Raw genomic sequence first — 60948 nt, forward strand, 5'->3', positions numbered from 1 at the left:
TTTGTCCAGACTAGGAAAAGCCATGGGGATTAGGTCAGGTCAAGGGGAAAGCGAACCCCATTCTCTGTACCTGGGTTTATATCCGCACTGCAGCTAGATGTGTGTGTTTACATCACGACAGCTCACGTCAGCAGCTAACTCCACGTACAAGCTGAGCGGAGACAAGGGACAGGTCGTTTTCACCTCAGTGGAGCTAGTTGTGGTCAAGCCTCGCCATGCACCTGCAGGAGACGAGAGGCCACGGTTCAGGCAGGGGTGCAAAGAGCCTTACCGGGTGCTGTGCGGGAATGAGCAAATGCATTTAAAAGGGGAAAAAAAAATCTTTGGCAAGGCTTAGTCGGGCCATTCGTGGCATTCCTCTCCTGTGCGGACTTGCTTGTGGGCACAGGGAGGCTAGCTCCCAGCCGGCCCTGCCCCTCCTGCTCCCCTTCCCCTGCCAGCGCCCGGGGCCCCTCAGTGCTGTGTGGCCCCAGCCACCCCAAGTCCTGTCCGCCGGCCGCCCATGGCCACCTCGCCTTATCCCCAGCCCCAGCACGCTTCCCTGAAGAGGAGCGGCCAGCCTGCCCGGGCTGTGGCCCAGGGGGAAGGGCAAGCAGGAGGGGGCCTTCTGGGCGGAGCGTGGGTGGAGCCACGCTGGGCTTATTTGGGGAGGTACAGCCTGCCCCGGCCTACGTTGGGTCTCTTGCCCGTGGGGAGTCTCTGATTTGTGATAAGATGAGAGCTCTCCATAGGGCAGGGCTCTCCCTCTTTGCAGACCCCTGTCCCCCTTTTCGGAGTCGGATTTCTCTTGCTCCCGCCAGTTTTCCCCTCACTTAAAAAAACGACATGCTTACAAAACCAGAGCTACAAATACAAAAGTGTCCCAGCCACACTAATACTAAAAATGTGCGGATGTTCTCCTTTTTACCATAGCATCATGAAATAAATTAATTGGAATATAAATATGGTCCTCCCATTTCAGCGTACAGCCTATAGAGCCGTACAAACAAGTCATTGTCCGTAGGAAATTTTAGTGTGTCCTGACTTCGCTCGTGCTTTTTACGTCACCTGTTGTAAGGCTAGGCAACTGTTGAGATGAGTTAATGTCGCCCTGGAAGACCTCTGTCATCCTGGTTGGGAGCCACCTGGTGTAGGGTGTCTCTCCAGCGTGGATTCTCAGATGCCTAAGAAGGGCCGAGCTTAGCTTTTCCCACACTCGGAGCATGTATAGAGTCTGTCCCCCGTGGGCATTCTCTGGTGTCTAAGAGAAGATGACTCATGACGGAAGCTTTTCCTGAACTCAGAGCCCGTTCAGCGTGTCTCCCCCATGTGGATTCTCTGATGTGATATCAGGTTTGAGCTCTGCCGGAAGCTTTTCCCGCACTCGGAGCAGGCGTAGGGCGTCTCTCCGGTGTGAATCCTCCGGTGCGTGATGAGACTGGATCTCTGCCGGAAGCGTTTCCCGCACTCGGCGCAGGCGTAGGGCGTCTCCCCGGTGTGGATTCTCCGGTGGGTGGTCAGGGTAGAGCTGTGGCTGAAGCTTTTCCCGCACTCGGAGCATGTGTAGGGCGTCTCCCCCGTGTGGATCCTCCAGTGGGTGCGGAGGCCGGAGCTCCGCCTGAAGCTTTTCCCGCACTCGGAGCACATGTAGGGCGTCTCTCCCGTGTGGATTCTCCAGTGCGTGGTAAGGGCAGAGCTGTGGCTGAAACGTTTCCCACACTCGGAGCACGGGTAGGGGGTCTCTCCCGTGTGGATCCTCAGATGTCTAATAAGGGCAGAGCTGTGGCTAAAACGTTTCCCGCACTCAGAGCATGCGTAGGGGGCCTCTTCCATGTGGATTCTCCAATGTGTGATGAGGGTCGAGCTCTGGCTGAAGCTTTTCCCGCACTCGGAGCACGTGTAAGGCGTCTCCCCGGTGTGGATTCTCCGGTGTCTGATAAAGGTTGATCTCTGACTGAAGCGTTTCCCACATTCGGCGCAGGCGTAGGGCGTCTCCCCAGTGTGGATCCGCCGATGGGTGTTCAGGTTTGAGCTCTGCCGGAAGCTTTTCCCGCACTCGGAGCAGGCGTAGGGCATGTCTCCGGTGTGGATCCTCCGATGTGCGATGAGGGTCGAGCGCAGACAGAAGCATTTCCCACACTCGGCGCAGGTGTAGGGCGTCTCTCCCGTGTGGATCCTCCGGTGCGTGACCAGGGCAGAGTACCGATTGAAGCTTTTCCCGCACTCGGAGCAGGCGTAGGGCGTCTCCCCGGTGTGGATGGTCTGATGTCGAATGAAGGTTGAACTCTGGCTGAAGCTTTTCCCGCACTCGGCGCAGGTGTAGGGCGTCTCCCCGGTGTGGATCCTCCAATGCGTGATGAGGTTTGAGCTCTGCCTGAAGTTTTTCCCGCACTCGGCGCAGGTGTAGGGCGTCTCCCCGGTGTGGATCCTCCAATGAGTGATGAGGTTTGAGCTCCGCCGGAAGCATTTCCCGCACTCGGCGCAGGTGTAGGGCGTCTCGCCGGTGTGGATTCTCTGGTGGCTGACCAGGGATGAGCTCTGACTAAAGCGTTTCCCGCACTCGGCACATGCGTACGGGGTCTCGCCCGTGTGGATTCTCTGGTGTCTAATAAGGGAGGAGCTCTGGCTGAAGCTTTTCCCACACTCAGCGCATGGGTAGGGTCTCTCGCCCGTGAGGATGCGCCGATGTCTAATAAGATGTGAGCGGCTCCTGACGGTTTCCTCTGCTCTCTGCTGACTCTCACAGGCTTTGGTCTGGGGCCAACCACAGCAAACGTCCCCTTTGCATCTCCCTGCGAGCGTCCCGCGAGGCTCTCCTGGATCAGCATCTTCTTGCTGGGGCTTCTCCTCCCCGTTCTCACTCACCATCCCAGTGTCACCTGCCGGGACAGAGAGAGAATCCAGACATGGGTCACCTACTTTGCTGGGGAGACAGAAAACCTTTGACAGAGAGGTGGGAAAAGGGGGGAAGGAACCAATAGAAGTGACGGAGGGATCAAAGAAATCAGGACCTGAAATCCCCTCCAACCCCAAACCTTTCCCCAGAGAAAAGAGACGGGAGGGGATCAACTCTGAATCCACAATCCATCCCAGCATTCAGGGGAAGGGACATATTGGTTCTTTCACCAAGGAGGGAAGCTGACAGCACGTTTTTTTCCCCCCTGGAAAGATGGATCACAGCCTGCTTGGCCCCAAAATGGTTCAAGAATATTGGGTGAGCTACACTTTATCAGACATGAGGGTCTCTTGTTCATGACGTCTTACACTTTAGAAGGCAGGTTATGATTTTATTTTTACATGTAGCCATTTCTGTCCAATACTTCTGCTTCCTGCGACTGAACTTCCATGCTCGATTCAATCCAGCTATCCTTGCTTTTGTGACTAACTCACCGAAGTACCGTAGGTAGAGAGGAGTATGATCTGAGGTGAAACTGATAAGCTGGAGCGAACTGTTTCTTTGCAAGAAGCAGATCGGTGAAAACAGTCAGTGTCCAGGGGACCAAGGGCTGGACACTCAGGAGTTCTCACAACAAAATTATTGGTGGCCAACTCTTGCTGGTGGCCGCTCTGACAAATTTTCCTAAAATACTTAATTAGCTTTAGGAAAAAACAAATAAATATGCACATGTACAGGTCCAAATCATTATAATTTATTTATGTAGGTGTTTTTTTTCCCAGACTCCATTATAAACATAATGTACTGCTGTATTTTGGTGCCCCTGCTCCCACTCGCTGCCCCCATCCATCACCTCTTGCCTCCATTGCCTCCCCTGGCTCCCCACTGCCCCCCAGTCCCCACTCCTTCCCCCCCCCCGTTCCCCTGAGCTCCCTTCTGCAGCATTGCTCACCCCACTTCTTGCCTCTTTACCATGGTGCCCAGTAAGGCCAGCCTGGCTGAAGCCCAGAGCCGGAGCCCCGCAGCTGAAGCCAGGTGGAAGAGGGGGCTGAAGCCCACTTGTGGAGTCCCATGTAGCTGAAGATGGGGGCAGGGGAGAAGCCTCTTCTGGAGCCCCTGGGCACTGGGGTTGGGGGGCACAATCTCAAGGAGAGAACACGTGAGCGCCCCATGTGTCTTCTCTGCCCAGCAACGCCCCAGGCCTGAGCCCACCTGACATGCAGTCCCCACCCCACATTACCTGGGGGGGGCCCTCCATCCTTCTCCCCCTGCACCATCCCCCCCCCCAGCACATTGGGCCATTCTCCTGGGCAGCCGGACCCGGGTGGGGCATGGACAGAGCCACTTCTCATGCCAGCTGAAACTGGCTGCTCCGGGTCAGTGCGTGTGCCCCAGCACGGGAACAAAGGACTCGGGGGGTATGAGGTGAGGAGTCGGGGCGCTGCTCAGAGGGAAATCTGACCGAGGAGGTCTGAGGGAGTGACAGGAGGAGACAGGTGTGGGCTCTGGCTAACTAGACTGGACTCTACTGCAGCCTTTATTTCTCTGTGCTAACCCAGAGCGTCCTATGCTGTGCTCCAGCCCGCTAAGAGACCCTCTTGTTTGACAGCGTGGGCTGAGAGCCGCTGACGGTGCCTGCGGGGGCGCATTGGTCCCTAAGACTGCACGAGTCTCCCTCGGGGGGAGAGGGGGGTCTGTCTCAATGGTACTCCTTGAACGGCTCTTGCGGGGCAGAGCAGGGGTGCTGGAGGCTCAGGGGCCCAGCCTAAGGAGGAGGTGAAGCTGCCGAAGAGTGGGACCCACTAGGGGATCTGGCCCACTAGAAAGGGTCCTCCCAGAGACTGCTCCAAAGCTGGGGATCCGTGACACCCACCCTGCCCACTTCCCGGGGCAGGGGGCCTTCCTCCCCGCTCTCGGCTCCCCTGCTCTCCCTTCAAGCCCGGCACCACACGTACGCTCCTCCCATCTGACTGTCCCACAGTCTGCACATACCACAGTTAGGGATGCCAACTTTGTGCTATTTAAAAATGGGACACTCCAGCAGGACTGCCCGAACCGCCCCACGGTGCCCTGCCTTTCCCCCAGAGCCCCCACCCCAGCCCCTTGCCCTGCCCCCCCCAAAGCCCCGCCCTGATTCACTCCTCTTCCCCCCTGACCCCACCGCTTGCTGCTCTTCCCCCTCCCTCCACCCTGCCTGGGTCGGGAGGGACTCACCCGTGGAGGCAGGGCTGGGAGCTGACGCAGGTAGGAGGCGGCTCCTGGCTGAGTAGGGGCTGGCGTGGGTGACGACCTGGTGTTTCCCCATCTCCCCCGCCTGCAGTAACCAGACTTTTGGTGTCCGGTCAGTAGATCTGACCGAACACTGTCAGGTCCCCTTTTCTACCTGACTTTCTGGTCGAAAACGGGGCTCCTGGCCACCCTAAATAGAACACCTATTTCCTAGCCCAGTGCTTCTCAACCTGGGGGGCCAGGATCCCACAGGGGGGTCATGAGGTTATTACAAGGGGGATTGCAAGCTGTTAGCCTCCACCCCAAACCCCGCTTTGCCCCCAGCATTTATAATGGTGTTAAATATATTCAAAGATGTTTTTAATTTATAAGGGGGGAGTCACACTCAGAGGCTTGCTATTGGAAAGGGGTCACCGGTACAAAAGTTTGAGAACCACTGACTTTATTTAGAATTCTACTAGCTGCATATGTTGCTCTTAAAATGAGGACAAGGCCCAAAAGCTCAATTTATTAACTTCGTTTTTACATCCCTCAAATAAAGAGAGATTAAATTTAAAAATCGTATCTTTCAAAATGGCCAACGCCACCAAAAACGCACAGGTCCAAACATGGTACCAGGGACATCAGGTAAAAAGGGGTCATGGAAACCTGCCAAAATTACATAATCGAGTTATCACTACTCTGGATATCACTATCCTTACCACGCTCGCTATCTCCTGCCCCCTGACAATCTCACTATTTGCAGGGGAGCTGGGCCAAGAAGTTTTCTGAGGGATTCCCATGCCTAATCCTCTCAGAGCAGCCAGGATGCAACAAGGTGTGGGGAGAGAGAGCCCACCCCCACATCCCCAGGATGCATGGTTTTCATATTTATCACACATCTACTAGCCGGAGGCTGATACCGGAGATAAGAGCCCCCAGAAGAGTCCAAGGACAGTCAGAATCCCAACACCCACTCCATGAAAAAAATCGGATAAAACAATATACAGGAGAACCCCAGAGTTACGAACTGACCAGTCAACCACGCACCTCATTTGGAACCAGAAGTACGTAATCAGGCAGGAGCAGAGATACTCTCTCTTTATATATATAATGCAAAACAGTACAGTGCTCTGTTAGACGTAAACTACTAAAAAAATAAAGGGAGAGTTTAAAAAATAAAAAGATCTGACGAGGGAAGGAAACTGTTTCTGGGCTTCTTTCATTTAAAGGAAGATGGTTCAAAGCAGCCTTTTTCTCCTGCATAGTAAAGTTTCAAAGCTGTGTTACACAGTGTTGAGTTGTAAACTTTTGAAAGAACAACCCTGATGTTTCAGACATTTCAGTCTTGCGAACAACCTCCGTTCCTGAGGGGTTCATAACTCTGAGGTTCTACTGTATAATGCATAAAAGAAAGAGGAAGTTGCTAGAAAAGAATATGAGCCAGAGGCTGGAATTGTAGAACATTAATAAGGGAAGCAGAAGGATACAAAGACTGTATGGTACCTGTGGTCAGCATAGTGAAACACAATGTGAAGGAGTTTTTTAAAAACAAGAAGAATCCTAACCATGAGCTGGGTCCATTACTAGAGGGAAATGCAAAAATATCTATAATAATGCAGAAAAGGCAAAAAGCGTTCAATATATATTTCTGTTCTGTATTTGGGAAAAAAGAAACAGATGATGCAGTCACGGTCATATGAGGATGGAGACACTTGTTCCATTCCACTAATAACTCATGAGGAAGTGAAACAGCAGCTACCATAGTTAGACATTTTAAAATCAGCAGGTCCAGTTAACTTGTATGCAAGAGTTTTAAAAAAGCTGGCTGAGGTGCTCTCTGGACCAATAATGTCGATTTTCAGTAGGTCTTGGATACTGAGGAGATCCAGAAGACTGGAGGAAAACTAGTGCTGTGCCAATATTTAGAAAGAGTGAAAGGGATGACCCGAGTAATTATAGGTCTGTCACTCTGACATTGATAACATGCAGGCTAATGAAGTAGCTGATATTGGATTTGATTAATTAATACCAATCAACATAGATTTAGGGGAAATATATCCTATCAAACGAATTGGTATATTTTTTTGCTGAGATTAAGTGTTTGGTCAATAAAGGTAATAGTGTTGATATGTAGACTTCGGTAAGATATTTGACTTAGTACACACGATACTTTGATTAAACTAGAACAATACACAAGTAACATGGCACACACAAAAAATGGCTAACTGAGAGGTCTCAAAAAGTAATGGAGAACCATGGTCAAGCGGGTGTGTTTCTAGTGTGGTCCCCCAGGGATCAATTCTTGACCCTACGCTATTTAATATTTTTATCAGTGACCTGGCAGAGAACATAAAATCGTCACTGAAAAATTGCCAGACGACACAAAGGTCGGGGGAGTGGCAAATAACGACACAAAGGTCGGGGGAGTGGCAAATAATGTGGGTCAGGAGCATCAGGCTCCAGCTCTGGGAGTCTGGGAAGTTTTCCCAGCCCCGGATAGGTGAGTTATTTCCTGTTCCACAAATAGGGAACATCCCACTCCCAACCCCCAGAAGTCTGTTCCTAGAAACCATGCCCCACGTTAAACGAGTTCTGGCAGATTTTTCACATCACTCCTCTCCCTTTCTCCCCTCTTTGTATTTTCTGCCCTCTTCTCACCTCCAGCAGCTCTCATTGTCCTGTGCATTTACTGGCTGGAACCTCCACGGCCCTGCCTCATCCCCCCGAGGCCCCTCCCCTGCCCCGCCCCTTCCCCCAGAGGCTCCACCCCCCCATTCACTCCTCTTCCCCCCATTCCTCCCGTCACTCGCTGCTTTTCCCCTCCTACCTCCCTGCCCGGGCCAGGAGGGACTTACCTGCAGAGCCGGGGTTTTGAACTGCAGCTGCCCAATGCAGGTTGGAGGCGGCCCGAACTGAGTAGATGCTGGAGCGGGTGATGACCCGACGCCTCTCCGCCTCCCCTGCCCACAGTAACCGGACTTTGGGTGTGCGGTCAGTAGATCTGACCGGACACTGTTAGGTCCCCTTTTGGACCAAACTTTCCGGTCGAAAACCGGGCACCTGGCCACCTAGATCTGGAGTGAAACGGAAATGGTTTTCCCCATTTCACTCCCAGATTCCCCTGCAGGCTTTTCCCCCTACAAACGGACCTTCAAGGTTCTGCCACCCTGGGAAACACGCAGGCCATGTCTACACGATACGTTTTGTTGAGAAAAGCCAGGAGGTGTCCCACAATGCCCACGGTGATCACTCCGGTCACCAGTTTGAACTCCGCCGCCCTGCAGCCAGGGGTGCTGGAACAATTTATAACAATGCCACTGATCTGAGTTCCTTTCTGGTGAATCTGACAGTCGATCTGCAGGGCCATCCTTAGGCACACGCAGAATACGCAGCTGCGTAGGGCACCATGAAATTGGGGGCACCAAATTGCCCCCAGTGTTGTGGTGCCCTACGCAGCTGCGTGCTTCGTATGCGGCAGCACCAGCAGCCAGCCCCAGCCCCCAGCTGCCCCCCCCGTCCGTTCCTAAGGGGGTGCGGGACCCAGGACAACTCCCTCTGCCCCTGCCCCACCTCTTCCTGGTGTGTCGCTCGGCTTCCCACCACCGGTGAGTGTGTGGGGGGAGGCGGACCCCTTCCCCCAAGCGACGCAGCTGGGGCAGGGGGGAGCAGAGCGGGCTGGGGCCGGGTTGTATCGATTCCTGCTCTCGGCCCCCCCACTAATCCCCAGGGCCCGCAGGCCTTCAGCGCAGCCCAGACCCTCCGCGGGGGGGAGCAGGTGCTCAGGCTGCGTAGGGCACCACATTTGGTAGGGACGGCCCGGTCGACCTGTCCCGGCGATGCCAAAATAACTTTGTGTCTTAGGAGGTCCCTGTGAGCGATTTTATACCAGTGGCCAAGAAGGCAGTAAAGAGGGAAAATCTGAGCCAATTTCTTAGCAGAATTTGATAAGCAGAGAGAAAAGGGGCAACAGGTGCTAGACTTTTATAGCAATAGTCAAGAATTTGAGAAAAGGGCCAGATCTGTGGAGATTTTAGGCTCATATTTTATAATTAGAAAGACAGGGGAAATCTCAGGGAATGTTAACTAGAATCATAGAATCACAGGATTGGAAGGGACCTCGAGAGGTCGTCTAGCCAGTGCCCTTCATTCATGGCAGGACTAAATATTATCTAGACCGTCCCTGACAGGGGTTTGTCCAACCTGCTCTTAAAAATCCCCAAAGACGGAGATTCCGCCACCGTCCTGGGCAATTTATTCCAGTGCTTCACCACCCGGACAGCTCGGAAGTTTTTCCTAATGTCCAACCTGAACCGCCCTGGCTGCCATTTAAGCCTATGGCTTCTTGTCCTGTCCTCTGAGGTAAAGAAGAACAACACGAGTAACAGATGACTAGAAAAGAAAACTAAAAAAGCAGGGCAAAATGTTAGGGTATTTTATATCAATCTTTGAGAATTGGGGAGAAAATAGGTCGAAAATTGAAATATTTGATCATCCGAGAGAGAAAAAAGGCAAGATCTGAACAGATGAGAAGATCCGAACAATCTAAAAACGGTCAGTCATGGAGATTCCAGCACAACCCATGGTAAATTGTTCCAGTGATTAGTTCCTCTCACCGTTACAAGTGTACCTCTTCTTTCGAGGTTTTGTGTCACTGTTAAATAACTGAGACAGGTGGGAATGTTAAAAGGGATGGTATAGGAAAGTGAAATAGACCTGTGGACAGGAATAGTCCCTCACCACCACCTCCAGACAGTGCCAGGAGCTTTTGGGATGCTGCTGTAAGAGGGCAAGTGATGGGTTATGGGGCAGGCTGTGGGATGGGGACAGGTGACTGGTAGCTGGCCGGGAGCAATGTTAGGCCGTTGCAGGGACAGCACCTGGGACTGGGTAACCTCAAACTGGGCAGCCCCCTCCTTACCCCTTCCATGCCTTCTTGCTGGAAGAGAACAGCCACCCCAGCCCACCCCAGATGCAGCCAAGTCGCCGGGATCTCCAAGCTGCACCCGTTGACCCCCTTCCCATTTGGGGAACCACTCGGGGGGCAACAATTTCCCACCTAAACAAAGACAATTTGCAGCTGGTCAAACAGGTGGGGAAATATCGGAGGAGATTTTAAAGGCACATTGAAGAATTAAGAGATAAAAAGGGGTAAAATCAGAGGAGGAGACTAGACAGAGCCAAATAATTTGAGAGAAAAGGCAGAGGGGAATCTGCAGGGATTTTATATTCATAGGTGATCATTAGGGAGAATTTTATCCGCATTTGAGGGACAAATGGCAAAACCAGCGAGGATTTCATTAGCCCCCTGACCGGTCTGCCCCTGGAGATTCCTGGCTGCTCCCTGTCTAATCCACCACCTTCCACACTGTCTTTCCCCGTCCCTCATCTCAGCCTTGTTTTCCACCCCTGCCCTGGCCTGGACTGGCTCTACCTCCAAACACACAAAGGGGAAATACCTTTTCTTTCCTCGCCTCAATCCCCCAGTTTTGCTCCTGGGGTTGGGGGGTAGGGGGGAGCAGCTTCAATCAAAGAGAAAATTCCCAAGGGCTGCTAGATCTGAGGCTCCCAACTCCACTGGGGAAGAGATTCACTTTCCTCCCCATCCCCAGCTCCCCTCCTCCGCTCAGTTACCTGCTGTCTCCAGCTCAGGGGTCTCTGTCCGCAGAGCCAAGGGCTGCCCTAGGGGGGCTGATTCCAGCCAGAGAAAGTCTCCCCCCTTTAATGAAGGGCTTGCCCCCTGCACAGACCCCACCGGGGAAGCAGCAGCTGCTGCATCTTGCATTTTTCCAAAGCACCCCCACGCAGGAGCTGCCCAGGGTTTGTTCTTTGTTCTCCCAGCTTCCTTCCTGCCAGCACCCCCCTGCTCCCAGCTATTCCAGCCCCTTCCTGTCTCCTTCCAGACCAACCAGGGCTGCAGCCTGTCACACACTCACTGGACAGGGGATTTTCTCCAGAGGGAACTGCTCGCCCTCATCTCTGCTGCTCCTCGTCCTCCAGAGTTGCTGTGTTTACACACACAGAGGCTCTGGCTCCTGTTAGCCCCAGTCCAGCCCCAGGAGAGTGAATGCGCCCCCCTGGGAACAGGAAAGCAACTCTTGTCTACACTACAAAATTAGGTCGACTTAATTCAGATCCGCCCCCACAGTAATTCAATCCGCTGTTGGTGTCCAGGTGCAACCCTCCTTCTGCCAGTGATGGGCACCATCACCAGCAGCATTTGCACCCACTGAAGTGGGGCATTGTGGGGCGCAAGCATGGGACCCAGACAGCGCATGGGGCTCACACAGCTGGAGGACCCTCCACCTGCAGCCGAGCCGTGAGCCGGGCACTGGGCTCAGTTTCACAGCACAGAGCCGAACCAGCAGTGAAACTGACAGTCTTGTGAGTTTTGGCCACCTCCCCTGGCTCACAGCTGGTGGAGCCCTGAACTTGACAAGAAGGTTAACCGTGTAAACTCATCCATGGCTGCTTTCCCCCACCCCCACACCTTGGTTACCCCTTGTCATGGACGCACAGGACCGGCGCTATGCCCCCAGCTTTGGAACAGCCTCTCGGACAAACCCCTTCGGTGGGCCAGACCTCCAATGGGTTTCACTCTTCCTGCGCCTCCTTGGACCGGACCTCTGGGGCCCCAGCATGCCTGTGTCACACCGTGAGCTCTGCTCAGCAAGCCCAAATGAGATAGACTCCTCCTGGGACAAACCTGGACCATCTTCAGGGTTCAATGCACCTCACCCAGCATTTGCAGGGACACTCAGCATTGTCCAAACAGCTGGATTTATGAGGGAAAGGGGCGGGTTGGGGTGGCACCCCTGGGGGAAAATAAAGGTGAGCGCCTATGGCTGGGGGGAGATTCCCCCCCCCCCCCCCAAGCGCTCCTGCCGACACAGTGCTGTTCACACCGGCGCTTTTCATCGGCAAAACTTGTGTCTTTCGGGATGTTTTTCACATCTCTGAACGAGAAAAGTTTTGTCGGTCGGTTTCCAGTGTAGATGAAGCCTCAGGCCCTTTATCTTCTCCGGGAGGGGGGGCAGCGGGGGCCTGCAGGTGACTAGTGAGGGAGAGCATCAAGAAAGAAAAGGCTTGGTTTGAACGTCTTGATTTTCATTACATTCAAATTGATGATGATGATGATGATGATGATGATGATGATGATGCAGGGATGTGCCTGTCTCTGCCCATTCCTGCCCCTCTCTGAGGCTTTCTCTACACCGGCAAGTGAAAGACAAAACTTTTGTCTGTCAGAGGTGTGAAAAAAAACCACACACACACCCCGAAAGACAGAAGTTTTGTCGAGGAAAAGCGTTGGTGTGAGCAGCTCCTGCCGACAACGCTAACGCTGCTCGTTGGGGATGGAAGCTTTTTGTCGGCGGCAGAGCTCTCTCCTGCCTACAAACGCGCCTTTTAGCATCCCGGCTGCGGAGCGGCCCCGGCATGTCGCTAAAAGCTGCGTAGTGTGGACAAAGCCTAATTCATGAAATGGAGGGGAAAAAAAATTTTTTTTTCCTCTGGTGGGAAATGAGCTCACTGGAAAAAACAAAGAAACAGGAATTTTTCAGTGTTGTGTGTGTCATGCGTCATGAAATTCCCATCTCCGCCCTGGTGGTCTAGTGCAGCGGTTTTCAACCAGGGGTACGTGTACCCTGGGGGTACCCAGAGGTCTTCCGGGGGTCCCTCCACTCATCTAGACATTTGCCTAGTTGTACAACAGGCTACAGAAAAAGCACTCGCAAAATCAGGACAAACTGAAATTTCCTACAGACAATGACTTGTTTACACCGCTCTATAGGCTGTACACTGAAATGTAAGCACAATAGTTATATTCTAATTGAGTTGTTTTATAATGATATGGTAAAAATGAGACTGCCAGCCATATTTCAGTCCTAACCAGCTGGGACACTTTTGTATTTCCGTGTCTGATTTTGTAAGCAAGTTGTTTTTAAGGGGGGTGAAACCTGGGATACACAAGACAATTCCGACACCTGAACGGGGTACAGTCGTCTGGAAAAGTTGAGAGCCAATGATCTAGTGCAGGGATCGCAAACTCGAATCACCACGAGGGCCATATGAGGACTAGTACATTGGCCCGAGGGCTGCATCACTGACCCCTCCCCACCCCACCCCCCCGAGCTGCCCTCAGCCCCGCCCCTACTTCACCCCTTCCATGAAGCTCCGCCCCTGCCCTGCCTCTTCCCACCCCTTCCCTGCCCCCAATTCCAACCCCTTCCCCAAATCCCCGCCCCTGCCCCACCTCTTCTCCGCCTCCTCCCCTGAGCGTGCAGCTCCCCACTCCTCCCCCTCCCTCCTGGAAAGCACTAAGTGCCGCCAAACAGCTGTTTGGCGGTGGGAAGTGCCTGCAGGTAGGCAGAGGAGCGGGGACACGGCGCGCTGGCAGGAGGGGGAGCTGGGGGAGGGGAGCCTGGCGGGCCACAGGAAATAACTCCGGGGGCGCGGGGAGCTTGGCGGGCCACAGGAAATAACCCCACAGGCCGCGTGTTTGAGACCCCTGATCTAGTGCTTGGGATTTGCTGCTCTGTCTCTCTGGCCTGTGTTTGATTCCTGGAAAACAAAGGCTTTTCCCTACCCAGGCTGGGTTTTCCTGAAATTAAAGGAACTGGAATCTCACAAGAACTCCCCAAGCAGAAATTTCTCCCCTGCGTGATCGCGGATACGTGCGTCGCGGGGCACCTCTGCCCTTTGGAGAGGGAACAGAGCCGGTGCACCCATCGGCTCCCTGCAATTGCCCTTAAAAGAGGGCGCCCAGGCCCTAGAGGGGAGAAATCCCAGAGGGATGACAGGCAGGAGCAGGTAAGAGCTCCGTCTACCCGTACAAACTTCCAGCTGCAGGTTGCTCCTGCCGCCGCGTTTGACATGATGAAACCAGCTCCCTGAGCGGCGGAGCTGTGGGGGCCAGAGAGCATCTCCCGCCAACGCGGAGCTTTGCACCCGAGCATTTATGCCGGCCAAACCTACGTCGCTCGGGGGAAGGGGAGTTCACACCCCTGCGTGACAAAAAGGTTGCCAGCACCTGTGTTTGTCACCATGGCATAAGAAAGGAGAGTGCCAGGGAGAAAGAGAAGAGACAGAGCCAGACAGCTCCATGTCTGCAGGTCTTGCAGGAACTGGATTAACTCTCTGCTTTGGAATTGGCCATTATTATCTTTGGCCATCAAGGACAGCAGCCTGGGGGACTTTCAGGCAGGTGGCACCATGGCTAAGCTGGCTAAAGCACCTGTCTAGTAAACAGGAGATCCTGGGTTCAACTCCCAGTGGTGCCTGGCTTTTTGTCTCTTGTCTCCTCTGCTCACTTTTTCCTTTCTCCTTCCAGGAAACCAAAGAGCCCTCCCTAGGCCAGGCTGGCAATTGCTGGTTAAAGAAGAGCCCCCTTTATGGAGGTGCATTGGAAAGAATCCAACCAGGAGCCTGGAGCTGATGGAAAGGCGGCCGTGACGGGCATTGGCTAAGAGGACGAGAGCCCGTGCTGCACGCCCTGGCGATTCGCTGGGGATGTCAACGCACAGAGATCCTGAGAGCGCCCCCTCTGCAGGGCTGGCGGGAAATGGAGAGTTGCTCTCGGTTCACCTCACTTTCGATTCTCATTGGGGAAGAAGTGGAGCAGGGAGGAGAAAAGCCCCCGAGGGTGGCACAGTGGCTAAGTTGGTCAAGGCACCTGCTGGGTAAAAACGAGATTCTGCATCCAGCTCCCAGTGGTGCCTCACCAAACCTGTCTTCTCTTCCCACCACGTTGTCTCTCTTCAGAGGAAACGGAGAAACCCGCCTTTGTCTAGCCGTACAAACGCTTGCCAAAGGGACAGGCCTTTTGGGGGACACGTGTCGGAAGGAGGCTCCCGACAAGCGTGAAGACAACGAACGGTCGCTGTAACTCCACTCGCAGCCGTGGAAGACACCAGGCAGAGGACTCAGCACTACGTGGCCACGGCTGGAAACACAGGAGTCTCTGCCAAAGCCCTTTTCCGCTAGCCGGGGCCGCTCTGCGCATGGAGCTCCTGAGATCTGGGTGTCTCCAGGGAGTGGAGAACTCTATGTCGGCAGCTCTTTGTGTTTCTAACTGAACATCTGCAGGGGTTGTTGCGAGGCCTCTAGAGAGTGGCCTTTTGGAAGAGCTGGTGGACGAGCCTTCCCCGTAACCAGAAGATGCCGGCTTAGCCAGCCCGTTGTTCCTCGCTGAGCCCAGCTTGTCTGCGCAGCTCCCTTTTTTGTCTTTCTTCCTCATGAACCGAAAAGATCTTCCTGGGCAATCTTTGTCAGCTGAAGACAGAGAGAGTCCTCCTTGGGCCCCTAAGTGTTGGAAAGCGGCAAACGACGAGTCTGGAGCTGATGGAAAGGTTGCTATGACTCACAGTCAAGCCCAGGTTGCTATAGCCACAACGCAGAATACGGACCACTTCACCATCACACCTGCAGTTGGGAGGTGAGCACTTTGGAAAGTCTTTGTGAGCTCAGCTGTGGATTTCGGTGCACAGGGAGCCAGACAGCTCCATGACTGCAGGTCTTGCAAGAAATAGATTAAGTCTCTGCTTTGGAATTGGCCGGTATTATCTTCGACCATCAAGTGCAGTAATTGGGGGGCTGTTTCAAGAGGGAGGCACCATGGCTAAGCTGGCTAAAGCACCTGTCTAGTAAACAGGAGATCCTGGGTTCAACTCCCAGTGGTGCCTGGCTCTGTGTCTTTTGTCTCCTCTGCTCACATTTTCCTTTCTCCTTCCAGGAAACCAAAGAGCCCTCCCTAGGCCGGCTGGCAAAGGCTTGTAAAAGAAGAGACCTCTTTGTGGAGTAGCGTTGGAAAGAATCCAACCAGGGGCCTGGAGCTGATGGAAAGGCGGCCATGACGGACATTGGCAAGGAGGGGTCTTTGGCTGCAGTTGCTGCAGGACGACAGCCCGTGCTGCGCACCGTTACGATTCGCTGGGCATGTCGACGCGCAGAGATCCTGATATACAGTGGAGAACAGCTGTGTAGTGGAGTGCCCCACCTCCTAGGGGAATACCCTGATCACCCAGGCTGTCCAGTCATTCCTGCCCTTTTCTGGACCACTAAACAGGGCTTCATTTGTGCCAGGGCTGAGCCCCGGCACCTCTGGGCCTGGCAGTTCAGAGCCCCGGCACCTCTGGGCCTGGCGCATCAGTTAGGAAAGTAAAAAAAATTGCTTGAGCCCTGGCACCTCATTGCTTGAGCCCCGGCACCTCTTCCATCACGAATGAATCCCGGCCAATAAGTAGCCCTGGGCATGTGGCATGGACACTGTTCTCTTGGTGGTTCTCCAGAGCTCAGCATCTCAGAGAGCTGCTCCAGCCCCGGCCGGGTGAGGTCTCCAGGATGGCAGGGCGTCCCGCTCTACCTTCCCCAGCTGTCCTAGTCAGACATTCCTTCCAGGGGTCCTGCTGGTTCTTTATGTTTTCTTTATGGCGTGGAGACTCGGGGAGGGGAGGGGTCTGGGAGTCAGCGCTCCTGGGTTCTAGACCAGGGGTTCTCAAACTGAGGGGTCACAATCCCTCAGGGGGGCCACAAGGTTATTATGTGAGGGTTTCAGAGTAACAACCGTGTTAGTCTGTATTCGCAAAAAGAAAAGGAGGACTTGTGGCACCTTAGAGACTAACCAATTTATTTGAGCATGAGCTTTCGTGAGCTACAGCTCACTTCATCGGATGCATACTGTGGAAAGTGTAGAAGATCTTTTTATACACACAAAGCATGAAAAAATATCTCCCCCCACCCCACTCTCCTGCTGGTAATAGCTTATCTAAAGTGATCATCAAGTTGGGCCATTTCCAGGACAAATCCAGGTTTTCTCACCCTCCGCCCCCCCACACACAAACTCACTCTCCTGCTGGTAATAGCCCATCCAAAGTGACCACTCTCTTCACAATGTGTATGATAATCAAGGTGGGCCATTTCCTGCACAAATCCAGGTTCTCTCACTCCCTCACCCCCCTCCAAAAACCACACACACAAACTCACTCTCCTGCTGGTAATAGCTTATCCAAAGTGACCACTCTCCCTACAATGTGCATGATAATCAAGGTGGGCCATTTCCAGCACAAATCCAGGTTTTCTCACCCCCCCACCCCCATACACACACAAACTCACTCTCCTGCTGGTAATAGCTTATCTAAAGTGATCATCAAGTTGGGCCATTTCCAGCACAAATCCAGGTTTTCTCACCCTCCGCCCCCCCACACACAAACTCACTCTCCTGCTGGTAATAGCCCATCCAAAGTGACCACTCTCTTCACAATGTGTATGATAATCAAGGTGGGCCATTTCCTGCACAAATCCAGGTTCTCTCACTCCCTCACCCCCCTCCAAAAACCACACACACAAACTCACTCTCCTGCTGGTAATAGCTTATCCAAAGTGACCACTCTCCCTACAATGTGCATGGTAATCAAGTTGGGCCATTTCCAGCACAAATCCAGGCTTTCTCACACCCCCCCCCGGAAACACACACACACACAGAAACTCACTCTCCTGCTGGCAATAGCTCATCCAAACTGACCACTCTCCAAGTTTAAATCCAAGTTTAACCAGAACTTCTTATAATGTCTTCTGCAGTTTCCACAGTATGCATCCGATGAAGTGAGCTGTAGCTCACGAAAGCTCATGCTCAAATAAATTGGTTAGTCTCTAAGGTGCCACAAGTACTCCTTTTCTTTATGTGAGGGTTGCGAGCACACTGAGATCAGACCTACCCCGGAGCATCAATTTCTTCTCCTCCTAACAGGGAAAACCCGGAGAGGCCCCGAATATTGGCAGAGCCACTCGGGCCAATGGGGCAGCTGTACACGGGGGGGAAGGAGGCGGGTCCGTGGGGAGAACTCCCAGGAGTTCGTGGACCTGTCATCGTCTCTGAGCTCTGGGACTGCGCTGCCAAGCTATAATGAGCGTTATTTCAGCCTCCCAGGGATGAATTAATGCTGGGGCTCATCTTCACGGCAAGGGGTGGCCTTTCCTCCCCAGATACCAGGGGAGACAGCCATCAGTCCTCCTTGTCAGAGGTGAGGCAGGGTGTCGGTGGAGGGAACTGGTGCTGGGCAGGACAGAGGGAGAGAGGGAAGCCCTGTAATGATGGATGAGCAGAGGAAAAACAGAGATTGGGGTGCAGGACAGATCAGGGAGAAGGGGCGAGCCAGGGATCGGGGTGCAGGTCAGGTCAGGGAGCAGGGGCGAGCCAGGGATCAGGGTGTAGGGCAGGGCAGGGAGCAGGGGTGAGCCAGAGATTGGGGGGCAGGGCAGGGCAGGGAGCAGAGGCGAGCCAGGGATCAGGGGGCAGTGAGGAAGAGCCAGAGGATGAAGGTGCAGGATGCATCAGGGAAGCCCAGGAGGAAACAGACAGGAGTGAGGACAACCCAGGGAGTGGGGCAGACAGGGGGGCAGGGTAATCTGGGGAGCAGGGGTAAAGCGGGGGGCTGGACAGCAAGGACAAAATCTTGTGCTCTGTGAACCCTGCCCCCTCCCTTCCCCTCTGTTCAGGTATCTGGGCTCTGTACAGAAAGACACTTCCCACCTACCCCCACTCCTTTCTCCTCCCTGACCCCTTGCCCAGTCCCTCCATCTGTGTCACAAGATGCTGTGACGGTCTGGGCGGGGGGAGAGGTCCCATGCTCCAGAGGGTCTCTGCTCTGCAAAGCCCTGTTCGAACGGAGCAGCAATGTCCCGGCTCTTCACTCTTCTCCCATTGGCATCAGGACGGGCGTTCTCCAAGAACTACTGAGCTCTCCCCACCCTGGTCTGCTCTGCCACACGGACAGCATGTGTGACGGTGGCCGAGTGAGCGAGACCATCCCGGGGAGACCACCTCTGTACGGAATGACGAACTCCAACCCCGAGCTCGGCGGGCGAGGAGGTTTCCCCTCCCTGTGAAAAATGTTGGTAGAAAAGCAGCGTTTTCATCCAATCTTTGCACGATCTGCACCAAAATCATGAAATTTTTTGACCAAGCGGTTTGGCTGGAGGAGGGGGAGCTAGCCCCTTGGCCTGCCTCTTCCCCCACTCTCTGCTCTCTGCCCCCCTCCCCCCAGCTGTGGCCTCAGCCGGGGCAGAGGAGGGGCTGAGAGCTTGGCCCCTCCCCCCCATGAACCCTGCTGGGGTGGGGGGGTTCTCAGCCCCAGCCAGGACCTTGGCACCACCCCATGGCCACCACCCCTCCCCAGCCTGCCCTTTCCCCTCTGGCCCCGCCCCTGTTTCACCCATGGCCCCACCCCTGTTCTGCCACGTCCTCCGCGGCCCCACCGCTGTTCCGCCCCCACTCCGTGTCTTCCCTCGGAGGCCCCTCCGCCGCTGGCTCCTTTCCGCCCTCCCGCCACCCACTGCAGACCCGAGACCGGAAAACCTCTGTGCCCCGGCTGCGGCCGTGGGGTCACAGCGGTGAGCGAGAGCACCTTCAGCCCTGGGGCCCTGGTGGGAGGAGATTTGTCCAGAAGCCCCAAATTGGCCAGGGGCCATAATCCGCCACTGCCCCCCGCCCTCGCCCCGCGGTGGCATGAGGTTTGGGGAGGCTTAGCCTCCACCAGCCTCCATTGCACATTGCCTATGGGGGAGCTCTGTAACGAATACTCACTTGGCAGTAGGGGAACAGTATTGATGTGATGCTCAGGGCTTGTCTAGGCTAGGAAAAGTGATGGAGATTTGTTTAGATCAAGGGGAAAGCGAACCCCATTCACTGAACCTGGGTTTATATCTGCAACTATACGTGTGTGTTTACATCAAGATAGCCCACTTCAGCAGCTAACTCCACGTACAATCTTAGTGGAGACAAGGGACAGGTCGTTTTCACCTCAGTGGGGCTAGTTATGGTCAAGCCTATCTCCCCCACCCAGGGGGATGGGCCTTCCTGGCAGGACAGACACACGCTCTGGTTCCTCATAAGACCACAGAGTTGACAGAAAGGATCATGGCATTCGCCCCCAAAAAGATGAGCTGCAAAAGGTAGAAGAAAGCTGCTCACCTGCGGGAGATGAGAGACCACGGTTCAGGCAATGGGTGCAAAGCTCTTGACAGGGCAATGTGGGAATCGGCACGTGGATTTTTTTAAAAAAAGAAAAGTTTAGGCCAGCCTTAGTCAAGACATTTATGGTGTTCTCCCATGTGTACTCCCTGATGAATGACAGGGCCTGAGCTCCGCCGGAAGCATTTCCCGCACTCGGCGCAGGTGTAGGGCGTCTCGCCGGTGTGGATTCTCTGGTGGCTGACCAGGGATGAGCTCTGACTAAAGCGTTTCCCGCACTCGGCACATGCGTACGGGGTCTCGCCCGTGTGGATTCTCTGGTGTCTAATAAGGGAGGAGCTCTGGCTGAAGCTTTTCCCACACTCAGCACATGGGTAGGGTCTCTCGCCCGTGAGGATGCTCCGAAGTCTAATAAGATGTGAGCGGCTCCTGACGGTTTCCTCCGCTCTGTGCTGACTCTCACAGGCTTTGGTCTATGGCCAACCACAGCAAACCTCCCCTTTCTCACTCGCCATCCCGGTGTCACCTGCTGGGATAGAGAGAGAATCCAGACATGGGTCACCCCCCTGTGCTGGGGAGACAGAAAACCTCCAAGAGAAGAATGGAAAAAGGGGGGAAGGAACCAAAATAAATGCCAGAGAGATCAAAGAAATCAGGAGCTGAATCCCCCCCGCACCACCAACCCTTCCCCAGAGGAGAGAGTGGGGAAGGGATCAACTCTATATCCAAGCCCAAGAGAGACACACTGGATCCTTCACCAAGGAGGCCAGCTGACAGCATGGGTTGTCCTGTGGGATAGGGATCACAGCCTCCTTGGCTCTATAATGGTGTGAGAATGGTGGGGGAGCTACACGTTGGTAGACCTGAGAATGTCTTGTTAATTAAGTCTAGACTTTAGAAGGCAGGTTACAATTTTATTTCATATGTAACTGTTTGTGTCCAATATTTCTACTTCCTACGACTGAACCTCCATGCTCTGTTAAATCTTGGATTCCCCATACACTTACCTAAGAGCTGTATGCTAAGTGGAACAGTGATCTGGGGTGAAACTGGTAAGCTGGAGCATACTAAGTCTGTTTACACTGCGACATAAAGCAGTGCTTGAGCCTCAGCTCTATCCCAATCCCTCCTGCATCTACACTAACCCAGGGCTCAGACCCAGGGTCCCAGGACTAAACAACACCGATTTCCCCTGGCCGCTCTTGCTAAAGGGCCAATGTAATCAAGTTGTAAACCAGCTCCAGCCCCTTTTATTTGCTAGTGTTTTAGAGACCACAACAGGATGCAAAAAAGAATTAGATCAGTTCATGGAGGATGTAGTAAGATGAGTCCCTGAAATATAACCCTTGGTATCAGAGGCCCGGGATGAGGCCTGAGGCCTGAACTGAAGTAATGGTCAAGACTTTGCTAACTTAAAGCAAAGTTAAGCTGTGAGCCAGAGGCAGGCCCTGCCAACAGACGTTGGCAAGAAGAAGGCTGCTAAAAACACCTGTACACATATAAGCACTAATAAGATGAACGTGTGCCAGGACGGCACCAGAACATCCCAGTATGAACACATTCCACAGAGATAAAAGGAACAGGCGGGCCTATCCTAAAGACAGGATCAGAAGGACAATATGATGGATCCATCTGTTTGTCCCAACCACCTATACCAGGGGAGAGGGAGCACCCTAATGCGTAGAGGAGTTGTACCTCGATACGTCAGGGGTGACGGGTAACCTGTTTGTACCTGTGTGTAAGAATGCATCCCTGAGTGGATGTCTTTGTATGGCCTAGGGGACAGTGGAGAGCCCCGCTGCTGGCTGAGCCGGTCCATTGTCAGGGGGCACATATTCGTAGTTTGTCCTGTAGAGTCTGCGGGGAACTATTACTGTGCTTCATTTGACAATAAACCTAGCCGAGTGCCTTCGTACCTTGTCGGAGTCTGTGGTCACTGGGGGTTCTCTCAAGAGCTGCTGTCTCAGTGATCTGCAGAGTCAGGGCAGCACACAGAGGAAACACACGCCGGCAGCCAACTGTTATCAACATTGAACCGAGCAGAGCACTGTACCAGTGGTGTCTGACGACAGAGGACAGGTCCATCAATGGCTATTTGCTGGGATGGGCAGGGATGGTGTCCCTGCCTCCGTTTGCCAGAAGCTGGGAATGGGCGACAGGGGATGGATCACTTGGTGATTCCCTGCTCTGTTCATTCCCTCTGGGGCACTTGGCACTGGCCACTGTCGGAGACAGGACCCTGGGCTCGATGGACCTTTGCTCTGACCCAGTATGCCTGCTCTTATGTTCTTAGGCCTTTTGATTACTTTGGCATTAGCATTATCAGCTGCCCAGGGCAGACAGTTATTTACAAACTGTTTTAATTACTGCTTAGAATATCAGGGTTGGAAGGGACCTCAGGAGGTCATCTAGTCCAACCCCCTGCTCAAAGCAGGACCAATCCCCAATTTTTGCCCCAGGTCCCTAAATGGCCCCCTTGAGGATTGAACTCACAACCCTGGGTTTAGCAGGCCAATGCTCAAACCACTGAGTTATCCCTCCCCCCCTTATATGTGGCCACCAGCCAATGGCTTGCAATTTAGTGAAGATTTTTTGTTTAAATGCCCCCCCTCCCCCTTTACAGACGAGGGAAATTATTTTTGTTTTTAAAGCTCTGGTCACCACCCAACCCCCCCCTTCTTTTTTTTTTTTTACGTTTGGGGTCCCAACCCGCAGTCTGAGAACCGCTGCTCTAGTATCATACTGGGTTATGAGTCTGGCCTGTTAAACCCTCTGTTGTGCCCGTATAACTCCTGTGGAAAGGAACTGGAATAGTCCGTCAGGATGGCTTCTGCCACCGGCGACATTGCATAGCAGTTCTTACAGCTTGTTAATATGTCTCTCGTCAACATTCAAAACATAACGTCGTTATACCTCAAACGAGGAGCCAAGCGCAAATTGAGAGCTTTCGCAGACATGACTCTAAACAACACAGAGACCCTTCACGCACCATATTTCTTATGTGTTTTTGAAAGGCTCTGGAGAAAATTTTCTGAAGTGCCTAAGTCCACTGGGTCCTTCTGAACTTTTGCGCTTAGTACATCATTTTTGATCACTTGGCCCTTTTTGGATACTGACAACTAAACTCGGATATTTCCCCACCTCCAAAATGCCTTAGAAAGTGTAAAATGCTACAGTCAGGATTTCAAATTAATGCTATAAATCAAAACGCTCAGGTCTCAGAGACCTTTATCATCCAGCTAAAATAAAGACATTTACAATCCTAACTAGGGTGTTGCTACCATAGAGATGAACGATTATTGTTGACAAAATCATGTCCAAGGAAATGCTGAGGATTAAATTATAGTGGAAAACTAGAAATAGTTTCCAGACTGCTAGCCTAACTACTCGAGACCCTACTGAAATCATTACTATGCCGTTTGCCAACAATATTCACATCTAGACAATAGCACTTAATAGAACAACCAAGAATGGGGATGTTTTTATAAGGTGTAAGGTGTTGCAAAATGGCCGACGTTGGTATGGTGGGTCCTGCGCTTTTCTTGGCGGGGCGCTAGAATACCATCCCTTGCCCCTGCTCTTGGGGCGCCGAGGGCCCCACTAGTGGCCCAGGAAGGTGGTACAGGAGGGAAGTGAGGAAGGGGTCTGGGTTTGCTCCTCACTCTGAGCCCCAGCCCCTCTCAACCCCTGCAGGTTTCTTAACCTCTTCCCCCTTGGATAGGGCTACCCTCCATCCTTGACGCTGGGGGAGGGAGCCTCCCTGCCCTGCTGGGGCGGGGTCTCCCTTTGGCACTGTGGTCATAGAATCATAGAATATCAAGGTTGGAAGGGACACCTCAGGAGGTCATCTAGTTCAACCCCCTGCTCAAAGCAGGACCAATCCCCAATTAAATCATCCCAGCCAGGGCTTTGTCAAGCCTGACCTTAAAAACTTCTAAGGAAGGAGATTCTACCACCTCCCTAAGTAACGCATTCCAGTGTTTCACCACCCTCCTAGTGAAAAAGTTTTTCCTAATATCCAACCTAAACCTCCCCCACTGCAACTTGAGACCATTACTCCTTGTCCTGTCCTCTTCTACCACTGAGAATAGTCTAGAACCATCCTCTCTGGAACCACCTCTCAGGTAGTTAAAAGCAGCTATCAAATCCCCCCTCATTCTTCTCTTCTGCAGACTAAACAATCCCAGTTCCCTCAGCCTCTCCTCATAACTCATTTGTTCTAGACCCCTAATCATTTTTGTTGCCCTTTGCTGGGCTCTCTCCAATTTATCCACATCCTTCTTGTAGTGTGGGGCCCAAAACTGGACACAGTACTCCAGATGAGGCCTCACCAATGTCGAATAGAGGGGGACGATCACGTCCCTCGATCTGCTCGCTATGCCCCTACTTATACATCCCAAAATGCCATTGGCCTTCTTGGCAACAAGGGCACACTGCTGACTCATATCCAGCTTCTCGTCCACTGTCACCCCTAGGTCCTTTTCCGCAGAACTGCTGCCTAGCCATTCAGTCTCTAGTCTGTAGCTGTGCATTGAGTTCTTCTGTCCTAAGTGCAGGACCCTGCACTTATCCTTGTTGAACCTCATCAGATTTCTTTTGGCCCAATCCTCCAATTTGTCTAGGTCCCTCTGTATCCTATCCCTGCCCTCCAGCGTATCTACCACTCCTCCCAGTTTAGTATCATCCGCAAATTTGCTGAGAGTGCAATCCACAGCATCCTCCAGATCATTTATGAAGATATTGAACAAAACCGGCCCCAGGACCGACCCCTGGGGCACTCCACTTGACACCGGCTGCCAACTAGACATGGAGCCATTGATCACTACCCGTTGAGCCCGACAATCTAGCCAACTTTCTACCCACCTTATAGTGCATTCATCCAGCGCATACTTCTTTAACTTGCTGACAAGAATACTGTGGGAGACCGTGTCAAAAGCTTTGCTAAAGTCAAGAAACAATACATCCACTGCTTTCCCTTCATCCACAGAACCAGTAATCTCATCATAGAAGGCGATTAGATTAGTCAGGCATGACCTTCCCTTGGTGAATCCATGCTGGCTGTTCCTGATCACTTTCCTCTCATGTAAGTGCTTCAGGATTGATTCTTTGAGGACCTGCTCCATGATTTTTCCAGGGACTGAGGTGAGGCTGACTGGCCTGTAGTTCCCAGGATCCTCCTTCTTCCCTTTTTTAAAGATTGGCACTACATTAGTCTTTTTCCAGTCATCCGGGACTTCCCCCGTTCGCCACGAGTTTTCAAAGATAATGGCCAATAGCTCTGCAATCACAGCCGCCAGTTCCTTTAGCACTCTCGGATGCAACTCGTCCGGCCCCATGGACTTGTGCACGTCCAGCTTTTCTAAATAGTCCCTAACCACCTCTTTCTCCACAGAGGGCTGGCCATCTATTCCCCATGTTGTGATGCCCAGCGCAGCAGTCTGGAAGCTGACCTTGTTCGTGAAGACAGAGGCAAAAAAAGCATTGAGTACATTAGCTTTTTCCACATCCTCTGTCACTAGGTTGCCTCCCTCATTCAGTAAGGGGCCCACACTTTCCTTGGCTTTCTTCTTGTTGCCAACATACCTGAAGAAACCTTCTTGTTACTCTTGACATCTCTTGCTAGCTGCAGCTCCAGGTGCGATTTGGCCCTCCTGATTTCATTCCTACATGCCTGAGCAATATTTTTATACTCTTCCCTGGTCATATGTCCAACCTTCCACTTCTTGTAAGCTTCTTTTTTATGTTTAAGATCCACTAGGATTTCACAGTTAAGCCAAGCTGGTCGCCTGCCATATTTACTATTCTTTCAACACATCGGGATGGTTTGTCCCTGTAACCTCAACAGGGATTCCTTGAAATACAGCCAGCTCTCCCGGACTCCTTTCCCTTTCATGTTAGTCCCCCAGGGGATCCTACCCATCTGTTCCCTGAGGGAGTCGAAGTCTGCTTTCCTGAAGTCCAGGGTCCGTATCCTGCTGCTTACCTTTCTTCCCTGTGTCAGGATCCTGAACTCAACCAACTCATGGTCACTGTCTCCCAGGTTCCCATCCACTTTTGCTTCCCCCACTAATTCTTCCCGGTTTGTGAGCAGCAGGTCAAGAAAAGCTTCCCCCCTAGTTGGCTCCTCTAGCACTTGCGCCAGGAAATTGTCCCCTACGTTTTCCAAAAACTTCCTGGATTGTCTATGCACTGCTGTATTGCTCTCCCAGCAGATATCAGGAAAATTAAAGTCACCCATGAGAACCAGGGCGTGCGATCTAGTAGCTTCTGCGAGCTGCCGGAAGAAAGCCTCATCCACCTCATCCCCCTGGTCTTTCAATTGTCAGCAACACACACACCCCAAACTCCGGTCCTCTCTCCTTCCTCACACCCCACTGTCTGCCTCAAGCCAGGGGGTTTATTAGATTCCTGAGAGGGCCTTAATTGACTACAGGTGCTCCAATTAACCTGTAGCCACCCACCCAAGTCTACAGGGAACCACGCCTTAATTAGCCGAGGGTTTATATCTCTCCTGTACCGCTCTTCCACTGCTGCATCACAAGGGCGATATTTTCTGTTAGGATATAGATATTCAGGCCTGTCTGTAAAGGCCTAGACTTTAAGAATGTAGGTGTATGTTTATCATTTAGCTAGTTATAGAGGTATGAAAGAAAGAATCTGCGTAAGGGCCTTCTCTCACCAGGACAATCTGAGGCCCTGTTCTTAGGCCAAGGCCTTTGGCCAAGCAGCAGAGACTGCCATAAGCTGGGAAGCGACCGGTCACCTCCTCACATCCCAAACTAGTCAATCTGGGGCGGTTAGGAAGGGGATCCGATCGATCACCTCCAGAGAAAGGGAAGAGCCTAGACGATGTAAAAGGAAATTGAGGTTGATAGTTTTCTGTCTGGTAAGAACTCACTTATCAATAGACACAGCTGGGAAACCTTCATGTCTTTATAGATGTAGTTGTGAAATCCTCATTTCTGTATTGTTTTGTCATTATAGTTCCCACTTTCCTATTGTTTATTGGCATGGTCTCTGTCTGGTTCTGTGATTGTTTTTGTCTGCTGTATAATTAATTTTGCTGGGTGTAAACTAATTCAGGTGGTGGGATATAATTGGTTAGCTAATCGTGTTACAATAAGTTAGGACTGGTTAGGTAAATTTCAGTAGAATGATTGGTTAAGGTATAGCTAAGAATATTACTATATAAATGAGGGGCAAACAGGAAGTAAGTTGGGATTCAAAAATAAGGAAAAAGGAACTTGGATTTAAGCTTGCTGGAAGTTGACCCCAATAAACATTGAATTGTTTGCACCTTCAAACCTCGGGTATTGTTGCTCTGTGTTCATGCCAGAAGGACCAGGGAAGTGGGAGAGAGAAGGAATAAGCTCTCTAACATTTTCACTTTCATTTTCACTCATGCTTAATTATTTGTCACCTGGAGAGGAGTCACATAACCCAAACGTTTCAATGTTTCTCTCCTCAGCCCTGAGTTAGCAGCGGTGTGGTTCGTGGGGCGTAATGGTACTTCTGAAGAAATTTTGGCAGACTTGGCAAAAGGAATTTGGCATTGCATCTGCTTCACTTTGCTCATTAATTTTGCTAGGGGTCGAAAAAATAATGGAACTTGAATTTAAATGTCCTCCATCTCATTACTGGAAAGTCTGTTACATCCTCTGCTATTTTCTTATGCCAGCTATGGTTTTGTTTCTTCTGAGCTTGGCTTTTCAGCCAGAATGTCCTAATTCTGTCACGGGATGCTGCAATATTCACTGTCTTTGGAAGACGTTCTTGCCTTCTATTATATGGACTGTCATTCTTCTACTGGATGGAAGATATGTGGCTTGTCTGTATAAAGCATCTGAAGAAATCATCACAGCAGACAATAAGGAAAAGCCCAGTGACAGTTACGTAAAATCACAGGTAAGGTTATCCCATTACAGATCTCTTATGAGAAACTCAACCATCTCTGGCATTTTGTTCTCAGCTGTCTTGGATTCTTGGTCTATTCTGGAATTTTTTTCAGGTTCAAATGTTTAATACTGACTAGCTAAAACGAGTTCTGTAACAGCTTTCAGTTTTTAAAAAGACACTAGCTGACAGAGATGAGACAGTTACAAAGGCAGGGTTGAAAAAAATACCTTGATCCAAAGCCTGGGTCAGCCATGAAATGTTAACGTTGTATAAGATGCATCCGATGAAGTGAGCTGTAGCTCACGAAAGCTTATGCTCAGATAAATTGGTTAGTCTCTAAGGTGCCACAAGTCCTCCTTTTCTTTTTGCGAAGACAGACTAACACGGCTGCTACTCTGAAACCTGTCGTTGTATAAGAATGATTGGCAAATGCTATGTGAGATGTATTGATTTCCATTTTCTAAAACGTATTGCTTTGCGGCACTCCGGCAACAAATAAAAACACACAAACCAGATCCAAAATAGACAGTTAATTCAAAGCATACATAAAATAGATCACATTAAGAGAATATTAAGGTTGGAAGTCAAATGCTCCCAAGTTAGGAAATGACAGCTTTATGGTTGCCTGTGTGGCCTTAATTCTGCCTTTATTATGATGCAGTCTTTAATTACACGATCACATACTATTTTTCCAAGTGACCCCTGTTGTCAAAAGAAAGTCTCAGCAGCACTGAAACACATGGGATCACAACCACAGTTTCGCATGCTTCTTTCTTCACTTTTCGGCTTTGTCTAGCTTAGGAAAAGAGGTACCATTCTTGGGGTTTATTTGTACGCATAGGCAGCGAGTTATATGGGCCCATGGTGCCCATGCTCCATCAGTATTCATTAAGGTGGGCCCAGCTCCACCAATATTTGGGCCTCAGGCCCCGTGCTTTGGGGGGCCCCGCTCCATGGGTCGGCAATGGGGGGGCGCTCTCACCTGGGGGGGCAGCTCCCCGCCCTGCCTCCCCACACGCAGCTCCCCCCGTCCCCGGAGTCGCTGTGTGCTGCGAAGAGACCCCAGCACTGACCCGGCTCCCAGCCCGTTGGCCGGGAAGCTCCGGGGTGTGGAGCCAGAGCTGCCTGGCCATGCCTCCAGAGTGGGGACGGGGAGGGAGCCACAGGCAGAGAGACCCCCAGGAGTCTGTCACTGTCAGACAGACACAGCCGGAGGGTTGTGGGGACAAACAGATGGAGCCGGGGGCGGGGAAAGGAGCAGCGATGGGCACCCCGTGGCTGGCATAAAATACACAGGACAGAGGGGGCTTCTTGAGGGGGGCATAGCAACACCCCCCTGCAGAGCAGACCGGGTTGCGGCTGGCTCCGTCCATCACTCCCGCCCCCCGCCCCACAGAGACCCACACAACCTTCTGCCCCCCTGAAACACCCCCAACGGCCCCTGTGCTCCGTCACCCCTCTCCAGAGAGCTCCCCCTTTGTGCCAGACAACTCCCCTCCCCCACTGTCTCCCCTGCTCCAGAGCTCCCTACAATCTCCCCCTTTGCCGCCCCCCGTCACCCCACAGCCCATTGGCCGGGAGGCTCCCAGTCTATTGGCCAGCACGGCTAATGGGAGCCGCACCTGAGGCAGGGGGCCTGCTTGCTTGCACGGAGCAGGGGAGCCACAGGTGAGTAAGCCCCAGTCATCATCATCACAGGCCCAGCAATTCTCTGGATATTTAATTTCACTGAGACAAGTAATTAAATGGACTCTTCCTTTCCAGACAGTTTGTGGCTCTTCCTGTAAGAAAACTTACAATTTCTTTGCCGAGAAGTCCATGGATAGCTTTTTCACTTGAGAAGTATATTTTCTGGTTGTTCATAAGCTCATTTATTTTGTTAACTCGGTTTCATAGGCAATTTTAAAAGTCACTTGAATTGTACCTGGTTTTTCCCATTGGTCCAAAAGCACATGGAAGATGTGCAGATTTTTATTTCTGTGGGCCAAACCACCCTGTGTAGAAATGTAAATGTCGGAGCTAGAAAAGCTGTGCAAGGGTAAGGGTCCCGTCAGGAAATTGTCCGCAAGTCATTCCTTCTTCCGGGCTTTCCATTCTATTGTTCCCTCCTATAGCGATAGTGACAAGTGTTCCCACCCACAGGAGAGAGGCAGAAGACTGGGTCAATCCTGCAGCCACTCCGCCTCTACCCTTGTTCTCTGTCTGCTCCCTCTACCAGGCCGTTTGGTCTCCCTAGGATTGCCCCTACCATTGCTCCCTCTGGGTCTTCTTTCTCGGGAGCTTCTCATAAAGTAAAGTTTTCAGAGTAGCAGCCGTGTTAGTCTGTATTCGCAAAAAGAACAGGAGGACTTGTGGCACCTTAGAGACTAACCAATTGATTTGAGCCTAAGCTTTCGTGAGCTACAGCTCACTGCATCGGATGCATTCCTAGATAGTTTAGTGCCCTTTTTCTTTTGTAGAGAAGCAAAGTGCGTGTTGAAAATGGCTTGTCTAGTTTTTGTAAAGTCCAGCCACGAGGAAGGTTGTGCGGAAGGTTGGTTTTTTATGAGAGGATCCAGTTTTGAGAGCTCATTCTTTATCTTTCCCTGTTTGCTGTAGAGGATGTTGATCAGGTGGTTCGGCAGTTTCTTTGAGAGCGTGTGGCACAAGCCGTCAGCATAGTCTGTGTGGTATGTAGATTGTAATGGATTTTTTACCTTCAGTCCTTTTGGTACGATGTCTATCTGTTTACATTTGGAAAGGAAGATGATGTCTGTCTGTATCTGTACGAGTTTTTTCATGAAGTTGATAGATTTCCACTCCTTATGGCTGAATGCAGTGCCTTGCATAATGACAGGTTTCCGAGTAGCAGCCATGTTAGTCTGTATTTGCAAAAAGAAAAGGAGGACTTGTGGGACCTTAGAGACTAACCAATTGATTTGAGCCTAAGCTTTCGTGAGCTACAGCTCACTTCATCGGATGCAGTCCCGGAGTCCCCTTCAGCCCTCTGTATAAATTGATCCTCTTCTTTCCATTTGTTTTGCCCATGGGGTTTTCTGCAGCCCTAGGGCAGCCAGCAATAACCCCTCTGCCTTTGCAATGGGGTGAGGGAAGGGGACCCTGGGTTCCCTATTTATGTGATTTGCAAGAAGCGTTATCGTGACTCAAGGTACCAAATGTGTTTAAATGATATAAGGGCCTTGTAAAATCCCAAAGCAAGCTCATTTTCATTTCTCATATAATCTCAGATACAATATACACACATTTTTCATTAATTATATGAGTTGAATTATTATTATTAGCTAGGTTACTGGGGGGTTTTTCAGTGTGGCAAAATGTGTGCTATTTTATGGGTTGAATGATTGAATGACATAATACCCCCCTGCCCCCATTGTCCATCACTAAGTCCGGTAATTGTGTCAAGTGTTCGTGGCACAACATGGTGATGCCTAACCCTGCCTTGTGCTTCAGGGGGTCACGGGGTCCAGGGCGGCCTGGGGAGTTAGCGCGGGGCCTGGGGCTGGCACCAATGAGGGACCTGGCCCCAGCCCACTCCGCTCCACCTCGCCGGCTCTGCTCAGGGGCGGGGGCTTCGGGGAAGAGGTGGAGTGGGGGGTGGAGCAGGGTCGCTCGCTGCTGTCGGCGCCAGGCACCCCGCTAACCCCCCAGGCCACCCTGGACCCCGCATCCCCCGGAAGCGCAGGGCCCACCAAAGCGCAGGGCCAGGGGCGGTTGCCCTGGTCCGTCCTACAGATGGGACGGATCCACTTGGGCACCACCAAAAATTAGACAAACCTGCCACCCATGTTTGTACAGTAGAACCTCAGAGTTACGAACCCCTTGGGAATGGAGGCTGTTCGTGACTCTAAAATGTGTGTGACTGAACAAAACGCTGAACATGGACTTAATACAGCCTTGAAACTTTACTATGCAGAAGAAGAATGCTGCTTTCCCTTGACTTTTGTTAGCAGTTTACGTGTTACGGGGCGCGGGGCAGTTGAGGGATCCAGATGGCTAAATTATACTCATGATATTTTACACACTGAGGTTTGTGTAACTAGATTATGTGTCAGTAAAACCTCCAAGGTTTGATTCACCGCTGCCAGTGCGCAGGGACGGTAAACTGTACGTCACGCTGTCCCCACCCACGGTGGGGGGGCCCAAAACATTTGTGAAGAAGAAGTCCAATATAAATAACAAATCTGAACGTGCTGATTTGTTTTCCTCTCCAGATTTCGGGTCTAGGCATCACTCTCGGGATTGTCTTCATTTTATTCGTTTACAAGAAGAGGTCACAGTGCTGCAAAAGAGGTGAGATACACATTCATTTGAAATGGAGGATTCTTTGACCAGAAAGCGAAAACGTCTGCAGAAATTAGTGACGAACATCCTGGAACCTCATGTCTCAGTTTGTTTGGATAAAGTTTTGGCTCTTGTTGAGGAAGAGGGTTTATGTGATCGAAGTCAAGGTGTTCCTGTGTAGAGTGACCAGCTAGCACGGGGAGGGGGGGGACGTTTTGGCCCAAGGGCCACATCGGGGTTGTGAAACTGTATGGAGGGCCAGGTAGGGCAGGCTGTGCCTCCCCAAACAGCCTGGCCCTCGCCCCCTATTTGCCTCCTCCCACTTCCTGCCCCCTGACAGCCCACCTCAGAACCTCCAACTCATCGAACCCCCCCCCCCGCTCCTTGTCCCCTGACCGCCCCCTCCCGGGACCCCTACCCCTAACCGCCCCCCGGGAGCCCACCCCCTATCCAACCCCTCCACTCCCTGTCCCCTGACTTCCCTGACCCCTATCCACACCCTCGCCCCTAACTGCCCCCCGGGAGCCCACCCCCTATCCAACCCCTCCACTCCCTGTCCCCTGACTTCCCTCACCCCTATCAACACACCCTCGCCCCTAAGTGCCCCCCAGGAGCCCACCCTCTATCCAACCCCTCCGCTCCCTGTCCCCTGACTTCCCTGACCCCTATCAACACACACTCGCCCCTAAGTGCCCCCCAGGAGCCCACCCTCTATCCAACCCCTCCGCTCCCTGTCCCCTGACTTCCCTGACCCCTATCAACACACACTCGCCCCTAAGTGCCCCCCAGGAGCCCACCCTCTATCCAACCCCTCCGCTCCCTGTCCCCTGACTTCCCTGTCCCCTATCAACACACCCTCGCCCCTAAGTGCCCCCCAGGACCCCACCCCCTATCTGACCCCCCGGCTCCCTGTCCCCTGACTTCCCTGACCCCTATCAACACACCGTCTCCCCTAACTGCCCCCCAGGACCCCACCCCCTATCTGACCCCCCGGCTCCCTGTCTCCTGACTTCCCTGACCCCTATCAACACACCCTCGCCCCTAACTGCCCCCCAGGACCCCACCCCCTATCCGACCCCCCCGCTCCTTGTCCCCTGACTTCCCTGACCCCTATCAACACACCCTCGCCCCTAACTGCCCCCCAGGACCCCACCCCCTATCCGACCCCCCCGCTCCCTGTCTCCTGATTGCCCCAACCCCTATCCACACCCTTGTCCCTAATTGTCCCCTGGGACCCCACCCCCATCCAACCCCGCCACTCCCTGTCCCCTGACTTCCCTGACCCCTATCCACACCCTCGCCCCTAACTGCCCCCCGGGAGCCCACCCCCTATCCAACCCCTCCACTCCCTGTCCCCTGACTTCCCTCACCCCTATCAACACACCCTCGCCCCTAAGTGCCCCCCAGGAGCCCACCCTCTATCCAACCCCCCCTGCTCCCTGTCCCCTGACGTCCCTGACCCCTATCAACACACCCTCTCCCCTAACTGCCCCCCAGGAGCCCACCTTCTATCCAACCCCCCCTGCTCCCTGTCCCCTGACTTCCCTGACCCCTATCAACACACCCTCTCCCCTAACTGCCCCCCAGGAGCCCACCCTCTATCCAACCCCCCCTGCTCCCTGTCCCCTGACTTCCCTGACCCCTATCAACACACCCTCTCCCCTAAGTGCCCCCCAGGAGCCCACCCTCTATCCAACCCCTCCGCTCCCTGTCCCCTGACTTCCCTGACCCCTATCAACACACACTCGCCCCTAAGTGCCCCCCAGGAGCCCACCCTCTATCCAACCCCTCCGCTCCCTGTCCCCTGACTTCCCTGACCCCTATCAACACACCCTCGCCCCTAACTGCCCCCCAGGACCCCACCCCCATCCGACCCCCCGGCTCCCTGTCTCCTGATTGCCCCAACCCCTATCCACACCCTTGTCCCTAATTGTCCCCTGGGACCCCACCCCCATCCAACCCCGCCACTCCCTGTCCCCTGACTTCCCTGACCCCTATCCACACCCTCGCCCCTAACTACCCCCCGGGAGCCCACCCCCTATTCAACCCCTCCACTCCCTGTCCCCTGACCGCCCCCTCCCGGGACCCCTGTGACAGATTTCTGTTACCAATCTGCCTGTGCCTCAGTTGATCAGTCTGAGACCGCGGGACCGTTCGGGGGGAGACCCAGGAACACACCGTGTGATTTAATTTTAAAGCTTTGTGGAGACAATAATAAACTAACAGCGGTGAGCACGGGGACAGTTCCCACGTCACTCAGAGGAAGGAAGGAGCGTGATGACTTGTGGCACCTCAGAGACTAACCAATTTATTTGCAAATACAGACTAACATGGCTGCTCTTCTTGTTCCGTGGCTCTCTGTTCTCACAGCAGGGCAGGGTGGAAATCTTGGCCCCCCTCCCGTCTTGCTCGGCAGGTAGCAGTGCACAGTGGGCTGAAGTCAACCTCTTAATTCGGATTTCGCAGGAGCGCAGAGTTAACCCACTTTCTGCTTCCTCTCTCTCTCTCTCTGGCTCTTGGTTTTCTCTTCCCCGCCCTGTTCCTCGGCCTCCAGAAACCTGCGAAGGAATCTTCCATTCCACACCCACCTTTAACGCTTTGCCATGCTTGCAACAGACTACTCTGCTTCCCCAAGGGACCTGAGGGAGGGGGCTGTTGGGGTGTGACACGGGACCCCTGCCCCATCCGCCCGTCCCTGTCCCCTGACCGCCCCCCCTGACTTCCCCCGCCCCTGCCCCATCCGACCCCTCCTCTCGTTCCTGACTGCCCCCCCCGGGACCCCTGCCCCCATTCAACCCCCCCCTGTTCCCCGCCCCTGACCACTACCCCGAACTCCCCTGCCCTCTATCCAACCCCCCCGCTCCCTGCCCCCTTACTGCACTGCCCAGAGCATGAGGACAGGCCGCGGCTCTGCAAGAGCCCCACCGCCCAGAGCATTGTGCCGGCAGTGCAGTGAGCTGAGGCTGCGAGGGAGGGGGGCACGGCGCAGGGAGGGGCCAGGGGCGAGCCTCCCGGGCCAGGAGGCGGGCAGGAGGGTCCCACGGGCCAGATGTGGCCCGCGGGCCGTAGTTTGCCCACCTCTACCCGAGACCCACTAAATCCACCCCCCGGTGGCTCGATCGCCGGACGAAGTGGAGACAAGCCCTCAGTTAGCGTACGTGAGTAAACTGACAGTGCCCTTAAGTCACACGACGGCATAAGACTTTGTTGAGTGTTTTGTAATAACCACGAGTGTAGCAAACGCTGGTAGGTCACCGCAAGAAGGCGGCGTGTGCCCGTTAGGAATATCAGGAGACGCTTACGTGCAGGTAACGATGGTCATTCCATTGATGCATATGTTAATGAGCTTTGCCGAATGGATACGCTAGCCAGCAGGACAAGGGCACCCCGATATTCCGGGGAAGTTCAGCGAGGGTAAAGGCGGGAGGAGCGGGGCACACATGTGCACGAGGGACACCAAGGCCCGTGACACATCGGGTCTCGGGTACAGCCACTGGCATTCTGGATCCGCACGCCGGCGTGGGGCTCGGGTCTGGCTCTCCCCAGAGACAGAGTCTGTACCCGGGATGATGCCGTTGCTCTGACCGCCGTCACATCACATCACTTGCCGGGTTTGGATGGGAGGGGGAGTGCTCCTCCCCAGCTCCGCCCCGGGCCCCACCCCTGCCTCTTTCTGCTCCTGCCCCCACTCCGCCTCTTCCCTCCCCGTTCCGCCCCCTCCCCCGAGTGCACCCCGCCCTCGCTCGTCCCCCCAGCACAACCCGCACGCCGCGGAGCAGCTGATCCACGGCGGGCAGGAGGCGCCGGGGGCAGGGCGAGGCGCTGATAGGGGGGCTGTCGGTGACGGGTTTTTTCCCATGGGTGATCCAGCCCCAGAGCACCCACAGAGCCGGCGCCTGTGAAGCTGACTGTAGGCCTTGCGGGAGCCCTCGGCATAAGAACGGCCATCGCGGTCAGACCAAAGGTCCCTCGAGCCCAGTGTCCTGTCTTCCCACAGAGGCCAATGCCAGGTGCCCCGGGGGGAATGAACAGAACAGGTCCTCATCAAGTGATCCAAACTTAGTTTGGCATAACTAACAGTGTGAACCGGACTAGGCCTGGCCTTGGCAAAATAACAACCCACTCGGTATTATCTAACGCCAAGTAAGCACATTCCTGACCACAGAGGACGGTACAAAACCACACAGGTCTCTCCATAAACTACGGAAACCAGTTGCTAAGAGGTGGTCCAGGAACACCCCCACCCCCTGGTAAGATACGGACAGGGTGCCGGGATCATGGATCAAGTAGTTTTGTTCTAACAAGCAGGTTCAAGGAGACGGGTGGTAACTAGCTGGCAGCGTCTGGAGCGTGGTACGTAGCTTGTTTGTATCAGTGTCTAAAAGGAGAAGTCCGAGGAGGGGCACCCCAGCCGAGGGGGCCGCGTCCTGGTGCACTGAGTGAGCTGGTCCGAGTGTCGCGGGCATAGGTGTGTTATGTGCGGGTCGCTCTGACGGGGCACTCCAGATCCTGCAGCACCGAGCACTCGTACCAAGGTCGCAGCCATCGCAACGTTCCCCCGCAAGACCAACACGAATCAAGAGGCAATCACTACATCAGAGGGCCCGTTTTTTTATGGAGTCCAGGGAGCGTTCGCTTACACCACGGGAAAATAGTAGGGGGTGCTCAGCACCCCCAGCAGCCCCCACCCACCCCCGATCAGCTCCTCCCCCTCCCTGCCAGCACCTCCCGCCTGCCGGTGATCAGCCGTAGGACGTGCCAAGTAGGGGCTCAGATTTCCGTGCTTTTACTTTCTCCGCTGCTTCCATGCTGTGCGACACATTTCCTTAATCCCTTTCTCATCAGGGGCTTTCTAAGTTTGATTCTTTTCAAGGACCGTATTTCATTATTTGCCCCTAGCGTCAGTTGGGCTTTCCCCTTTTCAGCCATTGCTCTTAATAGCCCAAAGTCCTACTCTGGTTTACATCTCGTAAGATTTCTCTTTCCTTGTGCTGGATAATTCCTTTTCCCTTCCAGAGCGCAACCGTGAAAATCCAGGCTCCCCAGATCCTCAGGGCACTGAGCTCCCACGGAGGAGGGTCAATCAGTCCTCATCGACAAACGATCCCGACCCCACCCTCCAGGAGCAGCCTTTCCTTGGATCGCCAGCCCCGCTGCCAAGCACGCAGGAAGAGGGCACAGAGCAAGTGTAAAAATTTGGGAGAGGGGTGGGAGGCAACAGATGCCGATGTGAGAAAAAGCCTCAACCATCGGGACTGTCCCCATAAAATCAGGACATCTGATCACCCGAGCACCGAGTGGAAGGGGACCGAATCAGGGCTTGGGGGGAATCCAGCGGAGGGGGGCATAACTGCTGGGGGGACTCTCATGGGAAGACTGTGCCCCCTTGTCATAGAGTCCCCGGGCGCTGCTTGGGAACTGCTCCCCACGAAGCCAGGCAGGACTCTGGTGAAGACTCCTCTCTGGGAGCAGCCTGTCTGCAGGACACACAGCTCACCCGGCTCCACCTTCCTGGGTCTGACCTCGGAGCCTCCAGCCTCCCCTGCCCCTCCGTGCACTTCCCCCAGCGAGTCCGCCCAGGCGGGGTCCTGGGGAAGCCAGAGGGTCCTGCCCCCCGACTCCGCAGTCAGACGTGACTCTCAGCCAGCCAGTAAAACAGGGGTTTATTAGACGACAGGAACATGATCTAACACAGAGCTTGTAGGTGCAGAGAACAAGACCTCTCAGCTGGGTCCATTTTGGGGGGCAGTGAGCCAGAAAACCACGTCTGCCCTTCACTCCATGTCTCCAGCCAGCCCCAAACTGAAACTCCCTCCAGCCCCTCCTCCTCTGGGCTTTGTCCCTTTCCCGGGCCAGGAGGGCACCTGATTCCTTTGTTCTCCAACCCTTTAGCTCTCAGCTTGCAGGGGGAAGGGCCCAGGCCATCAGTAGCCAGGAAACAGGGTGTCGGCCATTCTCTGTGTCCAGACCCCTGCACACACCTGCCCTCTAGGGCTCTGCAACGATCATACACCCTTACCCCACCACCTAGATACTTAAGAACTGCCTAGGGGAAACTGAGGCACCCCCACACTATTCAGAGGAAACATTAAGAACAGTCCCGCTTCGTCACATCTCTCCCCAGCAGCCAGGGCCAGCAAGGGATGACAAAAATAAGACCGCTTCGTTCATGTGTGACCAAAGCAGGGTCGCCTTTTAATTCTCGGCCCCGTCTTGCTTCCGCCATGTAAGCGAGGCCTCTTAGGACAAGGGGCCCTGAGTCTCCACCTCTAATGGAAACAAGGCACGTTACCAAGTGCTCTGCGGGTCTTGCTCCCCGCTGAGTCAACAGGAAGCTTCTGTAGTGATGCAGAAGCGGGCACCGGAAATGCAGTGGCGACCCGCGCCCAAGCTCATTTCCTGAGCGAGGGCGAGGCGGAAAGAGAGCGAGATCAGTGGAGGCAGATAATCCTCCCAGTTCAGCCCTGCTCCTCGGAGCAGGCCCCAGAGCGGCCCCCCGTGGCCGCCCCCGGGGTGCTCGGGGTCGCAGGCCGACCCCTCGGAGTGCAGACCCCCGCGGGACCGCGATGCGCTGGTCACCCCAGCTCTCTGTCAGAGGCCCGGTGCGGGGAGGCAGGCGGGAGCTGTGCCGGGGACACTGTTGCGAGGCAGATTTAGCCACATCCAGAAGCTTCCGGATTTGGGTGGGGTGGTTTTGGGCCTGCTCCAGTAGGTTCCCTGCTGCTGGGGTCAGAGTCCAGCTGCTTTTCAGGGGGCAGGGCCATCCCCAGGGGGGCCCGGGTTAGAGGCGCCCAGTGTCCGTCTGCCGGGGGGGGAGCTCCCCACAGCTCCGCCCAGGCCACACCCCCGTGCCACCCCCTCCCCACCCAGTTCCACCCCCTCGTTCCTCCCCCTTCCCCCCCCCAGCGCCTCCAGATGCCGCAAATCAGCTGGGTACCAAAGGCTCAAAAACTAGGAAAGAAATAACATCCCCCACCACGTAGCATTTCTTTAAATGCCTCCTCCACGCTACCCTCCGGAGTTGTGAGGTCGGACCCTTGGTCACTGAGTGCTAGGAGCTGTACTGTGGTTTATATCCACCCACCCGGTCCCTGCTGCGGGAGACGTGTCTCTCCCCTCGGGCGGCCCATCGCCAAGGCCAGAGGCTGTCGGACCGTGCCCCGGGCTGCAGCCGGGGAGAGGCAGGACGGCTGGAAGCCCACCTTGCCCAGTTCACTGGGGCGGCCTGGAGTCTCCGCCGCTGGGCCTCGGTCGCACCTCCCGTCTCCATCCCGGCAGGCTCCGCAAACAGACTTGTTGGGGACACTGGGGCATGGCCACTAGGTAACTCGAAGGGATGGAAAACGACGCGAGTCGATGAAGCCCCCTCGCACTAGGCCCAAGTGTCCTTGGCCCCCCCGCCTGGAGGCACTCGCAGCAGTTATGCTGAGGATCTGCAACAATACGTTGCAGAGTCAGACGGCCTGAAACTAAACAAGGCCGAACAGGGCAGATATGGAAGAACAATGCTAAATAAAGCAGCTTTATGTATAGGTTAACAAATGATACAGAAAACAAGGGAACTAGCTGGAAACGGGATTGGCTGGCTAGATGGATACTTAGGGCAGCTTGCTATTAAATAAGTATGCTGGAAAAAAGGATGTATAAAAGCCTGTGTAACTTCCTGCTCTGGTTGCAGGATTTGAGATTTTATTCTCCCTGTACCTTTTTGCAGCTGCAAATAAATTTTTCTGCTTCTCCACCCCGTTGTGATTATTGGGTGTAGCACACCGGGTAGCGAACCAACCCCTGCTGTTGTTCGCCTCTGGCACTGGGTGCCGGCAACAGACTCACCCCTGAAAGTCCCGCTCCTCCCTACAGGAGCCCGACAGATGGGACACCTGGATCAGGGAGGGACCATTGCAACAGCGGGAGGGTCCAGTGGTTAGAGCAGGAGCGGCTGGGAGCCAGGACTCCTGGGTTCTATCCACAGCTCCAGGAGAGGGGTGGGGTCTGGTGGCTAGAGCAAGGGAAGCTGGGAGCCAGGACTCCTGGGTTCTCTCCCCAGCTCTGGGACGAGTTAGTAGCTGCGCAGGGACATCTCGCACAGCACACAGATGCAGCCACAGCTGGGAGGAGAGGCAGTAGGGGGGCTAAGGCCTTTCTAAGCCCCTGTCTTCCCTCCCAGCTCTGAGACAACCTGTCTGAACTTGGGCAAGTCACTACTTGTTCCGTGCCTCAGTTTCCCTCGCGAAAACACAGCTTGTCTCACAGCGGTGGCAGGGATCTCTCCCACTGTGTGTATTTCAGCCGGGTAGAAGGGATATTAGCATCCACACTGAAAGAAACTGGGCTATCCTCATGCTTCAGGGCACAGCTGCCCTGGGGCTGGGGATCAGGAGGGGTTTTCCTCCGTAACAGGGAATCATAGAATCATAGAATCATAGAATATCAGGGTTGGAAGGGACCCCTGAAGGTCATCTAGTCCAACCCCCTGCTCGAAGCAGGACCAATTCCCAGTTAAATCATCCCAGCCAGGGCTTTGTCAAGCCTGACCTTAAAAACTTCCAAGGAAGGAGATTCCACCACCTCCCTAGGCAACGCATTCCAGTGTTTCACCACCCTCTTAGTGAAAAAGTTTTTCCTAATATCCAATCTAAACCTCCCCCACTGCAACTTGAGGCCATTACTCCTCGTTCTGTCATCTGCTACCATTGAGAACAGTCTAGAGCCATCCTCTTTGGAACTCCCTTTCAGGTAGTTGAAAGCAGCTATCAAATCCCCCCTCATTCTTCTCTTCTGCAGACTAAACAATCCCAGTTCCCTCAGCCTCTCCTCATAAGTCATGTGTTCCAGACCCCTAATCATTTTTGTTGCCCTTCGCTGGACTCTCTCCAATTTATCCACATCCTTCTTGTAGTGTGGGGCCCAAAACTGGACACAGAACTCCAGACGAGGCCTCACCAATGTCGAATAGAGGGGGACGATCACGTCCCTCGATCTGCTCGCTATGCCCCTACTTATACATCCCAAAATGCCATTGGCCTTCTTGGCAACAAGGGCACACTGCTGACTCATATCCAGCTTCTCGTCCACTGTCACCCCTAGGTCCTTTTCCGCAGAACTGCTGCCTAGCCATTCGGTCCCTAGTCTGTAGCGGTGCATTGGATTCTTCCGTCCTAAGTGCAGGACCCTGCACTTATCCTTATTGAACCTCATCAGATTTCTTTTGGCCCAATCCTCCAATTTGTCTAGGTCCCTCTGTGTCCTATCCCTGCTGTCATAAATATAAAGGGAAGGGTAAACCCCTTTGAAATCCCTCCTGGCCAGGGGAAAGCTCCTCTCACCTGTAAAGGGTTAAGAAGCTAAAGGTAACCTCGCTGGCACCTGACCAAAATGACCAATGAGGAGACAAGATACTTTCAAAAGCTGGGAGGAGGGAGAGAAACAAAGGGTCTGTGTCTGTCTGTATGCTGGTCTTTGCCAGGGATAGACCAGGAATGGAGTCTTAGAACTTTTAGGTTTCAGAGTAACAGCCGTGTTAGTCTGTATTCGCAAAAAGAAAAGGAGTACTTGTGGCACCTTAGAGACTAACCAATTTATTTGAGCATGAGCTTTCGTGAGCTACAGCTCACTTCATCAGAAGTGAGCTGTAGCTCACGAAAGCTCATGCTCAAATAAATTAGTTAGTCTCTAAGGTGCCACAAGTACTCCTTTTCTTTTTAGAACTTTTAGTAAGTAATCTAGCTAGGTATGTGTTAGATTATGATTTCTTTAAATGGCTGAGAAAAGAATTGTGCTGAATAGAATAACTATTTCTGTCTGTGTATCTTTTTTGTAACTTAAGGTTTTGCCTAGAGGGGTTCTCTATGTTTTTGAATCTAATTACCCTGTAAGATATCTACCATCCTGATTTTACAGGGGGGATTTCTTTATTTCTATTTACTTCTATTTTCTATTAAAAATCTTCTTGTAAAAAACTGAATGCTTTTTCATTGTTCTCAGATCCAAGGGTTTGGGTCTGTGGTCACCTATGCAAATTGGTGAGGCTTTTTATCCAACATTTCCCAGGAAAGGGGGGGTGCAAGTGTTGGGAGGATTGTTCATTGTCTTAAGATCCAAGGGTCTGGGTCTGTAGTCACCTAGGCAAATTGGTGAGGCTTTTTACCAAACCTTGTCCAGGAAGTGGGGTGCAGGGTTTTGGGAAGTATTTTGGGGGGAAAGACGCGTCCAAACAGCTCTTCCCCAGTAACCAGTATTAGTTTGGTGGTGGTAGTGGCCAGTCCAAGGACGACGGGGGGGAATATTTTGTACCTTGGGGAAGTTTTTGACCTAAGCTGGTAAAGATAAGCTTAGGAGGTTTTTCATGCAGGTCCCCACATCTGTACCCTAGAGTTCAGAGTGGGGGAGGAACCTTGACACCTGCCCTCCAGCGTATCCACCACTCCTCCCAGTTTAGTATCATCCACAAATTTGCTGAGAGTGCAATCCACACCATCCTCCAGATCATTTATGAAGATATTGAACAAAACCGGCCCCAGGACCGACCCCTGGGGCACTCCACTTGACACCGGCTGCCAACTAGACATGGAGCCATTGATCACTACCCGTTGAGCCCGACAATCTAGCCAACTTTCTACCCACCCTATAGTGCATTCATCCAGCCCATACTTCCTTAACTTGCTGACAAGAATACTGTGGGAGACCGTGTCAAAAGCTTTGCTAAAGTCAAGAAACAATACATCCACTGCTTTCCCTTCATCCACAGAACCAGTAATCTCATGATAAAATGGGAATGGAAGGGGTGTGGGCAACGGGTGGGGAAGGGGTTCCAGCTTCCTTTGCTGGTTCTGGCACTGGATACCGGGCTGGGGTGGGCCCAGGGGCCTGATCTGTTTTCACTGGAGGGTTTTCATTCACTTCACTTCACTGGTTTCACTTCACAGGGTCTCAGACCGGGTTCTTGGGGGCCCTGCCAGCCTGCGCGGGCATCTGACCAGAGAAACACAGCAAGGAGATTTCATCCAACGGGGTTTATAAATTCCTTCGAGATTGCTCAGTGCAGGGAGCATTCGTGTGAACAAACAGACAGACACAGTGTGGACAGACACCGCCGCCCCCCCCCAAGGGGGAGACACGCTCAGGCCTCACAGATTACAACTCTCAATCCACTCGGTCAGGTCCTGCTTTTCACAGTGGTTCTTCCAGTCGTCCCTGAGGGAGGGGAAGTGACAGACGAGATGGCGGTTCACCAGCACAGTAGCGCTGATAGATAACCCATGGGGAGGGCTCACCCGGCGCTGAGCTGCAGTCACTTCTGGGGTGGGACAGATGGAGAACGGCCACACATGGGGATGGCTTGCCCGGTGCTGAGATGCAGCCACCTCTGGGATGGGGCAGTCAGAGAACAGCCGCATATAACACCACATTGGGCTGTCTCGCCCAGTACTAAGATGCAGTCACCTCTGGGGCGGGGCATCTGGCGAACACCCACACACAACGCCTCATGGGGAGGTCTTGCCCGGTGCCCAGATGCAGAGCTCCTCTGTTGAGAATATCCCACCCCCAGGGAGCCCCCTTACCAAGCCTCCATGCCCTGAGGATCCTGCACCACTCTCTTCGCACAGTTGATGTCGTCCTTGATGTCGGCGTTCAGTAAATCTAGGAGCAAAGGTGGGAGGGTAAGGCAGGGATGGGCCCCCTCGGGGAGGCTGCAGAGTTGGGGGGGCTGGGATGAAAGGGGAGGGGGTCAGATCTGCTCCAACCACACCTCAGCCAAATCCACCCCCCTCCCCCCCAAATCCCCGCTGCCCCCCCGGTGCCCGCTGAAGGGAAGGATGCCTGTTCCCACCGCAGCCCGTAACGCGGCCCCCCGGCGCGGCTCAGCAGGCCGGGAACATACCCCAGACCCTGGGGGGGCTCCAGGAGGCAGGAGTGGTTAGAAGCCTGATTGGGCGTCGCACAGGAATGTCCCAGAGCACGGCGCCCCCCCCCCCGGCTGTGCCCCCCACCGACCCCAAAGCATGGTGCCCCCCACACTGAGCTTCCTGCCCGCCCCCTGCAGCCCAGCGCCCCACTGCTGAGCCCCCCACCGACCTCCTGCCCGACCCCTGCAGCACGGGCCCCCTGCTGAGCCCCCCACTGACCCCCAGCCTGCCCCCTGCAGCACGGCCCCCCCCAACCTCTCACCCCCTGCAGCCCAGCGCCCCACTGCTGAGCCCCCCACTGACCCCCAGCCTGCCCCCTGCAGCACGGGCCCCCCCCCAACCTCCCACTCCCTGCAGCACGGGCCCCCCCCAACCTCCCACCCCCTGCAGCCTGGCGCCCCCTGGCGGCCTCACCCTGGCAGTGCACGTGGCACAGGTTCTCCGACGGGCTCTGGGCGTCCTGGCACCACCAGCCGCTGTTGATCTGGAAGATGCCGTAGTCGGTGCTGCCGTCCGCATTGGCCCCCACGGCCGCCGTGTCGAAGCCGCTCTCGTAGAACGCCAGGCAGACCCCTGGGGGGCACAGCCCCAGAGAGACGGGGAGCGGTGGGGGGGGGCACACAGCCCCAGCGAGACGGGGAGCGGTGTGGGGGCGCAGCCCCTTAGAGATGGGGAGCAGTGTGGGGGGGACACAGCCCCAGAGAGACAGGGAGTGGTGTGGGAGGGGGCCCAGAGCCCCACAGGGAGGTCCCATGGGGGGGGTGATGCGGGAGGGGCCCACAGCCCCATAGGGAAGTCCCATGGGAAATGGTGCAGGAGGGGCCCACAGCCCCATAGGGAGGTCCCATGAGGGGGGTGAAGTGGGAGGGGCCCACAGCCCCATAGGGAGGTCCCACGGGAAATGGTGCAGGAGGGGCCCACAGCCCCGTAGGGAGGTCCCACGGGAAATGGTGCAGGAGGGGCCCACAGCCCCATAGGGAGGTCCCATGATGGGGGTGATGCGGAGGGACCCGCAGCCCCATAGAAGAGCCCGTGGGACACAGCGGAAGGCTCACTCACAGTTGGCCAAGCTGTAGCCCTCGTATCCGTCCATCCCGTTCTCCTGCAGCTCTTGCGCCAGCTCGCAGCGGGTGAAGATCTTCCCCCAGCCCCCCGTGCTCAGGCAAGCCAGCAGGGTCACCAGCCCCAGGACCCCCATCCCCGCAGGGCTGGGGTCGGGGGGCAGTCGGACTGCGGACCGAGGGGAGCTGAGGGGGCGCTCCGGGAACAGGCCAACGGCACCGTCGGGGCGGCGCTGGAAAGAGAAAGATGGAGAGAGAGAAGGGGGGTGTATGGGGATGGCCAGAGGGGTGCTGGGCAGTGGCTGGGGGGCGAATGGAGATGGCCAGGAGGGTGCTGGGCAGTGGCTGGGAGCTGTATGGGGCCCCCCCTGCTCTCCGTGGCCGGGGGTCGTGGCCTCCCTTCTAGAACGCCCTGTGGTGTCATGAAGGCCCCATGTTCTAGAACCACCCCTTGGGGTTCCATGAGAGGGAGTGACTCCGGATTGACCAGGGGGGGCGGGGGGGAGGTCAGATTCCCACCCTACCCCCACTGCAATCAGGGGTGACTTCAGCTGGAGCCAGGCCGGAGTGCGACCCAAGGATCTCTCGGTGCCGACGGGCAGCGGGCCCAGGGGGCGCTGGGGGTTTCACGGGGATCCCCTGGCTCCGATCTATGCCCGACCCTAAGGGGTGGGGTGGTAGGTCGCTCCCAAGAGCCATTCGCCCTCTGCTGGTAGATCGACCGATTCCAGGGCCTTTGTGATTTGAGTCCGACCTCCTGTCTGCCCGGCCAGAGACCTTCCCCACAATAACTCCCGGAGCAGAAACACGGCCCAGCTTGATTTCAAAACGGCCAGGGAGGGAGACTCCACACACTCTTTGGGAAAGTGTCCCGATGGGTAATTGCTCTGTTAGAAAAACGACACCTTCTTTCCAGGCTGAATATGACTAGCTTCAACTTAGAATCACAGAAGATCAGGGTTGGAAGGGACCTCGCGAGGTATCTGGTCCAGGGGTCGGCAACCTTTCAGAAGTGGTGTGTCGAGTCTTCATTTATTCACTCCAATTTAAGGTTTCGCATGCTGGGGATACATTTTAACGTTTTTAGAAGGTCTCTTTCTATAAGTCTATAATACAGAACTAAACTATTGTTGTATGTCAAGTAAATAAGGTTTTTAAAATGTTTAAGAAGCTTCATTTAAAATTAAATTAAAATGCAGATCTTATCAGTTTAGTGTGATCCTTGCCCTTGCTTTTCCTTGCCGAGTTTTCCACTGTCTGGCAGGTATTTGGATACTTTAAGCTGCACACAGGCTTCTGAGTGATCAGTTGTTAACTGGCTCCGAGAGGGACAGAGGACAGATTTCATGTGTGAAAATACCTGTTCACACAGGTATGTGGATCCAAATGCTGAAAGCATTGCAAACGCAATTTTCTTCAAACTGTTAAATTTCACAGGCAGGGATGTCCAGCAGGTCAGACCAGAGGCCCCGTGATCTCTCTCGGTAGCTTCAAGTGCGCTCTGCAGATCTCCAAACTTTGATGCCCACAATTCTGAGCTTTTTAACTGAATGAGCTGCATTTCGAAATCTTCAACCCCCATCCACTGAAATACTGACAAATCCAAGTCCCTTTCGTTGAACTTTTCAGGTTGAATTAGAAAAGAAAGCCTTGGGCCAAATCGCTGGAAATCTTGAGATCTGTCAGAAAATCCTGATTCCAGTTCTTGCACGTACATTCCAGTCTCAACGTCCAAGGCAGTGCGCGGGTCCACGAGGCGTGAGAGTGACGTAAGCAGCGAATCAGGACCTAAAAATATCCCAGCACAGTAGCGCTGGAACAATTTTTAAAGTAGGGGTGCTGAGCTGCGCCCCCTCTTGCCCCTGTCTGCACCCTGCACTGCCCCAGGCTGGGGCCAGTGGGCCACAGCTGGGGGCGGCTGCAGAGCCCTGGGCAGGCGGCCAGGACCCCAGTCTGGCAGCAGAGCCCCCCAGACCAGTGACCAGGACCCAGAGCCAGCAGCAGGCTGAGCAGGGCCGGCGGATGGTACCCCGGCTGGCAGGGGGCCGGCGGCCAGTACCCCAGGCCAGCAGCAGAGCCCCCGGGACCAGTGGCCGGGACCCGGGCAGTGTGAGTGCCCTGAAAATCGGCTCGCGTGCTGCCTTTGGCTCGCGTGCCATAGGTTGCCTACCCCTGATGTAGTCCAACCCCCTGCTCAGAGCAGGACCAACCCCAGCTAAATCATCCCAGCCAGGGCATTGTCGAGTCGGGCCTTAAAAACCTCTAAGGATGGAGATTCCCCCACCTCCCTAGGGAGCCCATTCCAGGGCTTCACCACCCTCCTAGTGAAATAGTGTTTCCTAATATCCAGTCTAGACCTCCCCCACCACAACTTAAGACCATTGCTCCTCGTTCTGTCATCTGCCACCACTGAGAACAGCCGAGCTCCATCCTCTTTGGAGCCCCCCTTCAGGGAGCTGAAGGCTGTGATCAAATCCCCCCGCACTCTTCTCTTCTGCAGACTAAATAACCCCAGTTCCCTCAGCCTCTCCTCGTAAGTCATGTGCCCCAGCCTCCCTGATCATTTTTGTTGCCCTCCGCTGGACTTTTTCTAATTTGTCCACATCCTTCTGTAGTGGGGGGGCCCAAAACTGGACACAGGACTCCAGATGAGGCCTCACCAATGTCGAATAGAGGGGAACGATCACGTCCCTCGATCTGCTGGCAATGCCCCTACTTATACAGCCCAAAATGCCATTGGCCTTCTTGGCAACAAGGGCACACTGTTGACTCATATCCAGCTTCTCGTCCACTGTCACCCCTAGGTCCTTTTCCGCAGAACTGCTGCCTAGCCATTCGGTCCCTAGTCTGTAGTGGTGCCTGGGATTCTTCCGTCCTAAGTGCAGGACTCTGCACTTGTCCTGTTGTCACTTAGACCTTTGTCTGCCAGATTGAAGAGCCCGTTATTAAATTAGTCCCCTAAGTGGGGCACCTTGTTGAATTTCATGTTGCTGGCTACAGCCCAGTCCTACAATTTATCAAGATCCCTTTGACTTTTAATTCTGTCCTCCCAAGGGTTTGCAAACCCCACCTCGCTTTGTGTCATCTGCAGATTGGATCAGTCTGCTCTCTATCCCTACGGCTGTTAAATGACACCAGGCCCAGAACACATCCCTGTGGGGAGATAGAGAATGATGGGCTCTAAATTAGCTTCTGCCACTCAAGAAAAAGACCTTGGAGTCATGGTGGAGAGTTCTCTGAAAACAGCGGCAGTCAAAAAATCGCACAGAATGGTGAGTCATTAGGAAAGGGATAGAGAATAAAACCGAAAATATCCTATTGCCTCTATATAAATCCATGGCCCACCCACATCTGTAACACTGCGTACAGATGTGGTCACCCCATCTCAAAAAAAGATAGATTGGAACCAGAAAAGGTTCAGAAAAGGGCAACAAAAATGATGAGGGGTCTGGAACGGCTTCCGTATGAGGAGAGATTAACGAAACTGGGACTTTTCAGCTTGGAAAAGAAACGACTAAGGCGGGATACAATTGAGGTCTGTAAAATCATGACTGGTGTGGAGAAAGCAAATCAGGGAGTGTTATTTACTCCTTCTCAAAACACAAGAACTAGGGGTCACCCAATGAAATTAACAGGCAGCAGGTTTAATACAAAAAAAAGGAAGTATTTCTTCATGCAACGCACCGTCAACCTGTGGAACTCCTTGTCAGGGGATGGTGTGAAGGCCAAGACTATAACAGGGTTCAAAAAAGAACTAGCTAAACTCATGGGTCCATCAATGGCTACTAGCCAGGATGGGCAGGGATGGGGTCCCGAGCCTCTGTTTGCCAGAAGCTGGGAATGGGCCCTGGGGATGGATCACTGGATGATTCCCTGTTCTGTTCAATCACTGGCCACTGTCGGAAGACAGGACACTGGGCTAGATGGACCTTTGCTCTGACCCAGTCTGGCCATTCCTGGAGGGAGGTTCCCACTCAAGACCGCCCTCCAATCCCTCCTCCTTCCATTAATAATGATTCTTCGTTTGCGGTTGTTTAACCATTTATAGAGCCACTTAATGGTAGTTCTGCTGAGCCCACATGTCTCCAGCTCATGTCTCAGGACGTCACGGAAGGAAATCGGCAAGAGGAACCCAAACCGGCCCAGGTGCGGAGACCGGGCAGCTGGGCTGACCAGGGGGATGGAGGAAACTGGGGGAGGCTGCCTTGTTTAGGGGAGCAAAAAGAAGGCTCTAGGGGGCTCTGATTACTCCCGATAGCTACATGGGGGGGGGGGGGCTAAGCCCTGGGGCTGGAGAAGAGTGACGGAAGCTAAGGGGTGATGTAAACAAATGGGCAGAAACATGCCACGAACAAATTCAGGCTGGAAATTAGAAAACGGTTTCTACTCATCAGCAGGGTGAGGCTCAGGACCAGCCCCCCACTAGGAGTGGGGGGTTGGGAGCAAACAATTTAACTACTTTGAAAAGCAAGCGGATGAGGGCAGTCACAGGCCGACATTGCTTGTGAGAGCAGGGACAGGGCTCAGCTGCCCCAGGGCTCCCTTCTGGGTTTCATCATATGTCCCTAATGTTCATGCTTCAGGGCTCCCACCAGCCACTGACAGGGGTCAGGAAGGAATTTTTCCCCTGGTCAATTTGGCAGGGACCTGGCAGGGGGAAGGGGTTCCCCTCCCTCTGCAGTGTGGGATGTGGGTCATTCACCGGGATTATCTGGGTGTCTCTCCCTTAATCTCTGCCCAGCCACTGGGGGGCCTCGGGCGTTGGTGCACCCCGGTTCCACCTCTCTGCACAGCGCAGTCTCGTCTCCCGTGGGCTCTGATACGTGGGTCTCATTCGGCCATGGGGATTGGGGCGCTGGCGCCAGGGGGTGGCCGGTGAGATCCAGAACTCAGATTGGGTGAGCGGGGCTCCTCTGGCCTTGAACTCAGAGAAGCCATGAACACACAGAGAGCAGGGCTCCTCCCCTCCAGCAGGGGGCAGCAGGGGATGGACACACACACACACACACACACACACTGCAGGGTCTGTCCCCTCCAGCAGGGGGCAGCACGGACACATATACACACACACACACCCCGCAGGGACAGTCCCCTCCAGCAGGGGGCAGCAGGGGCACACAGAGGGAGAACATGGTATACACTTTGGGGCTGCTTTCGCCATCGGGACACTTCCCTCGCTGATCAGACCCCTCTCCCCATCCTCTTTCCCTTACCCCAGCATCTGGAACTCCCTCGGGGTCCCTCTGGCTGCAGTGACAGTGCCCCCTGCCGTTCCGGATACCCCGTCACCCCATGCCGGCCCCCTGCCCCGACCCCACAAGCACAGCGAACTCGGCGCTCGAAGGGACAGGTTTATTGACCTTCCCCTTCCCCTTCCCCGTCCCCGGTGTCTAACTCTCCTTTGTGCGTGGGGGGTCCCTCGCCCAGCCCCGCTGTCGGAGCCGGACGCAGAAGCCAGCTAGGTCCTTGGAGATGGGCGCCGAGGTCCTCTGGCCAGATCACAGGTTGCAGGAAGCCACCCAGTGACTCAGGTCCCGGCCCTTGCAATGGTCGCGCCACGGCATCCTGACAGGGCAGAGAAGAAAGGTCAGGGGACAGAAGCAAAGAAGACACTGAGATGCAGCCACCTCTGGGGCAGGGCAGCAGGGGACCAGCCGCACATAACGCCACCTGAGGACAGCTCGCCCTACGCTGCGATGCAGCCGCCTCTGGGGGAGAGTGGCTGCAGAACAGCTGCACATAACAGGGATGGCTCATCCCGCAATGAGCGTCAGTTCTACATTATCCTGTGTGGTGTTACATTATATAACACCATGGATCACACTGCACTTGCTGTGTTCTCTGGTGCTACGTAATCCGTCCATTTGTTGTATTGTGCAGTGATTCTCAGGGTTGCAAAAAGACAGAGCTAAGAGTGGAGATAGATAGATAGATAGATAGATAGATAGATAGATAGAGGGGGTGGGTGGGGATAGATAGATAGATAAATAGATAGAGGGGGTGGGTGGGGATAGATAGATAGATAGATAGATAGATAGAGGGGGTGGGTGGGGATAGATAGATAGATAGATAGATAGATAGAGGGGGTGGGTGGGGATAGATAGATAGATAGAGAGGGTGGGTGGGGATGGATAGATAGATAGATAGATAGATAGATAGATAGGGTGGATGGGGATAGAGAGATAATTTTTCCCATACCAGGCCCCCATCCCCTGCCAGTCCATCACGACTTTCTTGACACAGTTGATGTCATCCGCTAGGTCCGCAGTCAGTAAATCTGTGGGGAAAGAATGAGATGTGGTGTGAAGGGGGTCAGGATGTGTGGACCCTGATTCCCCTGCTGGGCAGGCCCCCCGTGCAGGCCCCCGGGCCAGCTATCTTGGACCAGACAAATCTACACTGCACGGGGCTGCTTCACCCGGCGCTGAAATGCAGCCACCTCTGGAGTGGAGCAGCTGGGTTATTGAACTCTGGTTTGTCTGTCATGCTAGGAAAGGCCACATGGCTGGGGAAAGCTGAGTCCTACCTATCCATCCCCATCTCCCCCCGCCCCCATCTATCTATCTATCCATCCCCATCTCCCCCCCCCCATCTATCTATCTATCCATCCCCATCCCCCACCATCTATCCGCATCCACCCCCTCTATCTATTTATCCCCATCCACCCCCTCTATCTATCCATCCTCATCCCCCCATCTATCTACCCATCCCCATCCACCCCATCCATCTATCCATCCGCCCCTCTATCTATCCATCTATCCCCATCCCCGTACACCCCCTCTCTCTATCCATCCCCATCCCCCCCATCTATCTATCCCCATCCCCCCATCTATCAATCCATCTATCCCCATCCACCCATCTATCTATCTATCCCCATCCACCCCCACTATCTATCCATCCCCATCCCCCCCTCTATCTATATATCTATCCATCCCCATCCCCCCATGTATCTATCCATCCCCATCCCCCCCACCTATCTACCCATCCCCATCCACCCCCTCTATCTATCCCCATATGTGAAGAAGTGGGACTGTTCTTAATGTTTCCTCTGAATAGTGTGGGGGTGCCTCAGTTTCCCCTAGGCAGTTCTTAAGTATCTCGGTGGTGGGGTAAGGGTGTATGATCATTGCAGAGCCCTAGAGGGCAGGTGTGTGCAGGGGTCTGGACACAGAGAATGGCCGACACCCTGTTTCCTGGCTACTGATGGCCTGGGCCCTTCCCCCCTGCAAGGTGAGAGCTAAAGGGTTGGAGAACAACGGAATCAGGTGACCTCCTGGCCCGGGAAAGGGACAAAGCCCAGAGGAGGGGGCGCTGGAGGGAGTTTCAGTTTGGGACTCGCTGGAGACATGGAGTGAAGGGCAGACATGGTTGTCTGGCTCACTGCCCCACAAAATGGACCCAGCTGAGGGGTCCGGTTTTCTGCACCTACAAGCTCTGTGTTAGACCATGTCCCTGTCGTCTAATAAACCCTCTGTTTTACTGGCTGGCTGAGAGTCACGTCTGTCTGCGGAGTCGGGGGGCAGGACCCTCTGGCTTCCCCAGGAGCCCCGGACTCGCTGTGGGAAGCGCACGGAGGGGCAGAGGATGCTGAATGCTCCGAGGTCAGACCCAGGAAGGTGGAAGCTGCGTGAGCTGTGTGTCCTGAAGACAGGATGCTCACAGGAAGGCGACTGCCCCAGCGTCCTGACTGGCTTCATGGGGAGCAGTTCCAGAGCATCGCCCAGGGACTCCGTGACACCATACACCCCCTCTATCTATCTATCCCCATGCACCCCCTCTATCTATCTATCTATCCCCATCCCCCCCACTCCATCTAGCTATTCCAGACTCTCCCAGTCCCTACCTCACCCAGCGAGGTGGCCCTGGGGTCCCTGCCCCCCTCTCCCCTGGGGGTAGGGGGGCCGTACCGCGGCATCGTGTCTGGCACAGGTCCAGCGTGCGGCTGCGCTGGTCACTGCACCACCGGCGGCTGTTGATCTGGAAGATCCCGTAGTCGGAGCTGCCGTCCGAGTTCTCCATCACGGTCCCCGTGTTGAAGCGGCTGGCGTAGAAAGCCAGGCAGAGCCCTGGGGGGCAGGTGTGCAGGGGGGAGACATTTCAGGCAGCCCCTTGGCCTCCAGGGCAAAGAGAAAGGGGGTCTCCATCCCTCCCAGCTGGCAAGGGGGACCCCGAGCAGCTGAGAGCCCAGAGCGTGGCTGGAGGCAGAGAGAAGAGACGCCGGGCCGGCTTGGTCAGTTGGGCCCGTTCAACCCATACAGACCTGAGCCAGGCCGTACACCGAGGAAGGAGGAAGGCCAGCCTAACTGGGGACTGAATCGTGCAAAGCAGGGACCCTGGAAAGGATCTAGGGGGTCCCCCGTGGACAAGGAACTCAACCTGAGTGACCCGGGCCATGGCGGGGAAAACAGGGCTCATGAAATCCTGGGACGGGCAGACAGAAGGGAGAAGCCTGGGAGTCAGGAGATGGTTTTGCCTCTGTAGCTGGCACTGGTGAGACAGATACTGACAAACTGAATCCCGGTTCCCAGCCCCCCCAGCTCTAACCACGAGACCCCTCTCCCCTCCCAGAGCCAGGGAGAGAACCCAGGAGTCCTGGCTCCCAGCCCCCCTGTTCTAACCACTAGACCCCATTCAGCATAGTTGGGGGGACAAATTGTTGGAAGCCTTCTAGGGCAAGAGCCGGAGGCAGGACGAGGGGGGAGGAGCACGGGGGATGGGCACTCACAGTTGTCCAGGCGGTACCCCATGAACCCATCCAGCCCCCCTCTCTGCAGCAGCCGGGCCAGCTCACAGCGACTGAACACCTCGCCCCGGGCCCCGGCGCTCAGGCAGGCCAGGACGGGAAGCAGGGCCAGAGCCCTCATGCCGGGGCGAGGACGCCGGGTTCGGGGCCCCACACCCTCCGTGCCACCTGCGGGGGGAGAGAAAGGCGAGGGAACGGAGGCAGGACAAAGGGGAGGAGCATGACCCTGGCCTCCCGCATACAGCTGGCAAAGAACCCAGGAGTCCTGGCTCCCAGCCCCCCCTGCTCTAATTACTAGACCCTGCTCCCCTCCCAGAGCCAGGGAGAAAACCCAGGAGTCCTGGCTCCCAGCCCCCCCTGCTCTAACCCACGAGACCCCACTCTCCTCCCAGAAAACCCAGGAGCCCTGGCTCCTACCACCCGTCCCCCTCCCCCACTCTAACCACTAGATGCCCCCAGAATAGAACCCAGGAGTCCTGGCTCCCAGCCCCCCCCCACTCTAAGGTACTTGTCCCCAAGCCTTTCCATGCCTCTGTTTCCCTGGTGGGAAGGCGATGCTGAACAGGTCCCCTAGGGGCAGCGGCTCTGTGGGGCGCTTACCAGGCCCTGCAGCACCCCGGCACCCCAGTGACCCCCAAGCCGCACACCCGCCCCTTGCCCTGATGTCTCCCAGCTGCCCCAGGTTCTAGAACCACCCCATGGAGACCCACTGTGACATCACACCGGGCCCCGGCCTGGAGCCGGTAGATCCAACCCCTCATCTGCACACAGCCAGGACTCCTGGGTTCTCTCCGCAGCTCTGGCAAAGGAGTGGGGTCTAGTGGGTTAGAGCAGGGGGGGCTGGGAGCCAGGACTCCTGGGTTCTCTCCCTAGCTCTGGGAGGGGAGTGGGGACTAGGAGCCAGGACTCCTAGTCCTGGCCCCAATCCACTCCCAATCCTAATCCGGGCATGGGGGCAAAGAGTGGGTGGGGTTAGGGAGAGACACGCCCACCCCACATATATTTCCCCACCCACCCACAAAGGGCCACCCCGCCACAGAGGTGGCTGCATGTAGGCGCCGGGCAAGCTGTCCCCATGTAACGTTATGTGTGTCTGTTTGCCAGCTGCCCTGCCCCAGAGGTGGCTGCATCTCAGGAGCTGTACATACAGAACTCCACTCCTGGGGATGCAGTGGATTGGGGCGCAGGGGAGCAGCCAGGAATTGGAGCATGGGGGTGCTCTGGGGTATGTGCCAGGGGGAGCTGGGCCTGAGGCTCAGTGCAAGGGGTTCTCACGCTCCCCAGCCCTGGGCCGGCAGACGACAGCACGGATCTGGGTTCCAGCAATTTATTTATTTAAGAATCAAACTCAGCAACACCATTTTAACCGAGCCCGAGCTCGGGTGGGGGAATAAAGTTCGGGGTGGGTCAAAGGGAGAGGGGGTGACAGTTCTGGGGTTGGGGTGGAGGTCAGGGGGTGTTTCGGAGGGGGCACAGTCCGGGGCAGATCGCTGCTCTTGAGGGTCTGCTCTTGAGAGTCTCCCAGACGCAGAAGGGGTCAGCTCTGGGGGGCGCCCCTTGGCTGGGGCGGGGCAGGCAGGCCAGACGCTGGGCCTGGGGCCCCTGCCAGCTCTGGTCCAGCAGCCCATCGGTCCAGAGGCACTGGGCGTCGCCCAACAGCTCGCATGGCCTGAATTCACAGGGCACCACCTGGGGAGGGGGCGGGGTTAGAGAGAGCCACGCCCACCCACAGACCCCGCCCTTATCGCATAGACCTTGCCCCCTGAACCCTATCCCCCCACTTGTGTGCCAGTCATGGGGGGGGAAGGGTGGGTGGAGTTAGGGAGAGACACGCCCACCCCACATAGATTTCCCCACCGACCCACAGAGGGCCCCCTAGGACGCACCCATCCCGCATAGACCCGGCCCCCCCAAGCCCCATATCTCCCCCCACCAGGCCTGATGTTACATGGCATCACCTGGGGGAGGGAAGGAGGTGGGGTTAGGGACACCCCCAGCCCTCCAAGGCCCCCATCTCCCAGCCCCAGTCCCCCAGACCCTTCGCCCCCCAACTCCCAGCCCCTGCCACCCAGGCCTCCCAGGCCCCATCCCACAAGAACTCACCTGGCAGGCGCAGCCCCGTCCGTAGGCCTGGCTGATCCCGTGGCGCTGGCTGGGGGGGATGCGCCCCCAGGGGCGCACGAAGGAACACAATGAAATAATCAGGTGCTTGTCCTGCCGCTCGGCTGGGGGCAGAGGGCAGAGGGAGTGGCTGGCACAGTGCCCCATAGTGACCAACAGCCCCCCCACTGACCCACAGAGCCCCCTATAGCCCCCCACAAAGCCCCCTATAGCCCCCAGACCCTGTAGCCCCCCAGAGCCCCCCCCCCCCCAAATCCACAGTCACCCAATCCCACGGAGCCTCACAGACCCACATCCACCCAACAGCCCCTCCAGAGCCCCCAGAACCCCCCCGAGCCCCACATGGACCCACGGAGCCCTCTAAGGACACCTAGAGCACCCCTATAGCACTGCACAGCCCCCCCCATCCACCCACACCGGACCTCTGGGCGGGGAATACAGTGTCTTGGGGGGCCGTAGCCAGGAAGGGGGGCCTGAATGGGGAAAGCAGTTTGAGGGGAGGGGGCCATCTCCAGGGTGCATGGGGGGCCGCTCAGCAGAAGAGAGGGATGGTGGGGGCTTGGAGGAAAGGCAGGCAGATAAACCTCTGCATTCACACGGCTGGCTGAGAGTCACTCCAGATTAAGGAAGTCAGGAGGACTTTGCTGCCTTTGGGGGGGTGTCTACCCCCATGGGTCCAATCCAGGGGGGACTCGCTGCGGGGGGAGGGGCTCCCAGCATGACCCAGGGGGGCTGCAGATTCTGAGGGTCGGTCCCAGGATGTGGGGAAGTCAAGTGGCTCGCTCCAGTGAGCTCCAGACCTGTGGATCTGTGACCAGGGGCAGGGGGCATCTCTCAGCATGGGGGGGAATTACCCCAGAAGGGGGCTGGTATCAAGGGGCCCTGAGGGGTATTGGGAAGTCCCCGGGACGGGAGCTGCCCCAGGCCAGTGTTGGGGTGATGGGGGTGCCTTACCCATGATGAGGTACTCCTCCCCGTTCAGAGGCGCCCGGTGCTGGTACCCACAGAAGGTCTCCTGCTCCAGGGAGTCTATGAAGATGCCGTTCCCCTGGGACTCGAGCCCCTTGTAGGTCTGCGGGGAGACGCACATCAGAGCAGCAGGGGGCACTCTGGGGAGCGGGGCAGGGGGCCTGGCTGTGGGGGGAGCTCCTGGCTACCCCAGTCCTGGCCGGGACCAGTAGGGGGCGCTGTGGGGAGCGGGGCAGGGGGCCTGGCTCTGGGGGGAGCTCCTGGCTACCCCAGTCCTGGCCTGGACCAGCAGGGGGTGCCGTGGGGAGCGGAGCGGGGTTGGTGGGGGCCGGCTGTGGGGAGCAGGGGGGTGTTTAAGGGGTGCAGGTACCTTGGTGATTTTAATCTTGTAGCGAATCCAGGACTCGAACTTCTGGGTGTTGCTGCTGGAGTTCAGTGGAGTGACCCCCATGAACTTGCCCCGAATCACTGCACAGCAAAGAGACGGGGGTCAGGGCACCCTGAGCGGCCCTCCAGGCTCACAGCATCTAAAACCACCAGAGTCAGCTCCGCTATGACACAGACAACCGGGGGAACCGGGTCTGGGACTCTGGACTCTCGGGTTCTTCCACGCCTTGGAGGGAGCAGGATCCCCCCCGCCACACACACAGACACACACACTCTTAGGGGGCGTCGGGGCTGGAGCAGTGACCCCAGAATCAGCTCGGGGCCTCTCCAGCGGGTAATAGCTATACTGACGCTGGGGCACAGGGGGAGCGCTCCCTGGTTGGCCGGCGGGGGGTGGGATGTCTCAGCTCGGGGGGGGGGGGGTTGATAGCTCTGGGGGAGGGGCCCAAGCATTTATGGGTGTTTGGGGGAGCTGCAAAAATTACAGGGGAACTGTGCTGGGGTGTGGGGCATTGGGGGGGTCACTCACCAGTGTTGGCCTGGCAGAACAACATCTCAGGGTGCTGGGGGTTGGGGGGGCTCAGAGAGGTGCTGGGAGGCAGGGGGTGGGGTCAGGGGTCACTCACCAACATCCGCCTGGCGAACGGCATCTGGGAATGCTGGGGGACGGGGGGGGTCAGAGGGATGCTGGGGGTCAGGGGGTGGGGTCAGAGGTCACTCACCGACGTCGGCCTGGCAAAACGCCATCTGTGGGTGCTGGGAAGGCAGGGGGGCTCAGCGGGAGGTACTGAGGGATGGGGGGCTCAGGGTTGCTGTGGGACAGGGGGTGGGTTCAGGGGTCACTCACCGACATCAGCCTGGCAGAACGCCATCTGGGGGTACTGGGGGGGCAGGGAGGGCTCAGCGGGAGATACTGGGGGATGGGAGCTCAGAGGGGTGCTGAGGGACACGGGGCGGGGGGCCTCAGCAGGGGGTACTGGGGGATGGGGGCTCAGAGGGGTGCTGGGGGGCAGGGGTGGGGTCAGGGTCACTCACCGATGTTGGCCTGGCAGAACGGCGTCTGGGGGTGCTGAGGGACAGAGGGTGGGGGGGCTCAGCGGGGGGTACTGGCGGATGGGGGGCAGGCTCAGCAGGGGGTACTGGGGGATGGGGGGCTCAGAGGGGGGTACTGGGGGCAGAGGGGTTCAGAGGGGTGCTGAGGGACAGGGGGAAGGGGGGCTCAGCAGGGGATACTGGGGGACAGGGGGCTCAGAGGGGTGCTGGGAACAGGGGGTGGGGTCAGGGGTCACTCACCGACGTCAGCCTGGCAGAACGCTGTCTGGGGGTGCTGAGGGACAGGGGGTACTGGGGGAAGGGGGGCAGCCTCAGCAGGGAGTACTGGGGGATGGGGGGCTCAGAGGGGTGCTGGGGGACAGGGGGTGCTGTCAGAGGTCACTCACCAACGTCGGCCTCACAGAACGCCATCTGGGGGTGCTGGGGGGCGCAGCTGCAGGCGGCCGTGGGGTCCCCCAGTGCCAGGACCAGGATCGCTGCCGCCAGCAGCCGGCTCAAGGCGACAGGGCTCATGGTGACGCTGGGATCGAGGGGGTCTGGGGGGGGGGCGGAGCCGGTTAGACCCACGAGAGATGGAGACACCCCCAGCCCCCCAGAATCACCCCAGCCTGTCCTCTCCCTACAGGGGGCGCTATGGGGGGCTCCCCACTACACCAACCCCAGCCTTTTCCAGCAGTTTCTGCTCTGGCCTGGCCTGGAGATGGGGAAAGCGCAGGGGCGGGCTAGCAGGGGGCTGCGGGTCGCGAGTGAGGGGCACCGGCAGGGCTGGGAGGGAGACAGCAGAGGGGCTGGAAGGGGTGCCAGGGGGCCCAGCAGGGGGTCTTGGGGGCCCAGTGGAGGGGAGCAGCAGGGGGGCTCCTCTCTCTTACCTGAGACCATGGGGCAGGCAAGGGCTGAGAATCTCGACTTGCTCAGTGTGTGGCTCAGCCCCGCTGGTTCCTATATAAGCAGCACCACACCCTTCTCCTCCCCCCCACACCGGCCAGGCTGGACAGGAGGAAGGGGGGGGGGATGTCAGCGGGGGAGGGGGGGTAATTATTATCTGATGTCTCTTGCTCGGTGCGTGGGACAGTCCCCACCCCTGCTCCCTGCCGGAGGGGGAAATGTCCGGTCACTCAGCGCCCGCAGCGAGTCAGGGAGGAGAGGGGTGGAAACCCAGGGGTGGAGGGGCGGCATGGGGTAGAGCAGGGACTGTGACATGCGGAGTGGGGGGGGCTCTGCTGGGGGACTCAGTGGGGCGCTGTGCTCTAGTGGTGCACAGGGTGGTTGGGGGGATGGATGGAGTCATGAGAGAGTGGATGTATAAATGGATGGATGGGGGGGATGTGTGGGGGTGGGCAGGGATGGATGGATAGATGGATGGGGGGGATGTGTGGGGGTGAGCAGGGATGGATGGGGGGATGTGTGAGGGCAGCACTGGATGATTGTGTGGTTGCAGGGATGCATGGGTAGACGGATGGATGCGTCTAACGGCGGGTGGACACCTGGATGGGTGGGTGAGCAGACATGGATGGTTGGGCGGCTGGACAGGAATGGGTGGGTGGGTGGATGGATGGATGGATGGGAGAATGGGGGCAGGGATGGATGGGTAGTTGGGTGGAGGGATGGGTTGGGGTAAGGGTGGGTGGATAGACAGATGGATGGGGGGGATGTGTGGGGGCAGGGATGGATGGGTAGTTGGGTGGAGGGATGGGTTGGGGTAAGGGTGGGTGGATAGACAGATGGATGGGGGGGATGTGTGGGGGCAGGGATGGATGGGTAGATGGATGGATGGGTCTAACGGCGGGTGGACACCTGGATGGGTGGGTGAGCGGACAGGGATGGTTGGGTGGATGATGTTGGGACCTTATCCACTCGGTCCCCAAGAACTCAGCTCGACGTCAGGCTCATCACAGAGGTTTCTCTCCTGGCACCCAAGGGCCCGACCCTGAGCTACTGAGGCTCAGGGGCAGGGGATGGGGTCCAGGGTGAACCATGCACCCAAAGTACAAACTCATTCACCAGCTGATAAACACGCCCTCACACAGACGCCGCCCGCACTCTCTGTTCTACATCCCCTCGCACACTCTCTGATCGGCTCCTTAGTTCCTGGGAGCCAATCCCTGGTCACACGTTCGCCATCCATTCCTGGTTCCTCATCCGCCTGCTGTTCCCTTTCCTACTAGCTACATATTTACAAGGCTGATGGGAATTCAGGCTTTGTTCGTTGTTCCGTGGCCTTGGTCAGAACAGATCTACAGATAGGTGATGGGGTAGGGACGGTTGGGTGGATGGAATAATGGATGAGTGGACGGGGTTGTGTGGGTGAGTGCATAAACAGGTGGCTGGGAATGGCGGGGTGACGAAGCGGGACTGTTCTTAATGTTTCCTCTGAATAGTGTGGGGGTGCCTCAGTTTCCCCTAAGCAGGTCTTAAGAATCTAGGTGGTGGGAAAAGGGGGTATGATCATTGCAGAGCCCTAGAGGGCAGGTGTGTGCAGC

General features: G+C 55.4%; 3 protein-coding genes, 1 long non-coding RNA gene, 2 other non-coding genes and 1 pseudogene across 6 annotated transcripts; 3 read left to right on the top strand and 4 right to left on the bottom strand.

Moving 5' to 3' along the window:
* LOC144278847 (uncharacterized) overlaps positions 1 to 21885 on the bottom strand; it is a 24310-nt pseudogene extending 2425 nt beyond the window's left edge.
* TRNAT-AGU (transfer RNA threonine (anticodon AGU)) lies at positions 14291 to 14364 on the top strand. Its single transcript has one exon. It is a non-coding gene; the product is annotated as a tRNA-Thr (tRNA).
* Positions 15692 to 15765, top strand: TRNAT-AGU (transfer RNA threonine (anticodon AGU)). Its single transcript has one exon. It is a non-coding gene; the product is annotated as a tRNA-Thr (tRNA).
* Positions 21886 to 27524: 5639 nt separating the features above from the next.
* On the top strand, positions 27525 to 37521 carry LOC144279217 (uncharacterized). The gene is made up of 3 exons (XR_013348660.1): positions 27525 to 27956; positions 32159 to 32237; positions 37245 to 37521. It is a non-coding gene; the product is annotated as an uncharacterized LOC144279217 (long non-coding RNA).
* Positions 37522 to 43354: 5833 nt separating this feature from the next.
* On the bottom strand, positions 43355 to 45332 carry LOC144279088 (lysozyme C, milk isozyme-like). Its single transcript, XM_077840529.1, has 4 exons — positions 45194 to 45332; positions 44549 to 44707; positions 43790 to 43868; positions 43355 to 43421 (listed from the first exon to the last, which is right to left on the bottom strand). The coding sequence occupies exons 1-4, from the start codon at positions 45330 to 45332 to the stop codon at positions 43355 to 43357; spliced, it is 444 nt and encodes a 147-aa protein (XP_077696655.1).
* A 5361-nt stretch (positions 45333 to 50693) lies between these two features.
* On the bottom strand, positions 50694 to 54059 carry LOC144278848 (lysozyme C-like). The gene is made up of 4 exons (XM_077840203.1): positions 53921 to 54059; positions 53103 to 53261; positions 51394 to 51472; positions 50694 to 50760 (listed from the first exon to the last, which is right to left on the bottom strand). The coding sequence occupies exons 1-4, from the start codon at positions 54057 to 54059 to the stop codon at positions 50694 to 50696; spliced, it is 444 nt and encodes a 147-aa protein (XP_077696329.1).
* Positions 54060 to 55387: 1328 nt separating this feature from the next.
* On the bottom strand, positions 55388 to 59132 carry TIMP1 (TIMP metallopeptidase inhibitor 1). Its single transcript, XM_077840710.1, has 5 exons — positions 58855 to 59132; positions 57399 to 57496; positions 57014 to 57131; positions 56042 to 56163; positions 55388 to 55627 (listed from the first exon to the last, which is right to left on the bottom strand). The coding sequence occupies exons 1-5, from the start codon at positions 58979 to 58981 to the stop codon at positions 55388 to 55390; spliced, it is 705 nt and encodes a 234-aa protein (XP_077696836.1). The 5' UTR covers positions 58982 to 59132.
* Positions 59133 to 60948: the final 1816 nt, after the last annotated feature.

The sequence above is a fragment of the Eretmochelys imbricata genome, chromosome 23, assembly GCF_965152235.1.
Source record: "Eretmochelys imbricata isolate rEreImb1 chromosome 23, rEreImb1.hap1, whole genome shotgun sequence".
NCBI classification, from domain to species: domain Eukaryota; kingdom Metazoa; phylum Chordata; order Testudines; family Cheloniidae; genus Eretmochelys; species Eretmochelys imbricata.

Bases quoted from the DNA above. Each gene is read 5' to 3' on its own strand.
- LOC144279088 (XM_077840529.1), bottom strand. From the start codon at position 45,332: ATGGGGGTCCTGGGGCTGGTGACCCTGCTGGCTTGCCTGAGCACGGGG. The intron at 44,708-45,193 runs GTGAGTGAGCCT...TGTGCCCCCCAG, and splicing joins GGGCTACAGCTTGGCCAACT to GGGTCTGCCTGGCGTTCTAC. The intron at 43,422-43,789 runs GTAAGGGGGCTC...CCCCTCCCTCAG, and splicing joins CCTCAGGGCATGGAGGCTTG to GGACGACTGGAAGAACCACT.
- LOC144278848 (XM_077840203.1), bottom strand. From the start codon at position 54,059: ATGAGGGCTCTGGCCCTGCTTCCCGTCCTGGCCTGCCTGAGCGCCGGG. The intron at 53,262-53,920 runs GTGAGTGCCCAT...CCTGCCCCCCAG, and splicing joins GGGGTACCGCCTGGACAACT to GGCTCTGCCTGGCTTTCTAC. The intron at 50,761-51,393 runs GTATGGGAAAAA...CTGCCCTGTCAG, and splicing joins TGGCAGGGGATGGGGGCCTG to GATGCCGTGGCGCGACCATT.
- TIMP1 (XM_077840710.1), bottom strand. From the start codon at position 58,981: ATGAGCCCTGTCGCCTTGAGCCGGCTGCTGGCGGCAGCGATCCTGGTC. The intron at 57,132-57,398 runs GTACCTGCACCC...GTCTCCCCGCAG, and splicing joins ACAAGATTAAAATCACCAAG to ACCTACAAGGGGCTCGAGTC. The intron at 56,164-57,013 runs GTAAGGCACCCC...CTCTGCCCCCAG, and splicing joins GGAGGAGTACCTCATCATGG to CCGAGCGGCAGGACAAGCAC.